The following is a 72,089-nucleotide window of genomic DNA, read 5'->3' as shown; positions in this document are numbered from 1 at the left end:
ACACCTTGAGGCGAGCCGGGAACAGCAGGGAGTATTGGATATCATTTGCGTGGAGGCATCGTTTAACATCCAGAAAGGTAGCCCGTTGTTGTTGGACTTCTCGGGCATAGTCCGGGAACACCATGACCTGTTGGTCTTCCACTTGCAGGGGGCCCGCTGCCCGGGCCGCTCGGAGTACCGCATCGCGATCTCGGAAGTGTAGGAACTTGGCCACCATGGGGCGTGGAGGAAGACCCGGCTTGGGTGCCCGGGCGGGGACCCTGTGTGCTCGTTCAATAGAGAAGAACGCCGAGCGCTCCGACTCGGGGGTGAAAGAACTAGTCCATGATTCCATATAGGTCAGGGGATCCGAGTTCTCAATTCCCTCCGGCAACCCCAGGACGCGAATGTTGCATCTCCTCGAACGCCCTTCCAAATCGATCGTACGTTCCTCGAGGACCGCCACTCGGCGCAAGATGTTCTGGATGTCCGTCGCCTGAGTCTTCACCTTGGGTTGCAACTCGTCCACAGTCTGCTCCCCTTCCTTCACCCTGTCCGCCAGTTTATGGTGGTCATCTCGAATCAGGCTTATGTCCGTCGTCAGGACTCCCAATCGTTCCTCCATCGAGAGCCGGGAGAGTTCAATGGCTGCCAACACCTGGTCCAGTTTCGCTGACAGCGTGGGGTCGGTGTGTGGGTGTTGACTTGTGTCCAGGCCCGCGTTTGCGGCATGTTCTCAGGGGCTGTTTCAGGGACGGCGGTCGCCTGCTGGCCTCTCGGTTTCCCCATGGGGCGGTCGGGATGGGCCCTGCACCGTCGTGTATTTAGAGGGGAATAGTTGGCGCCGGATACCAGGTCGCTAGGGCCAAGAGCAGCACTGTAGGGGCTAGTGACACTGCTTACGCTGGCGCGGGGGTGGTTAGGGACTCCCCCGGTGTAGTGATCGCGTCCCCGTGACTTGTCGAGCAGCAAAGAAAGGGTGGCAAGAGCGGGGGCAGCCGGGGCTCCGGCGTGGTGAAGTGACTCTGTGCGCTCAATGATGCAGATTCACAGGGGAGATGAAGACCAAGAGGGTCTGGATCCGGAGTAGGCCGTTGGTCTGCAACGTCTGGTGGCAGCACAGATGGGCTGGGAGGCGTATTCTCACGCCAGATCCCTTCCAAGGTAGGGGCCCCCTTCTACGTGTTGCAGAGTCCCGTCCCCTCCACAGAGGGATCAAAGCGCCGATGGCGGGCCAGGGGGTCACGTGGTAAGACCCCAGGGGTCCCAGGTGTGGTGGAGGGTGTCCTCTGTGTGGCAGGTAGCTGCCGCCGTTTTGAGGGTGCCGCTGACTTCACAGTGGGGACGCAGTAGCTGACAGCGCGTCCGGCGCCGAAGCTCCTCTGGGCGCCATGTTAAGGTCAGGCATTCCCGACCGGTGCGTCGCCTCCGGGTCCTGGGCCATTTCGGGCCGCCCGCTCTGGGGCTGGAGGGGTTGGCGACTCACGATGAACCTTGGAGGGTGCAGGGGGCTGCCGGGACGCCGGAGCCAGAGCCTCCGGGCAGGGGGAAGGGGCCGGCACTCACCGCCCAGCCGTGTCGCGGTTGTCCGTGGAATCCGCCGTCGGCAGGCCCAGTCAGGTCGGGAAAGCAGGCGGAGTCGATGTGGGATATATGCCAGACTCCCGTCTGAAACAAGGCGCAGGCGGCGTGGGGTCTCCGTCTTGCGCCCGCCATTTTGCGCTCAAGCGTGGAGCTCCGGCAGGGACAGGGAGCCCGATCGCGGCTCCGTCGCGCGGGGCCGGCCGCGCCTCTCGGTCCAGATCTCCTCAGCAGTCAACTGGCCGTACCGGTCCGAGTTCCCAAACCGGCAGCGCTGGCGTACAGTGGCTCCGGCTTCAGCGGAGCGGGGCCGCGACCGCCATTTTGCGGTCCGGCGCGCGGCTCCGACGAGAGATCCCACTGGGGTCGCCACACGGCGGTGCGGTCCGCAGCACACCAGGGGGGTGCCGCTGGATGCAGGGGCATCCCGGATGCCGAATTTAGAAGTTGAGGCTCCTGGCGATCTCTGGAACAGGGCAGGATGCTAGCCCGATCGCGGAGCCTCAGCAAAGCACAGCCGCCATCGTGGCTTGCTAAGCCACGCCCCACCTCCCGAGGCCTGTTAGAGGTTTTCATTGTAATGGCATGGCTCGCTGTCGTCATTTCAATGAAAACGAAACAGAACCTAAGTTTCAGTTTCACAGTTTCAGTGCTTGTAGAGCTATCTCAGCCCCCGAGCACCGAAACACATGGGAGAGGTATCGTTGAAAGGGGAGAATCTCCCCTTTTCAATGGTACCCTTCCCTAATGGATCCCTGCTTGGGGCCCAGGAGGGCGGTACCCAAGCAGGGATTCACCCACTAGCTCCAGGGAGGGGGAGTGGCCCCTTGGGCAAGGGTCTTTGTTCCCTCCATAGATTTTTGCCAGAGACAGTCTTTCGCTCCCCGGAGAGCATATGGGGGCAGTAGCCCCCAATCTGCCCCCACGGGAGCAGAAAGCACCGGAGACGTCAGGGATTATTTTTAGGTCTCGCCTATGCAGCGTGCATGCATTGCATAGGAAAAATACCTTTTGTAATGGATTCGCTTTTGAGGCCAAAAACTTGCTCGCGTTGCATTGCTTTCAGTGGCAACACGTGCACGTTTGGCGATTCCCTTGCGGGAGCGAGCTTTGGTGCCATGTGTTAGCAAATATCACTCCTGGCGCTGCTCGCTCCTGCAAGGGAAACGCTTTCACTTTTGCCACCACTTCACGTGTATTTTGTGGCACTCAATTCATCAATGCTCAGCTTCGCACGATCTTCTTATAATTTATGCTTTATGGGGCCCGAGCACTTAGCGCAGCACCAAATTAATTTTTATTATTTACATCAAGCACTTCTTAGAAGTGCCTGCCCCTTTAAATCCTGACTTCATCTCTCCGCCAGCTTTCCACTTAGCCCCTTTAATTTGCATCCAAGTGATCTGACCAGAGTTGGGCTGAACAGGGATGATTCTTCAGTGAGTGCCCTCACTCCTCATGTTGACTATAACAGTGCTTATTTTAAATGCTGCAGCGCTTTGTCCGGGATGTAAAGTGAACACAATCCGTTTACCCTACTCAAAACATGGGCTCTCTTGACAGCCCTGCTCGCTGCAGCTACCTGCCATGCGACAATGTCAATACCACATCTTTTCCATGAGAAACCTTGCGCTTGCCAGGAGGAGAACACACACAAACACCCACGAGTGGGTAGCCACATCAAAGGGCACTGTGTGGCGGGCCCTCGGACGTCCTGTTAGAAACTGAAAGCGTCCCCTGCACCCCTCCACACATGATTGTGTCTGGTGTCTAGCCCTGCCTTCGAAACAAGAGCTCCTCTCCTAAGTGCATACTTTTCGTCTAGAACAGAAGACTGGCCCCTGTAAAAAGAGCTGGGCTAATAAGATCCGGACCGGACTTGCCGGATTCGGCTCAGGCTCACGTTTCAGCTGGACAAATCTGCAGCTAGCTGAGCAAACAGAACTTGCCTTCTTTCTGCACCCGACTGCAATTGTTGGCAGCAGAATGCACCTCCCTCTCCCTGCTCCTAGCGCAGCGCACAGGCCCTCGCTTGTTGCACACAAGTCCTGACATGCTCCGCTTGAAACAAAGTTATTTTTCATGAAACCGCGAAAAGAAATAGTCAAAGGCTTATTTGATGTCTACCTGAATCGGAACATTTTTATAAGAGTGTAACTGCCACCTACCACTGGATTCTTGTTTGGCTTTCAAAAGATGAATTTGCAGTCGGTATTCGAAGACAGCAAGTTTCTGGGTATGAGTTTTAATTGCTATACACACCGCAGCACCAGATCCATTTTTAATATTTACATCGAGCACTTCCTAGAAGTACCTGCTCCTGGAAATCCTGGCTTCATCTCTCCGCCCGCTTTCCACGTAGCCCCTCTAATTTGCATCCAAGTGATCTGGCCAGAGTTGTGCTGAGCAGGGATGATTCTTCGATGAATGCCCTCACTCTTCATGTTGACTATAATAGTCCTTATATTCAATACCTTTTAAGCTGAGCGTTAAAGTTTCACCTCTCTTCTTCACAGCGCTTAGAGACCCAGGGTAGAGGCAGAGGAGAGTATAACCAGAGCCTTAAGACTGTGCTGTCAGTAACCCAGCTTCTCTCCTTGTTTGAATTGCAAACACCTTTGTTTAAAGTTTTCAAAATCTAAGTTTAAGGAATTCTGCCCATAACGTCATTAAATTAAGCAAGCGATTGAAACTCTCCGCTGTTTCTGAAAGTGTGGACATCTCAAGGTAGCAGTTCTTTTGCATAAAATGAATATTTAAACGTTTATTAATGTTTGTAACTGTGCAAACTGAATACTCCACAGCAGAGGAGTCCCGTAGGCTTGTGTTTGTACTGAAGCAGTCCCCTCCTCTAAAAGGCCAGCAAGGTGCCCGCTGAGGTTGTCCTGGACTATCCAACCCTTGAGGGAACTCACTAGTTGACATATCCAGTCCCAGAAGTGGAAAGCACTCACGTCGGCATCCCATACATTGAGGGTTGAGCTGTTTTGGCAGAAAGGTGGTGGAGTGATGACGGGCAGACCACCAGGGACTGTTCAGTGACAGTACTTCTTTATTTACACAAACTCACCCTAAAGACCATGCAGCCATACTTATTGAATGTGAAATAGAATTCATTTGTAGGTTCATGCACCCAATGCAGAGATGTGCTAGAGGTATGGCACTGGTAACATGGCAAGAGTTATTTGAATGACCTTTGTGTAATCTTGGGCTACAGACTTGATTGAATTAATAGGTAGTTTGGATGATTTATGTGTCTGTTGCAGAGAATTACATAAGATTTGTAGGCCACAAGTTGTTAGCTGATATAATATAGCTAATTGGGATAATGCTTTAGTTGCAGATATTTAGCCTCCATGTCCCAAGTTACACTCAGGAAAAATGTATCAGTGATCTTATGTCCTAAAAACAAATATCTGCAAGGCCCCCCGACATAATTAATGATGCCATGGAGGTGGCTTTAACTCCCTCTTTAGTCGCTTAAGGTTGATCAGTGGTATCAGTAAAACTGTTAATATTCTACAAAGCACACATTCTTACCAAGGTTCGGCATAGCCAATAGGTCTCGCCTTTGGGACCCTATAAGTGGTTAGCCATGCAACAGTTGATGTTGTTGCACCAAGGATATTGTGCTGGATAACTAAACACATATAAGGTCCCAAAGGCGAGACCTATTGGCTATGCCAATGCTTGTTTTATAGGCCAGGGGAGGGAGCTGCCCAGAATGGCATCCCAATGGCCCCACCCTACCCCCGCAAAGAAGGCAAAAGACTTTCTGCACCCCAGGAGGCAGATGGGGCAAAAGTCCCTGATATGCCCCCCATGGGGGGGCAGAAAGCCCAATAGGCACCAGAGATGTTTTGGTTTTTTTATACGTAGGAGTGGGGTTGCCCAGAATGGACATGCCAATGCACCCACTCAAAAAAAAAATGGTACAGTCTTTCTGCTCCCCTGGAGGCAGATGGGGGAATAGCCCCTTATCTGCCCCCGGGGGCATAAATCCCACTGGGCACCAGGGATTTTTTTTTTCAAAGTTCGGGGGGGAGGCTGCCCAAAATGGGCATTCCAAGGCCCCCAACCCCCCAAAAATGCCACTATCTTTCTGCCCCCCAGGAAGCATAAGGAGGAAGCAACCCCTGATCGGCAGAAAGTCCACAAGGCACCAGGGAATTTTTTATATATACCTAGGGGTGGGGGCTGCCCAGAATAGGCATGCCAATGCCCCTACCCGAAAAAAATTGCCACAGTCTTTCTGCCCCCCTCTTATCTGAGTCGCGGGGCGGGGGCACAAAGCCCAATAGGTATCAGGGAATATTTATTTTTTAATTTCAGGGGTGTGAGCTGCCTAGAATGGGCATGCCAATGCCCCCACCAAGCTCCCAAAAGTTCCCAGTCTTTCTGAACCCCAGGAGACAGATGGGGCAGTAGCCCCTGATCTGCCCCCCAGGGGGCGTCGGAGAGTCCACTAGCTGAAAAAAACTAATTTTCCACATATTTATGTGTGGAATCACCGTGCCGGCACAAAAGTCCACCCCACAGCATTCCCCTCAGTCTCCCAAGTAAAATGATACCTCACTTGTGTGGGTGTCCAATGCAGATTTGACTAAAAACACTTTAAAAAAAATGTAGCCCTTAGAATTCTCTGTGCTATAACCTTAATCCCAATATTTTTGGCTCTTCCCAGTCACAGGCCCTTGCCCCACCCACACAAGTGAGGTATCATTTTACTCAGGAGTCTGAGGGGAATGCTGTGGAATAGGACATTTGTGCCGTCAAGGTGATTCAACACATAAATATGTGGAAAGTGTGTTTTTTCAGCTAAATTTGAGATTTGCAGGGGATTCTGGGTAGGAAAACATTGGGGGATCCACGCAAGCCATACCTCGCTGGACTCCCGTGGGTGTCTAGTTTTCAGAATTGTGAGGGTTTGGGAGTTTCCCAAAATGGCTGCCGAGTCCGGGGCCAAAAACCTAGGTGACCCCCCTTGCAAAACCAGGTTGTTTTGTGATAGGTCATTTTGATGTCTCATCAATACGCTTTGGGCCCTTGCCTGTCGCGGGTACTTTACCCACCTACGTGAGTGAGATCCCATTTTTATCGGGAGACATGGGGGAATGCTGGGTAGAAGGAAATTTGTGGATCAGTGCAGATTCCAGAACTGTCCCACACAGAAATTTGAGAACATTTTGGTTTTTTCATCTAAATTTGAGGTTTGCAGGGGATTCTGGGTAGGGAAACGTTGGGGGATCCACAAAAGCCATACCTCCCTGGACTCCCCTGGGTGTCTAGTTGTTAGAGTTGTGTGGGTTTGGTAGGTTTCCCTAGATGGCCGCCAAGCCCGGGGCCAAAAACACAGGTGACCCCCCTTGCAAAACCAGATTGTTTTGTGATAGGTAATTTTGATGTCTCCTCAATACGTTTTCGGCCCTTGCCTGTCACGGGTACTTGACCCACCCACACGAGTGAGGTACCATTTTTATCGTGAGACCTGGGGAAACACTAGGTGGGAGGAAATTTGTGTGAGCCCGGTTAACCTACAACTTTCCCACACTGAAATGTGAGAAATGTTTTCTTTTTCATCAAAATTTGAGGTTTGCAGAGGATTCTGGGTAGGGAAACTTTTGGGGATGTTATATTCAATATATTTACCCTGTATAGGTGAGGGTAACACTGCAACCTTTCACCTATATTCTTCCCTACATTACATACATAACGGTTCATAGGGACTTACCTTTTACCTAGATATGACACTGCATTCAGAACGCAGGTTTTTCCCTAGTTCGAAACTCATACATTATGCATGAGGCTTCTTGTAAGTACAGCAGGACTGACAGCAGGACAAATTTCTCCTGTATAATATCTCTGTATAAAGTTGATGTCTGACGCCATCCTTTAGGCTGACACAGTAACACAGCAAGGTAGGAACCCTTGGGAGACCTGTGGGTATATATACATCATGTCTTGCTTAGTAAGACAGAGGAGACCTGCTACTTTCCAGCTGACACACTGACCAGAGACGCTGAGGTTCCTGCATGCAGACACTCCAGCTAGCAGTGGTCTTACATCCCTCACGGGGTGTCCAACTCGAGACCAGGACGGGGTCCCATATTCTCTCCTTTCTCAGGTAATGTCATTGACTAGATCCTAGACGGATTCTTGGCATAACACCTAAATAAATGCTAGGTACATTTAGGTACATCTAGTTAGGGAGGCATCATAGGAGTACGCACTTTTATCATGTGTTTTATGTACTTGTATATATTCAAGATTACTGAAATGGTCGAACTGTACCATCCCTTTACTTTCGTAGTACTGCTGATCATACATCACTGCTACTGTCTAATGGTTGTTACAGCACATCTATTTTACACTAGAATGACAACTGTTCAATAAATTCTTATTGTAATACCCAGACTGTTTATTCAGTGTTTCTCTGAGAGAAACTAGGGGCCAGATGTAGGTAATTCATATTTACCACCTCTTAAATACTGAATTTTACCGATTCGGTATTTAAGAAGTGGTAAATATGAAGGGGGGAGATGTAGGTATTTCCAGATGTGGAAATACCGAATCGTTAAGATTCGGTATTTACCGAATCTGGAAATACCGAATCGGTATTTCCTATTGATTCCTATGGGCGGTGAAGCCCATAGGAATCAATGGGCAATACCGATTCTGTAATTACAGAATCGGTAAATACCGATTTTAGCAAGGGTGCAGGGGGTGTCACTTTGACACCCTCTGGCACCCCTGTTTTAGGCTTGTGTGCCATGTGGCACACATACATGCCCTTAGGGCATGTATGTGTGCCACATGGCACAGGTGTACATGCACAGATGTGCATGTACACCTGCATCAGTATTTTACCATGCAATTGTATTGCATGGTAAAATACCGATTTTCGAAGCCCTGTGTCAATGTGCAACTTGGCACCTACATACCGATGATGCAATTTCGGTAATTTTACCGACCGGTATATTTACCGATTCGGTAAAATTACCGAAAATGCCTGTTTTTTCCCCCCTACATCTCAAAATCCAATTACCGGTCGGTAACGGCCGAATTCGGCCGTTACCGACCGGTAATTGGCCACCTACATCTGGCCCTTAGAGCACGAGTGACTGAGCGAAAGGTAGTATATTGTTTCCACCATCCTGGGGGATCAGGGTTGTCATGTTCTGAGGTTGCCATTAGCTATTCTCTCCCCGATAAGAGGAGATTCTAGTGGCACTGTGAGCTAGCTTATGCAAACAGGCCAACCTATCCGGTGGGGGTGCTCGGAACCAGCCTGCCGCCAATCCCACAGTATATGTTATCCGACCGCGCAGATCCTGTATAGGCTATATAGGAAATACATGACAGGGAGCCACGCAAGCCATACCTCCACGGATTCCCCCCGGTGTATAGTGTGGGATTGGTAGGTTTGCCTAGATGACCGCTAAGCCCTGGACCAAAAACTCATGTGATCATCTTGCAAAAGCAGATCATTTTGTGACAGGTAATTTGATGTTGCCACAATACGTTTTGGGCCCTTGCCTGTCGTGGGTACTTGACCCACCCACAAGAGTGATGTACAATTTTTATAGGGAGACCTGGGGAAACTCTGGGTGGTAGGAAATGTGTGTCAGCCCGGTGATCCTACCACCCAGCATTTCCCCAGGTCTCCCAATAAAAATGGTACATCACTTTTGTGTGTAGGAAAAGTGTGCTGGAGAGGCCCGCCCTCCTTCCTGAAATGCTGCTTTCCAGGGAGCCGGCGCCGTGGTGCAAAGGTGCCCACTCTGCCACATAGGCCCAGTCAACCGTGTTTGTTTGCCGGCCATCCCCCCCCCCCCCCCCCAACAATGCTGCACACTGCCAGCAGCCATGGTGCAAAGGACCAGCTTGCCCTCACTGGCCACACCACCATCACAACCCCACAGGTAAGGAGACTAAATGTAGTCTAAAACCTAAGGATACCTAAACAGGATAAAAATGCTATCCATGACTAGAAATGATTGCTCCTTTAAAATGACAAAATTGTTATCCACCAGGTACCAGCCACCGTGTCACCAAGAGAATATATGGTGGCTGGTACTGTAAAATGGCTACATATATATCCCTAGGCTACATAAGTAGCCCAAAAAACGCCCAAACCCCGAACAGTCGTCCGACTGCTCCACTTTCCCGAAATCCCCGGGGAGCAGACCTCCCTGTGTTCGGCTGCCGCCCAAATCCCCCTTGTCTCTCCACCTTGAGGTCCTGAGGTATATGTGACATCCATGTGGATACTGCATGGTTAGTTAGCATTCTGCTTCATGGTCGCCTTGGTGTTTATATAGCTGAGCTTTCATGACGGGTTGGTTGACCTTATTTTTGGTAAACTGTACATATCACTCGTATTATTCCTTTGCTTCCGCGGCATCGCCACAGTCTCAATTTACTATTTTTCTCATTCACAATTTCTGTCACAGTGGGAAAATATTATCGAAACTGCATTCCTCTTTCTGTTTTTTTGTCATCCCACTTTGCCTTATTTCGGGCGGTACTGTGGTGTTGCCACCCCTCTATGCATCCCACTGGCCGTCTTGTGTAATTTAGGTTAAGCACTTTCAATAAAATGAGTCATTCTGCACGGTCTGCGCTTAGGCAAATAAAAGAGTCTGGAGCCCGTCTACGTTCTGTCACTGCAGAAGATATTTTTTTGCCTTTGAACACGCTCCTAATCAAAATGTCAACGGAGTTTTGAAAAATTGAAAGTACATCAAGAGCTTTCTCAGATATGCCACCCTGCTAAGGGTGATTTGGAAAATAGGTTTTCAGAGAGACGATATTTATGTGCCATGATGCAGCAGCATGGCGGGCTCCGAAAGAAGAAAAACGAATTGTCAACCATGAGGTGACAGAGGTATGAAGAGACGCCGCAACCCCCCAAGGAACACAACACGCCGCAACAGGTCTGCAAGATGTTTGCTTTCTCTCAGTACTTTATTCCGCTGAGAATATTTCACGTACACCTGGCTGTGGGTGTTTGCTGTAAAATTGGTTCTTACACCGGGTGGTTCTGTTTGTCGAACACAAAAGGCGATATCATAAAATATATCTGACTGACTCTATTAAATGATAAGCAAGGCAGAGCAAACACCCATTACCACTATTTTATGAAAGCAGATTTGTGAAGGTCTAATGTGTACCAATATTTGTGATTATTTGTTATGTTGCATTTAATTCTCGTGTTATTTTTTTGTTGGGTTTTTGTGCTACAATATTGTGGTATGGTATTGTTGTGTTGCACTGTAGTTGTAGTGTTACATTTTGCTTTCACCGTTCTACTACGTTGTACTGTGTAAAGTATTATTGTGGCTTTTTTTTAATTTTGCTTTATGTAGATTATTGTACTATATTCCGTTGCCCTCTCTAATTCCTGTAATGTCCCTTCCCTGGAGTTACCTTTACTGGAATATACGAGCAGAGAAATAATTTGGATTAAAACTTTTTGAGGAATAGAATATGGAAATCTGTTTTTCTATGTTGATTCCTTCATGTTGTCCAGCAGTCTTTCACACAGAGATTTTGTCTGCTTCCAGCAATGAAATCGGTGTGAAAAAACACTACATTACGGCTCCCATCGGAATAGGGCACTCATAAGAAGGGTCTATGTCTTAAATTAGCACTTCCAGTGCTCACTTTTTGTGAGATGTTCCCCGGTTTTTTTTATTATTTTTTTTTTTATTGATTTTATTGGCAATGGAAAAAGGCAAACAGAGAAGAAAAACCAATTCATACAGGGAGACAAAACAGAGCAGACAATAAATATAAATTGATCGTAATACATATTTGTAAGTTTACCCAGACTTGATAACAAAAAAGAAAAAAGGAAAAATCTATCAGACAACATTGGGCAAACAAATAAAAGTACAACTAAAATAGATAAGCATTTCACAACCAATTCGTAATGGGTAGCCATATTTTTTGCCCCATCCCCTTTCTTCTAACACCTTTAAATTTATATACAGCTCTTTCTAGCTGATAGATATTCAGCATTTTAGATTGCCATTGACAGAATGCGGGTGGTTCAGCATCCAGCCAGCGTGATGTTATTGAGTTACGATAAACTGACATAGCTATAAATATAAGCCCTTCTTCAGCAATTGTTCTAGCAGTAATTTTTTCAGTTTCTATTCCAGTTATAACAAGTTCGGGTGTTAACACAATATCTACACCTAGAATAATTCTTAGAAAGGCTTGTATCTGAGATTGAAATAAGGTCAATTTTATACAATCAAACAGCATATGGCACAGGTTAGCCGCATTGTAGCCACAGCGACTACAATTCGCACCCTTCTGAGTTTTCCATTTGGTTATTTGCAATGGTGTATAATACAAATCGAACACTGACATATAATGTTGGCTCTTTAGTGAATCATTGAGAATAACTTTACTGCAGACTTCAAAAGATCTAATTAAGTCTACAGATTCCAGACCAAAAATTGTTTTCCATTTTCCTTCATAAGTATCTAAGTTATCCTCCATCATCTCCATGTATTTTTGTTATATTATACCAATCTTATATCCCAGCCGGCAACACTCCAACAAATCTATTGGTTTCATAGAATCTGACGTAATTAAGTTCTTCGCACTCAAAAAACTGCGAATCTGTAAGTATTTAAAAAAATCCGCTTTATCTAAACCAAATTTATTTTGTAGTAAAGTATATGATGCTAATTGCCCTTCGTGATATAATAGACCAAGTGTTTTTATATTTGAGCCCAACCATCTATGCATAACCGGGTCATTGAATATTTTGGGTAGCATGGGATTCTGTGAGAGAGGAGTGTAGTAATTAAGTTTGGGCAAAAGATGAAACATTTTGTTAATTTGCTTCCAGGTCCGGGCTGCGGTAATCATAATCTTGAATTTGTTTTTTTTATGATAACTGGGTTCTATTAACTTAAACACCCATTGCCGCGCATCAGCTCCGAGCAGCATTTCATAAATTGATGGACTCAGAGCTTCATCTAGACCATAATCTGGGAACATTAAAATGCCCATCTGTTTTAACATAACTGCCCAATAATATAGACGAAAACTAGGGACTCCTAAACCGCCTCTAAGTTTTGGAAGGATACACCATTTAAGTGCTCGTCTCGCTCTCCGGTAACCCCATAAGAACCTAGAAACACTATAATCTAGTTTATTGAAAAAGGAAGAGGAGAAAAGAAGAGGAATGGTGCGAAATAAGTAAAGAAATTCTGGTAATATAACCATTTTAATTACGTTGGTTCGCCCAATTAAAGATAGGTGTAAATTATTAAGCCGTTCCAAAGTCCTGTTAGTAGACTTTAGAAGAGGGTCTATATTAAGCCCTACAATATCATCAACTGTAGGAGATATTATCACACCAAGATACAATGCGGTAGATGTAAGATTTATTCCGTCAGGTATACCAATAGAAGAATGAATTACCTGAGTTTTGGAGATGTTAAGTTTATAGCCTGACAGCTCACCAAATTCTTGTGCAAGTTCTACGATTTTAGGCATAGAAGCGCCCACATCAGAAGTGACCACCGCGACGTCGTCAGCATACGCAAGGATTTTATGGTTGATTTGCTGGATGGCCATCGGAGGAATCCCAACTTCATTTGTGATCTTTTTTAGATAAGGTTCAATATATAGAGCGAACAGCAGGGGGGAGCAGGGACAACCCTGCCTTGTCCCCCTGGTGATCGCAAATGGACAAGATATTTCCGTCCCTATACGTATTACCGCCTTTGGATCTTGATACATCGCCTGAATTGCCACAATATATTCTCTTGGAAACTTCTTCCAAGTTAGGACGGACCATAGGAACCCCCAGTCGACTCTGTCAAACGCTTTTTCAGCGTCCAGCAGAATAGCGCCGACTGGGGAGTCCGTGGCCCGTGCCCAATCAAATATAGTAATAATCCTTCTCACATGATCAGTGGTATCTCTCTTTTTAATAAATCCATGTTGAGTTTTGGAGACCAGCTTGGGCATAATATTAAGTATTCTGTTTGCTAGCATTTTGGAAAAAAAATTGCTATCTGCTGTAATAAGAGAAATAGGTTGATAAGACCCGAGTTCATTAGGGTCTTTTCCCTTTTTATTAAACACTATAATTGTGGCTAAGGACCAAGAAGCTGGGGGAGATCTTCGATAAGCTTGATCAAAAATCTTGAGTAGCTCGGGTTTAAAATATGCCTGAAGGTTCGATAGAATTCAAGTGGAATTTGATCTGGCCCCATGGCTTTCCCAGATGGTAAGCTAAGAATAGCTAACTCAATCTCCTCCCATGTGATTGGGGAGCTAAGAGACCTTGCATCATCCTCAGACATTGATATATTCTCAATGCCACTCAGATACTCAATTAGCCTTCTATCTGTATCACTCTCAAATACTTGTTTGTTGTATAGTGTTTTATAAAAATCACTAAAAGCATTCAGAATCCCTTCCTTAGATTCTTGATATACCCCAGTTAGATCTTTGATTCTGGTTATTTCATTTTGCATAGCTTTTTGTCTAACCCTTTGGGCTAGGATCCTCCCGTTTTTTTCATTTAGTTCGTAGCTTTCTGCTTTATGTTGCTTAAATTGTATTGCTACCTGATCTGCTAGATAGGAATATGAACTAGCCCGTTCAATGGTTAACTGTCGTTGAGCTTCTTGGATATCAGAGTTATTACCTTTTATAATCTGCTTGACTAAATTTAATTCAGCAATACCTGTTTTATCCATTTTGTCTCTTAGCTCCTTTTTTACCTTCAAACGTTGAAAATTAGAAAAGCTTAATGTTTCCCCTCTTACAACAGATTTAAAAGTATCCCAGACCACCTGGATTGAAGCGGTGTCCGAGTTGTGGAGAAAAAAATCTTTGATGGTCTCAGTCATATATCGTAGGTAATTCTCATCAAGTAGGAGACTCCTTTGAAATGACCAATGATAGTTTGTATTATATTTTTTAGGGGAGAATGCCAGCTCTAATATTATAGGATTGTGATCTGAAATCATTTGAGGTAGAATCTCTATTTCGGTATTCTCCAGGAAAAAAGAAGAAGTAAAGAAAAAATCTAACCAAACAAATTTTTTATGGGGATTTGAGAAAAAAGTAAAATCGGGATCAATTGATTTGTTTTTATTCCAGACATCATATAGTCCATTATTCAATACTGTCTCCCTTAGAGCTTTATAGGTCTTAATCTTACGACCACTGTATTTTCCACATGTCCTAATATTACACTTGGCATCGATATGGACATTCAAATCACCGCATAGAATTAGCGGTTGACATCAGCCAGCTAGTTCCAAATTAATAGTATTAAATACCTCACAATCGTCAAGGTTCGGACCATATATACAACACAAAGTAAATCTGTTACCATTAATATTAAGCTCATCCAATCCCCATCTGCCCCATTTGTCTGATAATGTTCTACTACATTTGCCTAGATTTTTTCTCATAAGAATTGCAATCCCCCTTTTCACCCCAGTTTGTTTAGAACTGACCAAGAGTTCCAGCCCTAAATTCCTCAAGATACTACGCTTTTCCCATGGAATGTGGGTCTCCTGCAGGCATAAAATATCTATGCTTAAAGATTGAATTAATTTAGACAACACCCTGATCTTTTTATGATCGTTGAGACCATTAATATTCATGCTACATATTTTTACTTTCTTATCCATTATAAAATATTCTAATTTCAAAAAACATTAGGAGTCTTCTACTGCTTAATCCTATGGATAAAGTTGACATAAAAAACAAGTCTTCAACCAGTTTTGCTCTGTACAATCTAGCATTTACCACTGCCTTACACCCCCCCACAACCCCCCCCAGACCCACCAATCCCGACACCCCCCCCGGGCCCCCCCCAACCCCCTCCCCAACATCAGAGGCTCAGGAACACCCAGTTCCTGAAAAAAAAATTGACTGCCGTGTCCCCCCTCCGCTAGACCCTCACGAGAAAACACCAGTTAAATACAGAAGAAATAGAGCATTGTTAACTTAGGAGAATAATTGTTCTGAGATCGAGTTATATGACTCATAATGATTCTAAATATTCCTTGGCTCTAATCTCAGACAAGAAAAATTTGGTCTGCCCTTTCAAAATTATTTTTAGCTTGGCCGGATTTTGCAAAAATACAGTAGCGCCTTTCTTTTGAAAATCCGGTATGAGCTGTCGGAGATGCCATCTTTGAGTCACCGTTGCTTGGCAAAAATCCGGCCTTACAAAAAATTCACAGTCCTTAGCGGAGGCTTTTTTGTCAGGTCTTGCTAGCATGAAGATCTCTTCCCTAGCCAAAAAATTATTGAAGGACACCAATATTGCCCTGGGATATTCCTCGGTGCCCTGGCGCGGCTTTCTTATTGAAAATGGAAATCTGTGCGCCCTCTGCACTTCTATGACCCAGTCCCAAGTAGACAATTGTGGAAAGGCTTCTTTAAGTAGTTCTATAATAAATCTCCTGGCGTCCCCCCCTTCTTTTTTCTCCGGTATTCCAAGGAAACGCAGGTTATTCCTACGCGCTTGATTTTCCAAGCCCTGCAGTTTGTTAGTAATATCGTCCTTAAGAGCTTTCACATTGTCTAGTTCCTGTTTCTGCCTGATATTCTCATCTTCCAGAGCCGATATCCTTGCCTCAGTTTCAGTCACTCTATCGGCTGTCTCTCCAGACAGTTTAATAGCACGACGAACAGCATTCTTGAGTTTAGAACAAGTGGCCTGGGTGCGCAGATTTTCGGCTTTTATTTCAGCGTGATGCGTCATCATAGTGTTGTATATAGTTGTCAGGGTAATCTCCACAGCGCCGGGTGATGTATTGCATACGTCTTGTGCCAAGTTCGATGGATCATTATCCTTTGATAGCCTGAGCACACCCTCTTGAGGTTCATTCACATCAAAATACAAATCTGGCCCAGGTCCTGAATATGAGACATTGGCATCTGGGGGTGAATGCATAACCAAAGAGCGTTGCAAGGGTTTTTTACGTCTTTTTACAGTGGAGGCAGTTGTATTTGAAGAATTGGGATTAGTATTGACTGTGTCTTCATCCGTAGCAGAGCTCATTCCCATACTACATTCTGCCCAATCCTTGCTAACATTAGCGCTCTCTTCAGAAGAGAAATCGGATAAAGAATAAAAGTTCTCGGTAATGTCTTGTAGCCCCGATGACACCCCTTCCTCTATGGCGCCCGCTCCCTGCATAGGCTCAGAAAGAGAAGCACCGGTGATAGCCTCTGCTGATAAATGTTCGTGCGTTCCCCGTTTTTTTAATACCTTTTGTAAAACCACTGCAGCATACCCGTATAGTACTGTTAAGAAACAGGGCATTCAGATCAGGGATGCAAGCAAAGGTTTATTTCTTGATATTCATAAAACAAGGATTTTACACGTCAATAGGAGTTGACAAATTTAAAGTCTAGTTAATAGGCCTATTTTTTCTATGTGGGTCATGACAACTGATTTTTTTCTTCCACTAATTATATCTCTGGCAAGTAAGACATCTGTGACACAAATCTTCTGCTGCACTTCTGAATGTTATATTGTACCAGTACTTTATTGAAAATCCTGGTCATCACATCTCTTGTTAGGTGTGTATGGCCACACAAATACCTGGGTGGGGAAGGTAAGTTGGAGTCTGGGAGTAAATATTGATAATATGGAGTAGCCCACAAATCATTGAGGTTTCTCTTACAAATAGTGAATTCTCACTAGCTGTCTGTATAAATTGTTGCACATAATTAATCTGCTAGGCAGCAAGGCCTTGTCAGTGCAATCAACTCTGCCACTTGTGCAGTTTTGTCAGACAACTATGATGCTTAAATGATTACAGAAAAGGAGCAGACTGTGTAAGAAACTTTTAGTGCTCTTTGAGTCTCTCAGATAAAACCATCTACAAAGTCAGAATGGCTATTTCATGAGGAACATATTGATATCTGATCTTGGCTTGGTACATCTAGACAATTGGGTTATTGGTTGAGGGGAGTCAGGCAACAACCACAATCCTTGTCAGGGTGAACCAGAAGAGCCACTCAATTAACCTGTTTTTACCCCTCTGATAGCTTGACATGAAGGGGAGGCAGGCTTATTAATATAGGCTTAACTTTAGGCTTAACACACAAAGGGTAATAAAGGGAAAACACAACACAAGAAAAATTCCAAACAAACTCGAAAAACATAGAGTAAAATCTAATAAATGCAATGACAATAAAACAAATGAAATCCAATTAGTAGAACCAGAGTGTAGTGTCTCCCTCACTGTGTTCTCTCTGTTGTGGAATGTTCACACCTCGCGGGTTCTTGCACATGTACATTCTAAAACAGAAAGTAGAACTCTTGGTTTTGAATTGTGGGGAGTTGGTTGCTGGTTGTCTCCCAGTTGGGTGCTGCACAGTCCATGTTATGAAAAAAACTTTCCTGCTGGCACTTACCTACGTTCCCTGCAACTCATTTACTACATTTGTGTGGTGCCGATTGAGGGAGGACTGCAGGGCCGACAAAGCCATTTCAGAGTGGATCAATGTTTCTCTACAAATCTCCATACTGCAGCATGGATTCGTGAATTAAAGCGACGTCACAGATGACATCCACTGTGGATCAGGGACACGTATCTTAAGGCACTGGTTGCACGTAGCGCGCTTTTTTCCGCAGCTACAGCTTTACCGTTAAAAGGAGAAGTGCAATGTAAATTTTACGTCACTCAAGCTGCCATTTCTTTGTCAGTCGCATCTTCGAAAAAGTTCAGGCTGTGACTGCATCATGCACACTTGCGGTTGTTGTCAAATCAGCTATTGAGGTCTCTACACCTACAGTGACACACACACCGGGCAAGTCTCTTTGTATCTTTTCAGTACTCCATGAGTGTCACTCATTGTTTGCTGATATCTATCCCGGAACAGTCGTACACATCCATGGTGACACTGATTCTCAATGTTTTTTTTTTGTTTTTTTCCCAGTTACAAGTTCACTTTAGTTTTAAAAGACAGTATTGCCATGAGTTTCTATGTGGCATAAACTCTGCGTGGAGTTTTTGTTGCTTTTCTATTTCTTTCTGTATTCTTATTGCATTTCGAGAATTTTTCACAGTGCAAACTCCTTCTTTTTGGTTGTAGTTTTTTTTTGTTTAAAAAAAGAAATAAAACTATATTGTCTCTTCTAGTGTTGCGTCATCTAAGGCTTATCTTCTATTATGCAGTCTGTTTCATCTCCACCTCCTTTTCTAGAGGTGCCTGGAAACCCGAAAATAACTTGGAAAAATTGGTATGACACATTTGTAACTCATTTGGGTGCTATTGGATCCTCTCGCTACAGGTCGGAAAGGAAAAAATGTCTCCTGCTTCATTCTCTAGGGTTCGTAGGTAGATCAGTGTTCAAACACTTGCCACCTCTGCTACGAGCACAAGACAAGGAGGACATTGATGAATACGTAGAGGCAGTAAAGAAGTTAGATTTGTGTTTTGATTATCAGCCGAGTGTTGTTGTCATTTGACACAAGTTTTTCAAAAGGGAGCAGAGATCTGGAGAAGATGCTGATGCTTTTATCTCTGCTCTCTGCAAGTTGAGCGCTGCTTGTCAATTTGAAGCGTTTACTGAGCAATTGGTCAGGGACCAGTACATTTGTAAGTATTCTGACAAAACTATCCAGCAGAAGCTCTTATCTATGGGTAATCCTTCCCTTGGAAAGACTATTTGCACTGCAAGAGTATCGAGCTCTCAAAAGGTTTGGTTAAAGAGTTAGAGGACAAATCTAACGAACTGGTGGGGGCTGTTAGATCCAAGGATGTTAAAAACAATGTTACACAAGTTCTGAGAATTTGTTTTTTAAACAAACCAACTTGTGTTTCCACTGTGGTAATCTCTCACATATCAAAGGGGTAGGGGTTGACCAGCCAAACATGTTACTCACTGGTCCTATGGCAAGCTAGGGCATTTTACAGAAGTTTATTAAAGTGGTAAACATAGTGGTTTATCTCCTCAGGTTGGCAAACTGGTCAATACCCCTTATGTTGCGAATGTGTCAGATGCGTTGACTATTTTTTTGAAATTGGCCTTGGAGATAGAAAGGTGTGTCTGCTGGTAGATTCTGGTGCAAGAATAACCATGATCACTCAGGAAATGTTTCGTGAGGTGTGGGGTTCTCGTTCTTTGTAACCTCCCGGTAGGGCTCCTGTATCTTATGAGGACGGAGGATAGAGCTGGCAGGTTATTTTGAGGACATTCTTGAATTTAAAGGTAGAAAAATCTGTGGTAAGGTGTATGGTGTATGTGGCAATTAAAGGGCAATTAAAGGGTTGTCCATTCTAGGATAGTTCCACCAAGGTCTTTTTCAGATGGTTCTTAGGCCTGGCACAAAGGAACAAGTTTTTATTGTCTCCTCTAATGATTTTTCAGATAACGTTCTCCGATGTTTTCCATCTGGTTTTGGTGGAGGGTTTGGACAGCTCAGGGGTTTTATCCATCAGATTAGGGTTAAGGAGGCCACCATTCCCATCAAGCACAGACGCAGGAGTGTCCCCTTTAGTGTCAGGGATCAGCTCGAACACAAACTTAATGACTTGTGCCAGAAAGGCATCATCAAGAATATTGAGTCCTCTTCCTTCTGGCTTTCTCCCTTGGCTGTGGGTGATCTTCGCTTTTGTATTGATTTCGTAGTTTTAACAAAAATATTTGGGTCGATTCTCACTCTCTCCCCAAGATTTTGGAGATGTTTACCATGATTAATGGGTTCAAATGGGTCAGCAACCTGGACCTCGCATCAGCTTACCACCAGGTCTTGGATCCTTACTCAAGGCACCTCATGGCATTTGTGTCGCCGATTGGTACATTCCAATTTTGTAGGACGTCTTATGTTCTTGCCCCTGCTGTGGCAGTATTTTAAAGGATCATGTGCCACATGCTTAAAGGGTTTAGGGGGGTTGCCGCCTTTCAAGACAATCTTTTGATTTATAGTGTGTCCAAGGAGCAGCACAATGAATCCTTGTATCGTGTTCTAGGTATCATGCAAGGGAAGGGAGTTATTCTTAAAAAAGAAAAGTGGCTTTTCATGGTACAGACGGTGTAATATTTGAGTCATGTTTTGTCAGAACATGGGGTGGAACCTAGACCTGGTCTGATCAGGGCTATAGTTGTCAGCTTAGTGCCTACTGATAAAGGTGGTCTCAAGTCGTTCATTGGACTCTGTGAGTTCTACTCACGGTTTGTGCCTGACTATGCTTCTAAGGTCAATCCCCTCACCAACATGTTGAAGAAGAGTGTGTTTTTTGTCTGCGAGGATCTCTGTCAGGAAATGTTTGAATGGATCAAGACCCAGTTAGTTGGCGCCAATATTCTCAAACCTTTTGATCTTAATGTCATGTGAACCATCACCATTGATGCTAGTGTTGTGGGGTTCCGCGCTATTCTCACTCAAACTAAAGACGGTACGGAGAATACTTTGGGTTATGCATCTAGAGTGTTGCATGGTCCAGAGTTGAATTTATCTGTCATCGAAAGAGAGCTGTTGGCCTGTTGTTGGGTCATCAGAAAACTTCATCCTTACATTTGGGGTAACCATTTTGTGCTATGCACTGATCATAGCCCACTTGTTTTCATTCTTTCTGGGGACAAAATAAAAGAACACACTCCCAGAATTGCCAGATTGTCCACTAAGTTGCTTCAGTTTGATTTTAACGTTTCTTACCTTCCAGGTAACAAGAATGGCAGGGCGGACTTTTTCTGTAGGTTTCCTGTGTCTGATGATGATACTTTACCAAGTGACGATGATGACAATTGTTTTATTGCCTTCATGATTATGGGTGATATGTGTGCGGTGAGTGAGGAAGAATGGAGAGACGAGCTGTCCAAGGAAGCCTTGCTGTGCCAGGTCATTTAGTGTGTTAAGGATGGGTAGCTGAAGGAAAAGAACGCACCTTTCTTTTTGTAAACCATTGTAAAAGTCTGCATGGAACTCTTCATTGAGGACGGTATTTTGGTGTGTGGCGATAGGTTTATTCTCCAGAAAAACTCAGAGGAAAATTGATTGGTGGTGCTCACGAGGGGCATTTGGGGAAAACACTCAGCAAGTGCAGGTTATGCAAGTGTTTTTGGTGGCCCCTTATGGATAAGGTCATTGATGTCTTTGTGGGTGAATGTGTCATGAGTTTTAAAGCTGAAAAAGGACTGAAAGAGAAAACTCCTCCTCTCTAACCCATTGAATTTCCAGCTAGGCTCTGGAAGAATATTGGCATTGATCTAGTTAGTCCTTTCAACCTTCTTCCATCCTCCACTCGCTTTGTTGTTGTTGCCATAGATTGCTATTCAAAGTGGCCGGAGGTGCGGTTTTTTGGTGAGCCGAATTTCTCAAGGACATTTTCCTGCGGGAGGGCTTCTCCTCTCCCATTGTTTCTGACAATTGTGTACAGTTTGTCAGTCTGGAATTTCAAGACTTTTTACATCAGGGTGGTATTACTCTCTCCACAAGCTCCCTTTATCACCCACAAACCAACAGTCTTGTGGAACGAATGAACAGGGTTTTGAACAACTGCGTACAGTGGGCGGTTGCTAGCAAGTGCATCGTTCAGAACGCTGGTCGCTCCATGCTATGGTTTTACCAAACTACTCCCCACTCATCTAAAAAAGGTTTCTCCTTCTGAATTGTTGCAGGGAAGGAAACCTTCCTCCAAGATGTGTCCTGGATGGATGTCAAGGGGGGTAAAGATGGATGCCATTGTGGGTGTGGACGATCTCATGAGGGAGAATGTCTTCAAAGCTCAGTTAAGCTAAACAGCTTATTTTGATGCCAGTAAAAGATCTGTTCCACATAGATTTGTTGTTGGTGACACTGTGCCTGTGAAGATTCCATTTCACAGCAAGAAAGGAGAAGCAAAGTTCTCTGATCCCATGGTTGTGAATAAGGTTTGTGGTAATGCTGTTAGGATGAACAACAAACATCGGTGGAACATGTCCTGGATTGTTAAGTTGCCCGAACATGTTTCCAACAGACGCTTTTATTGCAGTTCTGATGTGTCTAACCATAAACTCTTGGATGCTCCTTCACTGTTGGGTTTGCGTATGAGCAATAGACGACATTCTGTTCCTATTAGATTTCGCTAATCTGGTTATCTTTTTCCTTTTGATATCCACTCTCCTTTGTTTTGTTCTTCCATGCTTCCTTGATTTTCTTTTCCTTCCTTTTTCATGTCTCTTACTTTCCTTCCCCCTTTGCTGCCTTGTTTTCTTTTGGATTTAAAAAAAATGCATTTAGAGGAAGGTGATAATGTAGTGTATCCCTCACTGTGTTTTCTCTGTTGTGGAATGTTCACCCCTCATGGGTTCTTGCGCATGTGCATTCCACAACAGAACCTAGAACTTTTTGTTTGAATTGTGGGGAGTTGGTTGCTGTTTGCCTGCCAGGTGGCTGCTGCGCAGTCCCTGTCATGAATAAAGCTTTCCTGCTGGCACTTACCTACATTTCCAGCTACTAATTCACTAAACAGAGTTATGAATTTGCAAAGTTTTTAGAGCAAAATAACATCTAAAATATCAAAGCACCATCCGCGGGTATCCGTTTTTTCTGGTACTCAGACAAAGACAAAAGTTAAGGCTGACCGTGATGGAGCACAGGTCCATGTGGATTGGCCTGGTCTCAGCCTGTTTTAGGACTTAGAGGAAAATGTAAAGAAAAGTTCTTAAGAAGGTAGAGTTCAGCAGGGCAAGGCAGCAGGCAGTGTCCAGGAAGAAGGTGTCATCATCAGGGAGATGCTCAACGAAGTTGTGGTGAAGATGTGTGCCATTGGAATTAGTCATTTTTGTAAGTCGAAAACTCCAGTGGGATGAAGTTGCAGGCTGTAGCCGATGAGGGCTCCTCGTGGCCAAATACCTTCACAGAGAGTTCCCACTAAACAGGATTTGGTTCCTCAGGCAGATCGGCTGGCGGGTAGGTCCTGATGTTTGAATTTTGATGGAAATCCTCTTTTTTTAAAAACATTTTTTATTGTTTTCTAGATGACGAGAAACAAACAAGTACCAAAAGCATAGGAACAAAATACAAAACGTATCCAGCAAATACGAAAAAGAGCATAATAAGTGGCAAACCAAAAACCTTCAACTCAATTGGAGTGTAGCAAACATATCAGTTGAACTAATAAGATATTTTTTCCCTGAATTAAAAACAAAAGGGAAACAAATAAAAAAAAACATACAATGTATATAGTACACAAGTGGAGGAGAGCACTGTGGAAAACAAATAAAGCTAAGAGACTAGGCGGACCCGTCCTGAGAACTAACTCCGAATGAGGTCCCAGATCTGATCAAGCCTTTTTCTCCGGGGATCATTTTCCATTAGCATTATCTTCAGCCTACTTATATATGAAAATTCCTGCAACCAGATCCATGGATCAGGAAACTCATTGGAGACCAAGAATCATGCCAGAACCAGCCTAGCTTGTGTGATAGCAAAGAAATATAAACCAGATAAGTAGGAAGGAATAGCTGGTGAATGACCCAACATAATCAGCATCGGGTCAGCCACAAGCTCTAGGGTAGAAATGCCACATAGTTTGCCAAAAACGATTTCCCAGTACAAGCGCAAAGCAGAGCAGGATGCAAAGACATGAACCGCATCAGCCCCTGAAAGTCCACATTGGAAACAGCGATCATACAGCCATAACTTCATAATGAAGAGGCAACGAAGAGTGTAATACCAATTGTTAATAGATTTGAGATGATGTACCTTAAAACGAGATACATTCAAAACTGAATGAAACATCACATTGCTACACTGGAGGTCAGCAACTGTTACTTCCCTATTGGGTAGTGTACTCCACTTATTAGCCCTCAGCCGGAACAAGTCATATGCATGATTTTGATGTGACAAATAGATTGACTTATAGACCAGCCTGATGTTTTTCTTGAATGGAGTCTTCCTTTTAAGGTCTGGTCAGGGGCTATCAGTACAACTCAAATCTTCTTCCTTGAGACTTAAGGTGAAATGCTGCATCTTTAAATATCAAAGAAAACCATAGATGGAAGAGGAGCCTGTTGCTGTAAATTTCACAAATTAATAAGAGGCATGACGATCAAATAGTTGGCCGAAAGTCAGTAAAATATTCCTTTCCTACCTCTCCCTGAAACCTGAATAGATACTATTAGGAAAGTGGGTATTGTAACCCAAAATACGTAAGTCTATTATACAGGGTGACGCCGGAAAATATTCTCTTAAAGGAACCCCAAATGAGGTGGAACACTTTTAGCATCTTGGTTCACGTAAAGTATATTGAGTCTACGATACCCACACCGGGGACTATCTGTTCGTCCAATGGAAGAAACTCTGTAAGCATACGACCTAGTGGCCAAAGTCCCCACCCCAATACCAATCAAATTTGTGAGAAGAATAACATCAGATAATAAAACCTGGGAATCGAGATTGAAACCTCCCCCCCATCTTCCTTAGACTGCTGCAGAAAGTGGATCTAACAGTGAGGCTTCCGATAGGACCATATGAACTGCTGCCATAATACCTCAACTTTTGTTTATATAAAAAAGCCACTGGAAGAAAAAGTGGGATACACCGGAAAAAATAAAGATACCAAGGGAGAACAATCATCTTAATAAGATTGCAGAGGCCAATAAGCCCCAAATGCAACCCGCTGCATTAAAGAAAAACTTCCACAGAATGTTGATACAACTTCTCATAGTTATTCTCCAGAGTCTCAGGGATATTAATCACAAGTTGACTACTAGATAGACCAAGGACTGTACCCACCTCTCATCCTGGCCTGGTGGAGCCAAATTGCATAGGATGTGGGTCTTATCTAAATTTGACTTGTAACCAGTGACTTCCCGAAATGGTTGGACTGCTGTCACTACTGCACGTAGACCACTGATCAGATCTGGGGTCAGAACAGCGATGGCATCCACATACATGAGGATGTTTTCTTTGTAGTGGTGCAGTTTTAGAGATTGTATCTCTTCCATCTGTTTAAGTCATTGAATAAATGGTTCAATATAAAGAGCAAATAATGGAGGAGGTAGGGCGCACCTCTGCAGTGTACTGTATAGAATAGAAATAGGATCTGATAATAAATCTGTGCTGTGTATCCTTGCCTTAGGGCCAGAGTGGAGGCGCCTGAACCCAAGTCAGTGGACTCCATGCCTCCCCAATGGGAAGTCAGGAGACCCGATCAAAGGCCTTCTAAGCATCCAAACAGATCATATCGACTGAACTGCTGCCTGGAGAGGCCACCTCTAAAGCAGCCATTGCCATATTGACATGAGATGTTGCGTCCTAGCCATGGTTTGGGTCCACCAATTCCAAAATTACGGCAGACAGCCGATGAGCGAGAATGTGCATATAGATCTTAGAATCTGCCTTAATTAAGGAGATTGGGTGGCATGATCTACAGAAAATAGGATCTTTCTCTATTTTGAGAAAAATGACAGTATTTGTCTCCCTCCAAGACTAAGGAACCTTATCCGGCATATCAAACCTTATCCGACAGATCAAAAGAAATAAGCAGATCCCTTAACACTTTGAACAGAGTCTGCAAGAAGTTCCCACAAAAATCTAATGGTATCTAGTCAAGACCCGAAGCCTTCCCACTGGCCAAGGAACGAATGGCTTTTTTAACCTTAAAAGGAATAATGGGTGCCTCCTGCTTGGACCGCTGGATGGAGGTCGTCTTGTGATTGATATATTGCCGGATTAATCGAGAGAAGTCCTCAGTAGAAGAACAAGCATTTACAATGCAACGGTCTCACCTTTGCAAAAGTTAGAGCTTTTGGCATTGTAAATGACACATTTTTTTATTTATGTGTTGGTTTTGAAAACAGATGAATAAATGGCATCGTCATTTACAATGCCAATAGCTTAATCTCTCGCAAATGCCACACAAAAACACACAGACCCACACACACACAGAGCCACACACACACAAACACAGAGCCACACACACACACGGAGCCACACACACACACAGAGCCACACACACACACAGAGCCACACACACACACACAGAGCCACACACACACACACAGAGCCACACACACACACACACACACAGAGCCACACACACACACACACACACAGCCACACACACAGAGCCACACACACATTGTGTAAGACTCATCCTACTCACTTGCACAAGAACAGTGAGCAGTTGCACTATTCGCCACAATCACAAGTGTGAAAGACTACTAACAGAAGTGGCAAAACTGAAGTAGTTGGCTTTTTGATGTTCTCAAAGATGATATGTTCCAATTCAACAAAGTGCTTGATGCTACACAAAGGGTTCCGATATGTGTTGTTTGGGAGGGGGTGCTATAAATATTTCTCAGTGCACTCACTTTAGTGCAAACAATGATTAATGCACTTTTCAGTAGTCATTTTACTTGGCTTAAAATGATGAAAGGTAAAGTAGACAACTAGAATCTAAACCTGTTACCTTCAGTAAACATGCCGATCTCTGATGTGTATACTTTAACTCACTGAGCTGTTTCACTAGCACTGCTGAGTTACCTTACCAGCTTCCTGGGAACTCCATCAACTGGATATATTTTTTAACCATTACACTGTCACCTGGTACTGGTGTGACATGCACAACATCATACAGCAAATAGTTTAACCTTTACACCTTGACAGGCGGCCCTCGTGTACCCATCACACAGACACTGGCTTAAACTTGTGTCTGCCTATTAAAAAGCATTTTAGTTCAATTCTCTGCTCCCTACAATCAGCAGTAGACCTAGTTTTTTTCAGTGAACCTTGTCTCTGACTCATTATTTACCAATATTGTAATTTGCGTTTCTTGTGTTCTGTTTGTAACGCAAAGTGATCCAATGCCTTTAGAAAATTCTCCGCTTTAAAAAACAGCATAAATAAATACATAAATAAAATCACCTCTCGATTAGGCCATACCGTTTCACGAGATGACTGGTTAATTCCTGATGCCATCATGAAGAGGCAGTTGCAACTCAGTCGGTACACAAATCATGGCACAGTCCTCGCACTGCCACAAAGCAAAAGCTTTAGCTGTGAAACTGGCAAGTCTGTACCATAACAACACCATCACTCAGCTAATGGTTAACACTCATCTCCCTGACCATTAACAAAATGGCGTCTCCCTGCACAACATTATAGGTGACCAATGCGCCATAACGATGGGTGCCCGCCTGTTAAAACGCCGCCCTGCACATGCAGCAATATGGAGGCGACGCCTGTCACGGTCCTTTCTTTCCTTCTCCATCCGTCCCCTCCCCACGCCCCGCCGTCTTCGCCTCGCACAAGGCCCGAGGCAGGCCCAGAATTACAAGCAGAGCGATGTGTTGATTCCTGCTTCTGGGAAGGGCAATAGCACCCTAGTTCGAGTGAAAACCTCCCATTTCCTTCACCAGAAATATGAAAACGAGAACTACAATGCAAAACTTCTCTGTTAAGATCACATCCAGGTCTATTATCCACTGGTAAGCCTCCAGAATTACCGATCAGAACCAACCAGGACTTTATATAGGATTGTCTCATGTCAAGACCCACTCACAGTCTGCGAGTGGTGACTCAGCAAGCTTGCTCTCGTACTATTATCCTCCCACAATCCCTGTCAATGTGTCGCCAGTCTGGACTACTCCATTCTTCAGACTGATAGCGGTGACCAAGCTCGCAGAGAGGAACATGTGTGAGCAGTTCAGGTGAGGCCGCGGTCAACCTACCTACCTTTCTTTCCGTCTATCACTATACCCAGTCGGGTGGCACGCTATGCTAAACACAGATTTTTAGCGTAAGAGTTTTAAAGCCACGCCCCTAAATACACTGGCCACGCCCCTTTGAGAGACCCCCAGTTTTTTCATCCCACTTAAAGCCCTGACTATACCGTTTTCAATCACCCACCCGCACACACAGGCCTTCCCCCAGTTGGCGACATGACGCGGACTACACCACCAGGGAAGCAGAGCAATGATATATTTGCTGACCTGCTGCCTCTCCCTCACTCTCTTTAGGGTTTGCTCGTCCATCCAGAGTGTTTTTACCCAAACAGACCACAGGTACCCTCCTCCATGCACCTAGCCAACAGGACACTAATTCTGTGCATGCTGGCAGCCAGGCCTGCACGTGCTGCCCTCAAACCACCTTCCTGTCGTGCGCTGGGGCCTGCAGTTACCTCTCGCCACTAGGCCGCACACATTCAATTGGGAATCGTTTCATAACCTTTCTTAACATGTGGTCGTTAGCTTGGGCTCTTAAATTGAGACCTACTCCGCTCAACGAGTTTCCCTGAAGGAAATAAGAATCTTAGGAGGAAAATTAATAAAGTCGAGTAAAATGGAACTTGCCAGCACAGTGCTGCTGTTAGCCAGGACAGCAGGGCCCAGAACTCTGAAATGTCGCAACCACAAGCAATTGTTAACTGCATGCAAATCCGTCAGCGCCGACGGCTGCTGGCTTACCAGAGCTTAAACAGTTTGACGCACAAAGCCCCCTCATAAATATCCCTTCTGTGCACAGCGCGTGAGACAGCTTCGACCCGCTACTGGGCACCGGAAAAGATTAGCACCTGTTTTTTCACCAACTATTCGAAGAGCAGCTTCTCGGTTTTATTCACTTCTGATGCTCCATTAACATTTTCACGCACAGAAAAAAAGCAGCAAAAAAAAGGAATAACTCTCAAACTGAACAGAGCTCGCTAAAGCAATACTCAGCGGGTTGAATCTGACTTCCAGGCAGGAGAGGGTTAGAACAGCCGTCTGATAATACTTCAAACCAAAGCTTCAAGTTGGAAGCCATCCCAGTCTGGTCCCTACCTCGGGCTGAACAAGCGCTCGCCATCTCTAAGCCCCGTCCTTTTCAGACTGGGGGCGTGATTTTGACTGAGGACGTCACTGAGAGAAAGAATGTCAAAAAACACGCCCCTCAATCCGAAAAAGACAGGGCTTAAATTGAAAAACAAACCTCTTCTCCAATGGCTGGCCGCCGTTTAGGAAGCCAGCCAATGGAGAAGAGAGGCGGGTTTAAGCCTCACTACTAAGAAACATAAAATCTCGCCAGCGAGACTACGCATATGCACAGCCTAGGCTAGCCGAGACCTAAAAACAGTCCTCTCTATAGAGGCTCTGGTAGACCCAGTTAAATACCTCACAGACAGAAGCTGGATTGGCAGCAAGAGAGCTGTTCTCATCCCTGATCTGCAGGATGCTATTCAAGCTAGATCTGTCTCTCACCATGAATGATAGAATTTGCCCCATTGCCTCACTTTTTTCAAACTAAGCCACCATCCGGTCCCTTCCAATCTCAAATTTGTTTTCTGAGAGAGGCTCTGAGAACAGTGGACAGCTCCTGAAGCCAGCCGTTCTGAGGGCTATCCTTCCCCATGATGCAATATCCCAGATCAGATTCCAAGGAACTATGATTCCGTCGAGTCAGGGCAATGTGATTTGGAGCAAATGTGTTTATGGTGAAAGAAACATTAATATCTTGGACTGGAAGTGCATTTATGGATATGGTATATTTCAATCAGTAAGCTCAAGGAGTAGCTTGTGGAATTCGTGGTGTAATTACCATAGCTAGCAATGGCGTCAGTCCTGGTCAGTAGCTGAATATTATATCATGGAACATCAATGGAGTTAAGTCGCCATATAAGCGCAAACTTGTAGGGGAAGGACTGAACATTCTTAGTCTACAAATCCTCTGTTGTCTCATACCAACGGTTCATTGTAAAGGCAACGTGGCTATCAGACTATATCCCTTTCTTGTTTTACTTCTGCTGAGAGGAGGGTTGTCCTGCTTGCATGTGATAGCAGGTGAGGGTTTTTGCAACAAAAGACGGATCGGGGGCACTGGTTGATGGCTACTATTCAGAAGGACAGGGACTATTTTGCTAACTGTGTTCTATAGGTGCCGCATAGGAACGACACAAGGGTTCTCAATTTTCTTTTATCCGAGCTGCATCTCTGGGTCCCACCATTTATCTGATAATGCGCTGTGTCCTAAAAGCTATTAGGCACCTCAGCTTGTGTCTTCAAATCAGCTTTCTACTGACCCAGCTAACTGGGGAAAGCATCAGCTTTCATCAGTTGATTTCCTCAAATGCTCTGGTAGATCTCTGGCACTTTATGCATCCTAAGGAACCAGGATGTGTTTTTATTCTGCTTCCCCTAAAGCTATGTCAAGGTTAGACATGTTCTTGATTAGTAATACTCGGGCTCCTGTGCAAGGAGTATACTCAACCCAAGGGTCTTGTCAGACCATAATTCTTTGTCACCGTTTATCCAACTTGGGGAGTCTATATATGTAAATGTAAATGTATTTGAGCTTGTAAAGCGCACTGCTACCCGTCCATAGGTCTCCTGGTGCTGTATAACTCTGGGGAACCCGTTCTGGCTTTCCCTGTGGGATGGTCCCTGCTGGGAGTCCCCAAGGTGGAGCCTTTGGGCTGTTGTGGAGATTAGGCAAGCTAATGCCCAGAGTTGGTTGCCGAGTGGAACCCCTGATTAGAGTAAGCACCGAAGCGAGAATTATCGAGTCCGCTGACCAAGGTCCACGACCCTGCCGCGTCGGGAATTGAACCCTGGTCCCGGGCCGACTTCTGCTCTCGGGTCTGCCGCCTCTAACCAGTGAGCCACACTACTCCACTGTGAGCCACTGCTCACATTACTCCACTGTGAGTCTATCCAGGCATTAGGCCCTTGGAGTTGGACATTTGAAAGTAGATTATAATTGGAAGCTAGATCCTAGGACTTGGGAAACCGTCCTGAAGGATACAACTCCTAAATTTGTATTTAATCTAGAAGAGGATTATCAGCAATGGGAAAATTGGATGACCTCATCACTAGATGCATGTATTCCCAAAACTAACTCCAGACCTAAAACACATACAAAACAAGCCCCTTAGTACGATGACGACCTCATTGCAATAAAAAAAACATTTCAGGAATGAGAAAGAAACTGGAAAAAGGAATTTTACCCGGCACTTAAATTAAAATATAAAGCTTCAATCAGATCCTGTCACAATGAAATAGAGAAAGTGCAGGCCATATTCTATGAGGAAAAAAATCACTCAGACTTTGAACTCCCCAAAATAACTATTTAGAGTGGTTAAACACCTATTCACTCCACTTGATAGTAACACCATTCCTCAAGCCACAATAGAAAGATGCAATGATATAGCATCCTTCTTCAACAAAAAAGTGACCGATATTTATGATCAATTCCAGATCAAACCCGAACCTGCGGTAGGGGAGGTAACTAAGGGAAGGGACCTGCCACTGCCTCCAATTATAGCAAAATTCCCTACGCTTGACAAAGAGACAATCCATAATCTAATAAAAGCAACCAAATTGGGCTCTCCATTAGATCCTGCTCCTCCACAAACCTTATCCAAAGTGGTGGAGGTCATATTACCCTCACTTATGGAACTTCTTAATTTCTCACTATAGGCGGGTTTGGTCCCTAAGTAATGTAAGCATGCAGTAATTAGGCCACTATTGAAAAAACTTCAGCTAGATCCATAAATCCTCACCCCTCTACTACCCATCTCATTACTCCCTTTTCTAGGAAAAGTACTAGAGAAATATGTCAATCGGACATTAGCAAACTCTCTGGAAAATAGCAACATTCTTCATCCAACCCAGATGTGCTTCCATACCCACCATAGCACGGAAGCAGCACTTCTGGTGGTCACAGAGGAGCTCAAAGCTATACGAGATAACTGAGGCTCAGTCGCCATCCTATTACTGGATTTAAGTGCGGCATTCTACACAGTGGATCACAAGATCCTAAGAGATGGACTTTGCGAGGTGAAAATTCAGGGCAAAGCATTATATGGCTCACCTCGTATCTGAAAAACAGATCCTTCCAAGTCATGGTCAAAGACTGCCTCTCTGACAGCTTTCCAATGATTTGTGGTATCCCTCAGGGATCGTCTCTCAGCCCCACGTTGTTAAATATATATGTGCGCCAGCTTACCACCTTAGTGCAGGACTTTAGTCTGTCATCGGTCTCCTATGCGGATGATACCCAGATGGTTGTTTCTCTTACAGAAGGCTGTAATCCAGGAAATAAACATTTGCCACCCTGTTTGGATAAACTGCGCTGCTGGATATTAGGCTGCTGCCTAAAGCTGAAGGGTGATAAAATGGAATTAATGATCCTTGGAAACCAGGCCATACACAGACCTCTGATCAGCTGGCCTGTTGACATGCCCCCCCCCCCCGTTTCCAAACCGGCGATAAAAAAAATTGGGAATCTGGTTGGACAATTTGCTAGCAGTGAACCATCACGCAAATAAACTGTCTGCATCTGTTTCTCTTTACTCCGAATGCTCAGGAAGATACTGGTATTGATCCCAGAGCTTCTAAGGCATTCAATTCCCCCTAGTTTCCCGTTTGCATTATGGCAACCCTCTTTCTGTGGGCACACGCAAATACGTAATAAAGAGACTTCAGACTGTGCAAAATGCGGCAGCAAGGCTACCGTCTAAAGGTTCCTAGTTATGTCTCCACAAGCGAACCCCTCAAGCAGCTGCATTGGTTCCCAATTGAGGCAAAGATTAAGTTTAAATCCCTCTGTATTGCTCCTAGGGCAATAAATACCAAGGGTCCAGTAAAGCTCAGAGAGTTGATAACCACTTATGTTCCAACTAGACACCTGAGATCCTCACATCTTCATTTCCTCAGTACAACCAGGATAAATAGGAGGAGATGGGGAGGAAGATTGTTTACACACGTAGTACCGAAGTTATGGAATGATCTTCCACCCAGTCTCAGAGCACTGGAAAATGAACTTTCCGTCAGGAAGAACCTTAAAACATGGCTGTTTCCCCGTTAATGTACCAGAGGACCTACTCTCAGCACAGTACTCACCATCACGGGGAAGCCTTCGGGTAGTTATATGCTTTACAAAACATAAACATAAGCTGGACATGTTGGCTCTATTAATGTCCACTTAAGGGAGTGTCTTGAATCCAACACTCCTGGTGGTCTGGGCTACCCTTAAAGCCTTGTGTCGTGGACAGACCCTCCAATTCACCTCCTGTCAATGGAGGATGGTATTGACGGCTGGAAATCTTTAACTAGGTCCCAAGTTTTAGGGTTATTTAGGAACAGCATTTTTAACACTACTACCAAGGGTCCAGGACTGGGGGGCAACACTTGGGGGTTTACTAGCCACTCCAGCAGAGGTCAGGTGCAGGATTCAAGACCTCAGTTACTTGTTATATCCCTGTAGCTCCCACACAGGAGGCCAACCAGCTAGCCCCTGGAGTCACTTCTGGTGGTCCTTGGCTTATGGAGATGATCCAGTTCTCCTTTAAGCAGCAAGGCAGCAGGGAGTGAACAGACAAAGGGGTCGATTCCGATCCGGTAAAAAGCGCTCCGAATTGCCGTTCGGAGCGTTTGTCCCGTACGATTCGTACCCTGCAACGTCCCCCGTACGAACGACGAAGTACGATCCGTACCAGGAGCCGTACTCCATACGAATTGTGCAGGGACCGTACGAATGAAGTCCCCATACGACTCTCCCTAGGAACCCGCCGTACGCGACATCTGTACGGTTCGCGGACGAGTTTTCCGACCCGGCAAGTACGATACGTGTTGGGTACGCACCCTTTTCCTACGGGAGCTGAAAACAGCCGTAAAAGCAGAGTTTGCCCCGAAACAGGTACGGAACGGCCCTCCCCGGGTACGGCGCGTACACCCCATGATCGCAGGGGTACGTGCCGTACCCCATGTGCTCTGGGTGTACGGTGCGTACCCCATGTACGCTGGGTGTACGGCACGTACCCCCCATGATCGCAGGGGTACGGCGCGTACCCCTGCGATCATGGGGTGTACGCGCGGTACGGTGTGTATGTGAATGTGCGCTTTTCCGTACGGATCGCCCTTACCTGACGTGGACCGTACGACTCGCGTCCTGGTACCCCGGTCGGGATCGTACTCGTCGGGTCGTACGGCGTCTGTACGAGTCGTACTGAAACGGCTCCGGGTGCGAGTCATACAAAGGGTGATTTTACTGGATCGGAATCGACCCCAAAATGTTGAGTTGTTAATGTCAACTTGCACTTACATCCAGTGCAAAATATCGTAATACAAAAATATCAACTGTCAGAATATCCTTGTCAAGAATATCGAGTTTAAGGGAAGTAATATCGCTTTTAAAAATATAATAGTCATTAATATCGTTTGTTAAAATACTGTTGTTAAAAATATTGTTGTTAGTTAGTGTTATGTATTTTAGTGTGTATTTTAAATGTATGTGTTTTATTTTTTGGTGTAAGTATTGCGTTTGTTTTTTAATACATGTGTTTAATTTTTAGAAGTTTTTAATTTGTTAAAAAGTATATTTCGTGTTTTAGTTCCATCTCCGGCTGTGGGTTTATAGGGGAACAGGGTGGAAAGTAAGTTAATTATAATACAATTATTAATAATCTTTAGCAGTTATTATTTTTTTTAATTTAATTTTGCGTTTTAGTTCCGTAGTGGGTTGTGGGTTGTATAGGGGAATAGGGTGCACAGTAATTGATTTATAATTAATTATTTGGTATTTTTTTAAATAGTTATGTATGTAATATTTTATATTGTTAATTGTGGTAATTAATTTATTTTTAATTTGTTATTAAGGGGTTGTTAACCCCTTGGTCGCGGCCGCAATTCTGCACATTTGCGGCACTTTTAAACAGTGGGCGGGTTCATGGCAGCCCCCAGCCGTCATCAGCACACGCCCACCATGATGAATGACGGCCGGGGGCCGTCATCAGCATGGAAGGGGTTAATTATTAATAATTAAGTTGTAAATATGTTAATTATGTCATTTTCTTGGGAGCGGGTTGTGGATTTATAGGGCAGTAGGGTGGTAAGTAATTTAATAATAATTAACTAATTCATATTTTTCATTAATTAACATTTTATATTGTTAATTGTGGCAATTAATTTATTATTAATTTGTTATTGATTTGTTATTAATAATTATTAATTATGTTACTTGTGTCATTTTTTTAGGAGTGTGTTTTGGGTTTATAGGGGAGTAGGGTGGAAAGTAATTTATTATAATTAATCATTATTATTTTATTAAATAATATATATGTATTTATTGTTTTATATTGTTAATTGTGGGATTTATTTTAATAATAATAATTGCCTAATTGGTTATTAATAATTATTAATTGATTATTAATTATGTTAATGGTGTCATTTTATTAAGAGTGGGTTGTGGGTTGAAGACGGAGTTGGCTGGGAAGTAGTTGAATTTTAATATATTTAAAAAAAGTTATATAATATTTATTTTAAGTTATTTTATAGTGTTAAATGTGTGAATTAATTTACTACTATGTGTTTTCAAATTGCTTGGTAATTGTTATTAATTAATTAATTAATTAATTCACTCATTAATAGTTAAACAATTATGTTAATTGTGTTATGTTTTACAATATTGGTGGTGTAATTTATAGGGGAATAAGGTGGGAGGTAAATTATTTTTTATTAATTAATTGTTTGTTAATTAATGTTAATTAATTTTCTGCAGTGCAAATAGTAAATTATTCCCGTGGGCTATACAACACTGTCCCTACTGTTGCACTTGCTGCAGTGGAAATAGTAAATTATTCCTCTCTGCAATCCAACACTTTCCCTACTGTTGCACTTGTTGGAGTGGGAATAGTATTTTCTACCCCTCCACTAGCTAACACTTTCCCTACTGTTGCATTCTATGGAGTAGGAATAGTAATTTTATCCCTCCGCTATCCAACACTTTCCCTAATGTTGCACTTGCTGGAGTAGGAATGGTCATTTTAACCCCTTCACTATCCAACACTTTCCTTACTGTTGCACTCTCTGGAGTGGGAATAGTATTTTTTACTCCTACTCTATCCAACACTTTTCCTACTGTTGCTAGCCCTGGAGCGGGAATAGTAAGTTTTACACTTACACTATCCAACACTTTCCCCACTGTTGCACTGTCTGGAGTGGGAATAGTAAATTATTCCCCTCCGCTATCCAACATTTTCTTTACTCTTGCACTCTCCGGAGTAGGAATAGTAATTTTTACCCCTTTGCTATCCAACACTTTCCCTACTGTTGCAGTCGCTGGAGTGGGAATAGTAATTTTATCCTTTCTGCTATCCAACACTTTCCCTACTGTTGCACTCTCTGGACTGGGAATAGTAATTGTATCCCCTCTGCTATCCAAAATTTTTCCTACTGTTAATGTAGTGTAAAATGTATTTTAAAAATATTACAAATATTTTAATTGATTATATATATATATATATATATATATATATATATATATTATCAGTATTTTTATGTTACAGATGTATGTATATATTTATTTATTTATAATTTTTAATGTCTAAAATATATAATGTATAAAAATAAATATAATTTAATATTATTAATTAAATATATATTATATTTTATATATCTGTATGTTTAATTTCTTTTTACATAATATTTATTACTTATAATTTAAAACATTTTCTAATAATTCTAACTATGATTTTTTAATTATATGTATTATTTTATTTATTTTACATTTATTTTTTAAACATTTTTAAGAAACAATATTTTTAACAACTATATTTTTTTTGATATTTTTGTACTTACCATTATGAAGATAGGAGTTTGATCTTTTTGACAATTATATTTTTGTCACAATATTTTTGTAGGTCGATATTTCGATTGTCGATATCCTGTCAGTGATCCGCAGCAGGGCAATCGTATAGTACAGTAGGACCATCTTCTGGGGGTCCAAGCAGTTCTTCACACAGGTTGAGGAGTAAGCATGGGCGTAAAATCCGCTCCGATCGCGGATTTTTCGGATTTTCGGCAAATTCGCAATCCGCGCACTCTCGCGAATTTGTCGAAAATCCGTGAATCCGCTCGCGGCGGATTTTTTGCTTGGTTGCGGCGCGCGGCGTGGTGCACGGCGTTCACTTTCCGTCATTTAGCGTTTGCCGAGTTGTTTTTCTTTGCGAGTGCCGCGCCATTTTGGATCTTGCTGCGTGATCCCGCGGGAGTTTGGCGCCCGCGAATACGTAATCGCGGCTTGCCACCTTGCACAGCACACCTCGCGAGAGTTCGCAATTGCGAACACGTAGTTGCGGCGGAAAGGAACAATCTCGCACTCGCGAAATAGAGCTTTTGCAATTCTGCACAAGAAAATCACCAGCAAACAGGATAAACCTTCAGAAAATTATGATTTTTATCAGAATCACTCCTCAGGTTGACATTTGCATGGCCTTTTTTTTTGCAAGGATTCCATTTTTGGGGGGGGGGGAGGAAGGAAGTGCCCCACAGTCTCCAACTTCCTGTTCCTGTCCAGCAGGCTCCTCCCAGTGCTTTGTCCATCTCCTGGTCACTTTCATTTGGATCTGGAGCTGGAAGGATTACTTTTTGTGGGTGCTGCTGGATATTTGGATTTGAGGCCTTTTTGACTGTCTTTGGATCACTTTTGGATTAGAAATCAATTTTCACAAGTAAGTTTGTTTGGGGCATTACAGTTGCTGCAAGTAAAATTTTGGAACTTTTTCAGAACATTAAATAAATTATATTGTGGGTAGCCACAGTATCCAGTAGAACCAGGGTTGGTTAGGGGTGCATGATACAACTGTTTTGTTGAATTTAAACACCATTGAGGCCATGGATGGGCTGGGATTGTGCTGATTTTTGTCGTTTTTTTGGGCCTGCTGGTGGGGCCCTTTGCCCAGGGGTGGTGAGTGTTGCATGGGTCTAGTCTTTCTGTGGGGTGTCTTCTTGAATTTAAACATAATTGAGGCCATGGATGGGCTGGGATTGTGCTTATTTTATTGTTTTTTGTCGTTTTTTGGGGGCTGCTGGTGTGGCCTTTTGCCCAGGGGTGGTGGTGCATGGACTGAGTGTGCCTGTGGTGTGGTCTCACTCTCTTTAATGTAAACATCATGGATGGCATTGGATTGTGGTGATTTCTGGCTGTTTTTCTGTTTTTGGGGGGTGTACTGTTGATGTGGACTGGCCATGTGGGTGGTGGTGGTGGCCATCTTGAGTGCTGGCTGGTACAGGCAACATGTGCTTGGGGTGTAAGGGGCCATTTTGAGGAGAGGCAGTGTCTGAGGCCTGCACTTATTTTGCCTACTTTTCATCCATTATGCCCAGGGGTAGTGAGTGTTGCATGGGCCTAGTGTTTCTGAGGGGTGTCTTCTTGAATTTAAACACCATTGAGGCCATGGATGGGCTGGGATTGTGCTGATTTGATTGTTTTTTTTCGTTTTTTTGGGCCTGCTGGTGGGGCCCTTTGCCCAGGGGTGGTGAGTGTTGCATGGGCCTAGTCTTTCTGTGGGGTGTCTTCTTGAATTTAAACATAATTGAGGCCATGGATGGGCTGGGATTGTGCTTATTTTATTGTTTTTTGTCGTTTTTTGGGGGCTGCTGGTGTGGCCTTTTGCCCAGGGGTGGTGGTGCATGGACTGAGTGTGCCTGTGGTGTGGTCTCACTCTCTTTAATGTAAACATCATGGATGGCATTGGATTGTGGTGATTTCTGGCTGTTTTTCTGTTTTTTGGGGGTGTACTGTTGATGTGGACTGGCCATGTGGGTGGTGGTGGTGGCCATCTTGAGTGCTGGCTGGTACAGGCAACATGTGCTTGGGGTGTAAGGGGCCATTTTGAGGAGAGGCAGGGTCTGAGGCCTGCACTTATTTTGCCTACTTTTCATCCATTATGCCCAGGGGTAGTGAGTGTTGCATGGGCCTAGTGTTTCTGAGGGGTGTCTTCTTGAATTTAAACACCATTGAGGCCATGGATGGGCTGGGATTGTGCTGATTTGATTGTTTTTTGTCGTTTTTTTGGGCCTGCTGGTGGGGCCCTTTGCCCAGGGGTGGTGAGTGTTGCATGGGCCTAGTCTTTCTGTGGGGTGTCTTCTTGAATTTAAACATAATTGAGGCCATGGATGGGCTGGGATTGTGCTTATTTTATTGTTTTTTGTCGTTTTTTGGGGGCTGCTGGTGTGGCCTTTTGCCCAGGGGTGGTGGTGCATGGACTGAGTGTGCCTGTGGTGTGGTCTCACTCTCTTTAATGTAAACATCATGGATGGCATTGGATTGTGGTGATTTCTGGCTGTTTTTCTGTTTTTTGGGGGTGTACTGTTGATGTGGACTGGCCATGTGGGTGGTGGTGGTGGCCATCTTGAGTGCTGGCTGGTACAGGCAACATGTGCTTGGGGTGTAAGGGGCCATTTTGAGGAGAGGCAGGGTCTGGGGCCTGCACTTATTTTGCCTACTTTTCATCCATTATGCCCAGGGGTAGTGAGTGTTGCATGGGCCTAGTGTTTCTGAGGGGTGTCTTCTTGAATTTAAACACCATTGAGGCCATGGATGGGCTGGGATTGTGCTGATTTGATTGTTTTTTGTCGTTTTTTTGGGCCTGCTGGTGGGGCCCTTTGCCCAGGGGTGGTGAGTGTTGCATGGGCCTAGTCTTTCTGTGGGGTGTCTTCTTGAATTTAAACATAATTGAGGCCATGGATGGGCTGGGATTGTGCTTATTTTATTGTTTTTTGTCGTTTTTTGGGGGCTGCTGGTGTGGCCTTTTGCCCAGGGGTGGTGGTGCATGGACTGAGTGTGCCTGTGGTGTGGTCTCACTCTCTTTAATGTAAACATCATGGATGGCATTGGATTGTGGTGATTTCTGGCTGTTTTTCTGTTTTTTGGGGGTGTACTGTTGATGTGGACTGGCCATGTGGGTGGTGGTGGTGGCCATCTTGAGTGCTGGCTGGTACAGGCAACATGTGCTTGGGGTGTAAGGGGCCATTTTGAGGAGAGGCAGTGTCTGAGGCCTGCACTTATTTTGCCTACTTTTCATCCATTATACCCAGGGGTAGTGAGTGTTGCATGGGCCTAGTGTTTCTGAGGGGTGTCTTCTTGAATTTAAACACCATTGAGGCCATGGATGGGCTGGGATTGTGCTGATTTGATTGTTTTTTGTCGTTTTTTTGGGCCTGCTGGTGGGGCCCTTTGCCCAGGGGTGGTGAGTGTTGCATGGGACTAGCCTTTCTGTGGGGTGTCTTCTTGAATTTAAACATAATTGAGGCCATGGATGGGCTGGGATTGTGCTTATTTTATTGTTTTTTGTCGTTTTTTTGGGCCTGCTGGTAGGGCCCTTTGCCCAGGGGTGGTGAGTGTTGCATGGGCCTAGTCTTTCTGTGGGGTGTCTTCTTGAATTTAAACATAATTGAGGCCATGGATGGGCTGGGATTGTGCTTATTTTATTGTTTTTTGTCGTTTTTTGGGGGCTGCTGGTGTGGCCTTTTGCCCAGGGGTGGTGGTGCATGGACTGAGTGTGCCTGTGGTGTGGTCTGGTCTCACTCTCTTTAATGTAAACATCATGGATGGCATTGGATTGTGGTGATTTCTGGCTGTTTTTCTGTTTTTTGGGGGTGTACTGTTGATGTGGACTGGCCATGTGGGTGGTGGTGGTGGCCATCTTGAGTGCTGGCTGGTACAGGCAACATGTGCTTGAGGTGTAAGGGGCCATTTTGAAGAGAGGCAGTGTCTGAGGCATGCACTTATTTTGCCTACTTTTCATCCATTATGCCCAGGGGTAGTGAGTGTTGCATACTTGCATGTCCCTAGTCTTTCTGTGGGGTGTCTTCAATGTAAACATCATGGATGGCATGGGATTGTGCTCATTTTTCTGTGTTTTGTCGATTTTTTGGGGTGTATAACTGAACTGATGTTCCTCTGTCTTCCATTGCTTTTAGGTGCACAAGAAGACTCAAGAGAACCACCAGTGCCAGGAAGAAGTCCTGCAGCGGTGTGTGTGTGCAGCATAACGTCACGCGACGTCACGTCTGGACACAGAACCCTCTGCAACTCGTGCAACTGCTGCCTGCTGACCTGCTCTGAAGAAGATGGCCCCAAAAAAAGTAACCCGTAGCTCCTCTAGCAAGAAAGGTGCCAGTAAGGAGCAGAAGAAGCAAGTTACCAAGGACACTGGTGTGCCGCCCGCCCCTTTTTTTGGGAGTAAAAAAAAAAGTATGCCTGCAGCAGCAGCGGGATCTGCTGGGGACCCAGCTGGCAGCAGCACCCCCGCTCCATTGGGCTCAGTGCCACCACCACCACCACGCCAACTGAAGTCCAAGCCCTTGAGTGCTGCAGAGGCAGCCAGTATAGTTCTTCAATCACCATCGACCAGTGATGTTGGCTCATCGCAAGAAAGCAGCAGCAATGTCCCTCAATCAACACAGGTTGTTGTAGCTCATCTGACGAGTGTTGAACAACCACAGCCGCAACAACAATCACATGTGCAAGTACAAGCCCAAGTACATGTGGAAGGAGAGGCAGCGCAAGGAGATGCGCAAGCAAAGGTGCATGGAGGGTCACAAGTGCCCACAATAGTTGTTCCTCCCGAAGTAGGGGCACATCAGGAAATCGACAATCAAGGCGAGGTATCATTTGAGGAAGCCACTCCTCCTGATGATCCTTCATTGTCTTCCACACCCCTAGCAAGGAAGAGATCAAGGTTGGTGTCTACATCTTCTTCAAGCACACCTCCTTCTGATGATAAGGATCAAACTTGGGAACCAGCACCACAGCCGTCTGAGAGTGAGGCACACCATGATCCAACAAAGGTAGTTAAGCGTAAAAGGAAGCTCGTCCAAAGTCTCAGACTTATGGAGTGTGATGAGGCTCAACAAGAAGTGGCGGATACTGCTGCTGATGAAGACTCTGCCAACGACGACCCAGTCATCATAAAGGTCACTGCAGCCCCAGCGGGCATGCAGCAAACAGACATTTTGACCCTAGCCCGAAGAGCTGCTGAGCGTGATGATGATGATGATGTTGTCGATGAGGAGGCAGTGGAAACACCACAATCATTGGAGTTAAGTAGTACACCAACTTGTCCCGCTTCCATATTTCTTTCTGGCAAGAAGAGACCTCCGTCAACCTCGACCTTAATTAGTGGCGGTGAAAGTGCAAAACGTACAAAAGTTGGGCAATCCAGATCCTCCACTTCATCTGGCATTAGCTTCATGACCACCACCACCAGTATCGCCGCCTCCTCCAGGTCCCACAGACACTTCAAGTCCCCAGTTTGGGACTTCTTTACTGTTTGTCAAAAAAATCCAAAGTTTGCCATTTGTACCCTTTGTAAGGTTGCAGTTAGTCGTGGTAAGCCAGGTACCAACTATGGTACCGGAGGCCAGAGAGGTCATCTTAGGAGACAGCACACTGTCAAATGGTTTGCGCACCTAGATGCGATCAAGAAAGGCCGAATTCAAGGAAAAGTTGATGTTTCATCTGATGATGACGAGGAGGAAGAAGACGTGTCAAACACTTCCCTTACACCCAGTACCCCTGTCAGCAGCACACCCAATGTGAGGCACACTAAGAGTGTTGGAGCGAGTGAGACACCAACGCACAAAAGTTCACCAGCGAGCAAAATTGGGTCAACGAAGTCATTATCAGCCCGTAAATGCTTGGTCCAGGGCAACATTAGAACAATGCTTACTTCAGACGTGCCATATGAACGCAACCACCCACTGACGCGTCTGTATAACACTAAGCTGGCTAAAATGCTAGCTGTGGACCTTCTCCCTTTTTCTTTTGTAGAAGCGGTAGGTTTTCTAGAATTAGTGGCAACGCTCTGCCCTAAATGGAAGGTTCCTAGCCGGTTCTATTTTGCCAGAGTTGCGGTTCCAGCACTACATGAAGATGTGCTGGAGGCGATTGGGGCAGCTTTGCAGAAGAGTGCTGTTCACACAATACATCTGACAACAGACATGTGGACCAGTGGTGCAGGCGCTGATTACATGTGCATCACTGCACACTGGGTCTCTTTTTCAGGTGTTAAAGCAAAGCTAAACGCAGGTGTTGACCCGGACAAAGTTTTCAAAGCTGCTCGGAAACATGCAACACTAGCCATGTTTGGCTTGGAGAAAAGTCACACAGCAGAAAACCTTTTGGAAGAGTTTGACAAAAAGGTCTTGAAAATGCTATCCCCCCAAAAACGCAAGATTGGTTATGTTTCCACGGATAATGGCGCCAATGTAGTTAAGGCCATGTGGCAGGGTGACTATTTTAGAGTGCCGTGTTTGGCGCACTCTATCAACCTGGTAGTTCAAAAATTCTTGAGTGATAAACACAGTCCAGCGTTCGAGGTAATGGCCACCTGCCGCAAAATGTGCAACCATTTCAGCCATTCTTTTAAGGCCCGGAAGCATCTGAGGAGACTGCTACTTGAACGTCAAATGCCAGTGAAAGCACTCATCCAGGAGGTGGCAACACGTTGGAACTCAACCTTTTACATGCTTGAGCGTCTGTATGAGCAGTATACGGTACTCGATCACTATTTCTTCACAGAGGGTACATCTCAGAAGGAGGACATGCGGTTGGGTGCGGCGCAATGGGACATAGTTAAAAGCCTGACAGACATGCTTCGTCCTTTTGAGTTCTTCACGCGTGCAGTCAGCCAGGAGGACTGTAATTTGGGAAAAGTTATCCCATTGTTGTGCATGCTGGAGCACCAACTGATGGCGGTGTCTTCTGAGTTTGAAAAAGATGAAAAAAAAAAAGACCATTTTATTTTGTCTGAGAAATTATTAGAGCGCCTACGTGGTGATGAACGTCTTCAAAACATCAAGTCAGAACAGCATTACATTTGTGCTACTATTCTGGATCCACGCTACAAAAAGGCGCTGGCAGGCGAAGCATTCTTTCCTTTTGCTGATGCAGATGTTCAAAAGTACAAACATTGGTTAGCCTTGTCAGCCAAGAGGTTTGAAAAAGAACGGCAGGTTATTGAAGGAGAAGCAGCATCAGCAGGCCATCCCCAGTCACAAGAATCCACTTCTGCACCTGTGGCTGGGGCACAAGTGACCTCTCAGCCGTTAAAGACACCGGCAACTGGATCATCTTCTGCACCACACACAACACTAACAGTGGCTGCTGAGGAGGATTGGCTAAGTTTGCTTGGGTATGGTTCTCGAAAAAATGTCAAAGGCACAGCAAAAAGTAAGCAAAGTGGAGGAACCGTTGATGACCTTGAGTCGATGGTGCAGGACTATATGAATGACTCAACAGAGGTCTTTCTTAATGATGAGCCATTGCAGTATTGGCATGGCAAAAAACAATTGTGGCCACAGCTCTCCAACCTGGCTATAAACTATTTGTCTTGCCCACTCGCTAGTGTGTCTTCTGAACGTGTTTTCAGTGCTGCTGGTGGCATTGTAACTCCCAAACGGAGCCGCCTCTCGCCCAAAAATGTGGAGCGGCTGACAATGATCAAGATGAATCAGCACCTCATACCACCAGATTACAAAGTACGAGAAAGCACGCCGCATGAAGACGAGGAGGACGGCAACGTAGATGAGGGGATTTGTTCTCTGTTCGGTGGCACTGACCTCATCCTGCCTGAATTCGCAGAGTATGATGACTAAATCTTGTTCTTATTCCCTGACACCGAGCCCTGAAAATGAGACAATCAATCAAGAACTTTCTTTTTCGTCCTTATTCACTTTTATTCCTGTGTGCTGTGTGTCTCTCTTTCTTTGTTTTGCACAGTTAATTTAATTCAAACTTTAATCACCTAATCCCAAAAACAAGACCATCATCAGAACTGTCTTCACTTGTTTGCTTATTGATTTGAAGGTGCCGCAGTCTACATTCCTCAGGTTCACAAGTTCTGAAGAACATGCTCCTCTATCCTCCTCCTCCAGACTGCGATTTCCCTCAAAGCAGAGTGCTGGATTACGCCCAATGAAGAAAGTCTCAGCACTTGTGGGGGTGTTGTACTTCTTTGCGGGTGAGTTGACGGATTTGGGCCCATTGCTGTGAAGCTCTAATAATGGACAAAAGTGTTTTGGACCAAATATGAGGTGGAAATTTCTTGCCGTTTTTGCTGACTTGCTTGCCTTTGGGGTGCTCTTTGGCGGGGTTCCGGGTGTTTGTGGGTGATTTTTGGTGTCTGGGAGCACTGCTGCGACAGTCTAATCTTGATTGCATTTGCTTTTCAGGAATTCCGTGGTGGAAAACAGGAGTTATGATGATTGATGATGATGACCTAGCTGCACAGCGCCGCGTTTGGACCGAAGGCCGAGAGATATTGTAAGTATGAGATTTAGCTTTTTCGCTGTTTGGGGGTGTTGTCGGGTGGTTTTTTCCGGGTGGGTTGGCGGGTCTTGCCTGTGGCATTCCTGGGAAGGTCTAATACCGGATAGAAGTGTTTTGGACAAAATCCTTAAGGAACAGCCTTTTTTTTGCTATTTCTTCTGTCATCTTGCTCAATGTAGCGTTTTGGGGGGCTTCCTGCTGTTCGTGGGTGGGTTGCGGCCGGGGTCTCTGTCGAAGCACTGCTGCGACAATCTAATCTTGATTGCATTTGCTTTTCAGGAAATCCGTGGTGGAAAACAGGAGTTATGATGATTGATGATGATGACCTAGCTGCACAGCGCCGCGTTTGGACCGAAGGCCGAGAGATATTGTAAGTATGAGATTTAGCTTTTTCGCTGTTTGGGGGTGTTGTCGGGTGGTTTTTTTTGGGTGGGTTGGCGGGTCTTGCCTGGGGCATTCCTGGGAAGGTCTAATACCGGCTAGAAGTGTTTTGGACAAAATCCATAAGGAAACACCAGTTTTGGCACTTTTTGTAAGTTAGGGTTCGTTAGGGTTAGCCCTAGCAGCAGGATTGCATGTGTTTCGGGGGGTTCTATTGCAACGCAGTTCAGGTGTTGTAGAGCACTGTTGGAGCGATGCTGGCTATGGATACTTTTGCTTGCTTGCAAGTGGTTTGAATACAATCCACGGTCTGTATTTGGGCCTACTGTTACTTTCAAAGTACGTTTTGTAACCATTTTTCTGCTAGGCATCGTTTTTGGAGATCTGATTGGGGTTCTTCTACATTTTTGCGACTGGCTTTAGTAAGGGTCTTGGTGGGAGCATTGCTGGGAAGGTCACATTTTGTTCTAAAACACAGTTTACAGTACACCTACCTTGAGGGGAAAGATCCGCTATAATATTTTGGCCATACTTATTTATCCTTAAAAAGGTGACTCAGACAGAGCACGCAATTTCAAAAATATTGTACTGTCTATTAGGGAAATCAAAGTGTCACTTTTTGAACCACACAGCGTACATACCTTTTATTTATTTATCAGTGGTATTGTAATAGCACTTCCTGTTTTCCGTTCAATAATTACAGGCCGGGTTTCAGTCAACATCCGCCAGGCAGGCAGTGGACAGGGTGTCTTCTGTCAGTGGTCACCAACATTGATGGACGAAGCGTCAGCTGGAATGGAGGAGTGCCGCCAATAAGAGGAATTGTTTGCTGCATGCAACTTACTTACCAAATTCAACAGGACAACTCCAACAACATACGCAATACAGATACAGTATCCATTGTTTTATTCTATGAGTGTGACTGCATGTGCTTAGCTTTAGTTTGTAACCAAAGATTGTCTTTATCTTCAATTATTGTTTGTCCATGCTCTGCTTTTTTTTTCTTCTCTCAACAAAACCTACCAAAAAAGAAACCCCCATTCCCATCCATTTTACAAACCCTAACCCTCTTCCCCCGGGCTGTGTTGTTTTGCTTGATGTCTGACTAAAATGACATCAATAATTCCACACACTTGCTGGGGAGGATAAGGTCATAGCAACAGGCTGGTGAAGGAATACGAGGATATCTTCTAGACTTACTCAGCTTCAGTACTATATCTTCTAGTAGTAGTAGCCAATGTCAAATAAATTCAACGCAAGTACTAGTTATACTTGCAAGCAAATACTTTACCATTTGTTAGGCTACATTATGGCACTGTTCTAGTGTACTGTCACCTGCTATATTCTCGATCGTACCATAATCGTTGTAATGATACAGTAAGGACAAACAAGGTTTCGTTTTCTTTTTTTCCATAGGCATGCAACTGCCACTGTGTCACACCACTAGTACCACCGCAATGAGGAAATGTCACCCGCCCAGGATTGACAACGTTAATCCCCATTTCACGTGGGCCTAGCCCTAATTTCTAACACAAATTACAGGTAAGATAAGCGTTTGGTGGGAGGTAGTATAATGGAGTATTATTTCGGAGTAGACAAGAGATTGACGGTTGTACTACTAAAGTCCTACGACTGTTCAGGAAAACAAAGTTACTGTTACACCCCCGTCCCCCACCCACCAGACTGAAAAGCAGTAAAAAACAGGTATGGTCAGATAAAGTTTAAAAATGTATATTTATGTAGCCCTAACAAAATAATCTCCCTCAAGACCCACCCTAACCCCAACGATTGTCTTTGAAACGTCCCAAAACGATCCCAACTCCCAAATCCCACCCCCCAAAAGTCTATAAAAAAAGGGCAAGGGACACTCCACTACTGGAGGGTGCTGGTGCATTTTGCGGCATGGGCATCATACTCCTTGCGGAGGGTGGCAAGCTCGGAGCGGAGGCCCTTCACCAAGTTCTTATACTTCTGGACCTCCTGCTCCAGGTTGGACATTCGGACTCGTAGGCGGCGTTGGCGTTCCTTGCAGCTCCTGTGGGGGGCAGCTGGTCTTTCTGTTGCTTGGCGGTGGCGGTTGGCTTTGTTAGCCCGGCTCGGTCCCGCTGGAGCACTGCGCATGCTGGCGTCCCGTGGGGTCACGGAGGAGGATGCAGCGGTCCCAGTCGAGGATGTTGTTGTTGCACCGCTCGACTGCGTGTCCTCCTCCTCCTCCAGGGCCACCAGACGCCGATATTCGGCGACAGTGGCATCCAGCCTCCGTTGCCGGGCCATTCTAGCCTGCTCCCTCCGTGTTGTTGATTTGGAAGGAGCAACTATATGAAGAAAGAAAGACATAGTCTGTAACCAATGCTCCTTAGCATTAATAACACAAAGTGATTGAGCCGAAAGTTGGGTCACAGTACAAGTAGCAAATTGAAAGCACAGTACATAACTATTGAGGACAGTATCTATGTAACCTCCCACTTCTGCATCCTTGCTCTAACATTAGTGGTAGTTTAATGAACAAATTCTACGACCACTATGGACTTCCATTACAGTCGACTATGACAGTACACCAGTCTTATTCTTCTTCTTCTCTCTTGTTTAGGAAAATTGGTACGTTATCTTATGCAAGCCGGCAGAATGACATGGACAGCACAGTGAACTTGCACCCGAGAAAAAAAGTTGCACACCATGATGAGTGAGACAGACTTGCGTTACTGTACCGGTCCAGTACATGCAGGTGGTGAAGCTATTACTTTTCTATTACGGGTGGCACTGAGAATACTCTGTTACAAGGGCTACTGCTTAATTAATTTACCTTTCACCCTACAGTGCAAATGAGTACTAGAAAAGGAAAATGAAGAAGCTAACTAATTTGATTATCTATCACTTCACATGGGACGTATTTGATGACATATGGGATGACTTTAGGTGCTTTGCTTAATATTGAGTGAACAGTGATACACCCACACATGAATGACGTACTACAAGTAAACTAAAGTTATTCAGAGAGGTACGGAGTGTCCACCGTAATAACCAGATATATGCTGTGATTGCACACGCAATACAAAGTACTGCTACTATTCATGGTAGTATTGGACACATTTACAATTTCTTTTCCTTGCCTTCCCTGCACTGGAACGGACGTGCGGGTGCGGTGGTACATGCTCTTCAAGGTAACACTTAGTTCATCTGGCGACCATCTACTCTCTCTAGATACACATGTGCTATCTAAGAGTCAGAGAATACCATGCTCCAGGCATCCATTCAGTCAAAGTATACGCACACATACAGTTTCTGTTTCACCCACCCAGGCTGCTGTCCTTCCACCCATCCTTGCTTCATCATTGACCCAGCCATGCACCATACCATATTCTTTCCTTCCCAGCCACCTCGGGGGCCAAGCAAACACATATCGTTCTTCTTTGCCAGCCATCATACAATTTCGCGTCCCACTTACTTACACCCTTCTTTCGCTTTTCGTTCATCCCATCCATCACGTTCGTCTAAGAACTTATTGGGATTCTTCTGACCAAAAACTTCACAGCTAAGTCGAAGTACATTTCGAGGAGGCTACTACCTGGTTGATTTGTAATACACCCGTGCAGAAAGCACACTATGCAGTCTTCAATCTCAATAAGTAAGAAATATATAGCTTACCTGTTTCCGCCACCACCGTTTGAACCCCCACAGGACCGTCCGCCGGCTCTTGCACTGCCTCCTCCCCAGAGTCCTCCGAGTCCTCGCCCAACACAGCCACCTCCGCGCTGGCCCTGTCACCAGATGTTACACCTACAAAGTACATTTAAGAATGTTAGAATACACCACTCACTACTATATAATATTTGGTCTAGGAGAAATGTTAAAAAAACAGAATACAATGTAATAATTTGTGACTGTCTACTCCAAAGTAAAAATGTCCCTTTTTCCAGGGAAGGCCGTTGTCTTGCTGCACTTTTATGCACAACTGATAAATGCTTGCTTTTTATTTTTAACACGCACCACTTTTTCTCCTAACAGACAGAAGCTTGACTCCTAAGAACACGACCAGGATCAAGTTCAAACCAGGTGAGAGCTCGGCTCGACCACAAGAAATGTGTCCAATTAATCGTCAGCACTAACCACTTTTCCGTTTTCAGTTAAATAGTTTTATGACAAAGTAGATTTTAATAAATGTGTTTACTTTTAATAAAGCTTTTAAACTTAAATAGACTCTGTGGTTTTTGGTCCTCCAGACTAGAGTGGATGAGCTAAAGGTTTTGGAATTTTTGCAAGCATGAGTGCCTCTGACACTTCTTGACTGTGCTGTGACTCCGTACTCTCTTGTCCTGCGTACGATAATCTAGAGATCATTGGGGATCAATAATCGGTGACTTCGGGAGCTGAATGACTCTGCCACACTATCTAGTCAGTAAGGAGACAGTGCATAGAGCTATTGCTGAATAGAATGGGAGTCCAATGGAATTGCCAAATGTCCAATCTTAGTTAGCTACACAGACAGACTAATAAGAATAATCTAGTAATACCACAGGGAGTCATATTAGAGCCAGGATAAGAATTTATATCCAGTCTACAAGAAGATCAAAGACGATTTAGAAAAAATCGAATGAGGAACGCTAGGAAAAAATAGGTACTCTTTATTACAATTAAAACTTACTGGGGCCAGCAAAGGAGCCCTCGCCTGCCCGATCCTGGCCTGCATCCTGAACAGCACCCTCCTCCTCCTGTGTCCTCTTGCCCTTGGGGGGAGCTGATGTACAACATGAAAGAAAGAAAGACCAGAAAACATGGATGAGATTTGTCAACCAAATCAACCATTTCAAAAGAACAATAACAACATTTTTTGGAGAAATAGCAAATAGATAGACAACTATTCCACGGGATCTATCTCATGTGGTATACTACGTTATTCGTATTGCCTGATTTGCGGACCGTTGACTTAGAAAGTTCCTATGTAACTCAATAAACAGACTACTAAAGAGGTTTGCCTAGGCCTGGCACTGCAGGCAGCAGTCCGCAGCACGCGAAGTGACAGACAAAGTCCATCCTGCTTGCAGATCAGTGAATACTCAAACTATCAATCCACCCACCACCACCACTATTTCTTCTTATAGCCATGTGTCTAAAGGAAGGAGTGGACTTCAGTCTGTTGGGGCTGATTTAGAAGTCCCTTGCGGCTCATTTTCCTCCATTGTTGCGTGACTTTTGTGACGCTGCGGCAGAACAAAAGACTCGCCATGGTGTTGGTGCGGCGTATATATTTAAAAAAAAGAAATTATGGGCGATGCATCACGTTGTAAAGCCCTGCGCCATCAGGGGGCGTTCCGGCGCAAGGGAGGGCGTACCTGCGCAGGGACGAATCCTAAAAGTGGCTGAGGGAAATCTACAAGATGTCAATCAGTCACTTTTAAGACAATGATGCATGAGTCAAACCCTGCGCGCTTGAAGCCGACGTACGGCTTGATGCAGCATTGGGGAGATAGGGTACCCCAGAGCATTGCTGGAGCTGCGCCATCGTTGGCACGCAACTCCAGCAATGCGCCGCCTTTACGGCACAGATGCGTAAGGCTTCTGTGACGTTTTGGGCCAATGGGTGGTGGTGGCATGGCACACAATTACTGCCGCATCCCTGCTACTTTGCAGGGATGCGCCGGTAATTGAAAATATGACCCTTAGTGTCTAGCATTACGCAGTTCTTATCTTTACACTACACTCATACATAATTTCTCAGGCCAATGAAATGAACACTATGTACAAAACAAATAAGCATAGTAGCAAGCAAGGCTACTGAGAAGGAGAGCAGTGCACCTGAAATGCATAGAAGATTTTGAAATATAATTTACCTACAATGTAATCGGCAGCATTATTGCTCTTGGTAAAGAACAAAGATTTGCAAATAACAGAGCCGGATAAAACAGAGTAGTGATGAATAGCTACTACTACTCACCAAGCCCGGGGACCTCTACGCCGAGCGCGTCCAGCAAGTCCCGTTCCCGGTCCATGACATCGGTCCAGCGGTGGGTGGCCTGGTTATATGTGCGCCGGACCCCAGAGAGCTTATACATGGCCCGGCACACCTTCTCCCACCGCTTCCGGCGCTCCCGGATGCCATAGCCAGTCGCGATCTTGCCGCCTCCCAGGATCGTCTTGGGGAGGCGGCGCTGGACGTGGAAGATGAGTGCCGCCACTTCCTCCGCGCTGAAGATCTCCCGCGGCACCACTTGCTTCCCCCTCAAACGCCCGCACGGGAGCCGGGCACGGGGTGCGGGACCCTTCCCCTTCTCAGGGTGCTTCCCGGCTCCCTTTACCATGGTCTGGGCAGAAATAAACTTAAATGATAAAGAAGAAATAGAATAGTGAAGAAGAAAAGAAAAGAGTTTAAAAAAGTAGTTTAAAAGTAACTAAAAGAAGCAGAAAACACAAAAATATACAGCTAGAAAAATAGAGGGAGAGATAAAAAGTAAAATAGATTAAATAAACTTCAAACAAGCAAAGGATGGCAGAGATTCAGAGAGGATACAGAAAGCATGCCCAGAACCATAGCAATGAATGAGAAACAAGATGGCCGCGCCCGTTCACAACCTCGTGGGTAAGTTCGCGCGAGATTTTCCTCGCGAGCACGCGCGAAATTGTACTAGCGAGCAGCACAGTTTGCGAGATTACACATAGCGGCCGGAAACGGAATTACGTCACGCAAACAAGATGGCCGTGCCCGTGTACGACCGCTAGGGTAACTTGGCAAACGTATAGCTACAAGCGCCTCGCGAACACGCGCAAAAGCACGCGAACATACACGTCGCAAAAAAAAAATACGTGTATTCGCAAGCATTCGCGGCTCCCGAAATCGATCTCGCACGGATTCGCGCCCCAAAAAACGCGCGAAATTGCAGAAAAAACGGGTTTTGCTAAACTGAAAGCAATGAGCAGGTGCAAAAGTTCAAACTTAACATTTGTAACATTCACTGTAGTGCTTCCTGAGGGGCCCCTCCAGAGTTTGCAACTATTCTATGACCCTGCTATGACCCAAACAGCAGGCTCATAGAATAGCTACAAGTAGACCATAAAGGTCCTGTGAAAAAAAAATTCACAGCAACAGAAAGCAAATTACAGATAAGGAAGGAAGCAGGTGCCAGCCAGACTGGAACTTTCTAAATAACTGACACATTAATCAACCCCCAATTAATTCATGGCAGTTGAAGTAGGGGAGGTGTGCTTGCTTTTTTCACCCCCCATAAACTACAGTGATAAACAAACCTAATGGGTGGCAGTGAGGATGTACCAGAGGGTGGCATGGGTGTCCCAGAGGGTGGCAGTGGTGAAACAGAGGGTGCTGTGAACCTGTGATGATAAACCAGACGTAGAAACAACATAGTCGCGGCCGTTGCGTGCCGAAAAGTAAGTTCGCAATTGCGAAATTGTCCCAAAATCGTCGCGAACGCGCGCCAACACAAAAAACTGGAAAATCCGCAAGAGTTCGCGTATCTTCGCGGATTGTGAATCCGTAAATCCGCAATTTCGCGTACGCGAGATCCGCTACATCCGCCCATGCTTATTGAGGAGTATACAGAAGAGTTCCACAGGTCGAGGAGTATACAGAAGAGTTGTTCTGAGCATCCAATAAGTATACCAGGTGCCAGCCCTTGAAGCAGGAGGATTACCTATCCAACCCCCACATCTGAATCTAGAAAGTTCTTCCTTTCCCCTGCCAATGCTCCAAGGAGTCTGGGTAACAAAAGACTAGTGTCAGGTTCCTTTGTGTGTGCTGGAGGCAAGCCCTCTGAAGTGTAAGTGGGGCCGGGAACAGTACCCATACCAGGCACCCTGGTAGGATGGCCCATCCTTCCAACAACTAGACACTTTTGTCTCACTGACTGGGAGGACTGTTGTATGTTAGAACAACAAGTTCCTCAACAACGACTACCTAAACAACGTGGTCTATAGTACGACCGTGTCTCAACCACAATTTTTTACCACGTATTCCTTTACCACGAATTTCCATGGTAAAGGAATGCATCATAAACGGCCTTCTAACCAAAACCCATCCCTCCTCCTCCGAAGGTCATGCCCTCTCCGCAGACTTTGCCTCTTCCCTTGCAGTCTACCTCCTGCTTCCCATGGCTGTCTCGTTTCCCTGCAATGTTTGGGATGTGGGAGTTTTCAGCAGCCATATGTGCCAGGGTCTCTCAAACCTAATTGCACTCACACACAGGTGGTAGTCGCTTGGCAGGTCAAAACCCTGATTTCAGTAAATAAAAAAGCTTTCCCGTTACGACTATGAAACATATTATAGCCCCGCTGACAGTCCACTCTAATGCAAAGTTCAAGTTGGACATGCATTCCTGAACAAGGAAGTGGACGGTCACCCTCTTGACTCCGGCCCCACACATGGCTCTACACATAGCTCAATCACCACATGCCCAAAGACCCGCACCACCCAAATCCCACACCGCCCGCCCATGCTGACCACTCTTTTACCATGGTGAGCCGAGCTGCACTGCTCCTGTTAGACGGACAGCCGAGGTGCCTGTCTGAGCTCCAGTGACTGGGTGTGTCCTGCTGTCACCACCACCTGCTGCTGTTACTTCTGTCACTGACGAACACCTCGGGGCTGCCTCCCCTCTCTCATAGCGGTCTGCTTGCTGTCTCTTTAGCAGACGTCTCAACCCACGCCATACTCTGTCCTTCTAGTTTGTCGGGTTCTCTCTTGCAGAGGGCACTTTTCACATCTGTCACGCTCCCCTTGCTGTAGCCCCTGCCTTTCTGGACTTTTTACTCCTAGTCTGCATGCTTTCTCTTGCAGAGAGCACTCTCTCTTTGCTATCTCTAAATATTCTCCCAGACACCCTTTTCACTGCTGACATCTCGTATTATTTCTTACAGGCGGGGCACTGTCTCTTACTCCCCTTACTGACACTTCTTTCTCCTGACCTCTTGTGCTCTCTCTTGCATGGGGGATGCTCTTCCGGGGCTGTCTCTTTCTCTCCTCGCTGCACGCCTTTGCCCTGCTGGCCTATGGTGCAGTCTTGGGCAGGGGTCCGGCAGGGGGCATTTTGGTACCACCAGTCTGAGATGTGACATCACCTGCCCTCACTCCTTCTGCTCTCCTGCACATCACAACACCCAAACCTCACGCACCCACCTCTGAAGATACAAAATCATATCTTATGTACATACACCAGGCCCACTGTCTGCCTCTGCAGCAGTAAACCTCGCACTATAGAACCATATAACCTCTCTACCATGACTTAGCCTTAACCACATTCATGCGTAGTTAAGGCTAAGTCATTTTTCAGGCAAGTCATTGGATTGTGTGACTCCGGAGCTCGTTGTTCCGGAGTCGTTGTTCCGGATGTTTCCCTGGGAGTACTGCACAAAGACCAGAAGCAGAGCCATTCGCCGTCATGCAACCCAGGACACTGGTTGAAAGCACAGATGGTTGGGAAAGAAAAATTATAACTTTTCAAAAGTAGCATTTTCAAATGTTTTACTTAAAATCGAATTTAGCATTAAAGAGGAGTTTAAATTACAATTCATTTTAATCTAAACATGATACCCTTATCTGCTCCCAATCCCAAGTTACCACTTACTAAATGTAATAAGGTAACCCAATGTTATTCAACTGGAGAAATATGTCTTACAGTAGTGAAACATTAATGTAGGAGTTGTTTACTACTAGGACATATCAAACTGAAACCCGCATGCCCTACTTTTTAACTACAGAACACCCTGCCATATGGGCCTTAAGGGCCTACCTTAGGGCTGACATACATATTATAAAGACAGATTTGGGCTTGGCACAAATGTTTGTTTTGGCAGATCGAAATGGCAGTGTAAAGCTACTTTACAGGCTGTAATGAGAGGCCTAAGACAAGTTTTTAAGTGCTACTTTAGTTGGTGGCACAGTAAGTGTTCCAGGCACACTTTTAGCCCTGTGTACATATAAGACCATGTACTGGAGACTTACACTTTAAGTAAATTAAATGTGCCAATCAGGTGTAGGGCAATTTTAACTTGTTTTAGGGTGAGAGAATATGCCCTTTATCTATGGTTAGCAGTGGTAAAGTTGTCAGAGTCCAAATGCCAACAAACATAAATTCAGAAAGCCAGGAGCGGTGAAGGCAAAAAGTTTGGATGTGACCCTGCAGAGAGGGCCAAGTACAACAGGGCATAAATCCGTGAAATTCACTCAATTGTGGTCAGGGTCCTCGTCATAATCTTCATCAGTGTCGGTAATCATCAGCAGCATTGCAGGATTTAAGGTATTACACCTCTTAATTAAAATGTTTTCACCCACCAATATTGTCTGTTCCTATCTTGTATGGTGGCAGTTTGTCAAATGCTGAGTTCTGGAGTGAGTCAACAAGATATTAACGAATGAGGAACAAACACAATGAGTTTATCAATCAATCAATATATTTGTAAAGCTCACTACTTACCCGTGAGTATCTCAAGGCACTGGAGGGGGGGTGGGGGGGGGGGGCGCTGCTACTGCTTGAACAGCCAGGTCTTGAGGAGTCTCTTGAAGGTCAGTATGTCCTGGGTCTGCCATAGGTGGATGTGGAGGTGGTTCCAGGTCTTGGCAGCGAGGTGGGAGAATGATCTGCCGCCGGGGGTCATTCTTCGGATGCGCGGGACTGTGGCGAGGACGAGGTCAGCGGAGCGAAGCAGGCGGTTTGGGGTGTAGAAGGTGAGTTGTTGGTTGAGGTATGCTGGTCCATTGTTGTGGAGTTCCTTTTGGGCATGGGTGAGGAGCTTGAAGGTGATCCTCTAATTAACAGGGAGCCTGTGCAGGTGTCTCAGTTGATCTGTGATGTGGCTGTGGCGAATGTAGTCAAGGATGAGGCGTGCCGAGGCGTTCTGTATGCGTTGGAGTTGTGTCTGGAGTTTGGCCGTGGTTCCTGCGTAGAGGGCGTTGCCATAGTCCAGTCTGATGCTGACGAGGACCTGCGTGACCGTCTTTCCTGTTCCAGTGGGGATCCATCTGCAGATCTTGGGGAGCATGCAGAGGGAGTTGAAGCAGGAGGATAAAATGGTGTTGACTTGCTGGGTCATTGATAGCGATGAGTCTAGGACATAGTTTATGACCCATAACAATTCCTTCCCTTTGTTAATAATAAGGCAAACAGCTGCAACTACCCCCAGACAACTAGGGAGAGCTATAGCTACTAGACTTAATGCAGCATTATTATACCGCCATGTTTTTGAGTTAGAATTGACAGTGTAAACCAGCTCTTCTGATTGCAGAAAAGATAGAATGGTATGGCAAGACTGGAGGCTAGCATTATGTATAATCTCTTATTCACTCCTTCTGAGCAGCAACATTTAAAAGCTTCAAGAACCAGAACACAAAAACACATCACAATCAATTAAAATATTCAATCCCATAAGTAGTCCTTGTCCTCCATTTTCTTTCTATTTTGCTTGCTGCTTCTAAGCAAATAAGTATATCGAGATAAGGTAATGCAATATGTGGTATGAATGATTAATATTAGTAAGATGCATATACTTCATAGCTTCAGATAATTAAATATAAGGTAATAGCTTTGATGTGTTAAAAGACTTAGATCTAGCGCATTGTTACATTCATATATTAATATTGGATGTTAGAGATTCACAGAGTGCTTTCGCAATGATTTAGGAGTGTTTGGCATGTTTTTATTGGAAAAATAACAATTGTACTGATTGTGAAAGTATTTGATTGGATTTACTCAAGGAGCAGCTCAAGGCCTCACGCTCAGGCATTGCTTGAATCAGTAAATTATCCTAAAGCACACAGCCGGCATGTGCAGCATGATGGCAGACAGCTCGAGATATAATTAATGGTGTTCTTGTAATCGTAATTAAGCACACAGTTGATTAATGGAGAAGTGAACATCTGTTTTGCAAGGCAATAGACCTTATTTCAAAACAAAAGGATTTCTTTCTAAGGGATTTAGGCATGAGAAGCCCGTTACTAGGCAATGAAACACTTCAGAAAGAGTTTGTTGCAGAGAGTGCAGATTTTCCACACAAATAAAACAGCGAAATGGCGCAATGCCTTCACAGAAATGCTGTTCATAAGAAGTATGAAAAACATCCCGCATGGCACAAAAATAATGACCTCTCAATCAAGAAGTTGCAATGCTGAATTATGCATCACTTTATACAAAACGGGAATAGTGCTGATACAAGCTGCCAACAGGGACCTTAAGGAATTTGAAAAGATTTTCCTAACAGTAAAAGAAACTCTGGAGAAACCAAGATACCAACTACCCATGACCCCACATGAAGTCACGTGTGACAACAGTGATACTACAACTAGAGACGTCAACCGACCCGGGGGCCACAGCACTCAAACTTCCAGCTTTGGAGATATAACTGAAAGTGTAAAGGCAACCCCAGAGAATAAGACAGAAAGAACAGAGAGGTCTTCCAAGCGGGCAAATGAAGAGCAGGGCCAGGTCCAAAGAGAAGAGCCGATGTCGCCACCAGTCGGTGCAAATCTGCTTGATGAAGACACCTCAGCTCCTAGCGAGTCACTACATGACTCGATACCTCGCTCAAATCTGATATCAGAGTCGAATTTATCCCCACCCACAAATTTACTACTTGGACCACACAACATAGATAACTCTCATGACACCTCAAGTAGAATCGAGAACAACAACCCTACCGAAGATACAAATGATGGAACTGTGAGAATGAGAACAGATCAGTCACGGAGAAGAACAAAATGCACAACCCGAACTGGCAGGTCTATCCACACCAAGAAATCACCCCGAAAACAGAAAGAAATTAAGGAGCTTCAGAAAATAGTAGGTAACCTGGCACAAGGCTCGATGAAAATCTCACATGCAATCGAAAAGATATGGGAGATGACGGTAAGCACGCACTCCAAGGTCTCGCATATCCAGAATCTAGTACTCTCCGCACAAAAAAGGAATGACGAGATGGCCTTGTCTCAAAAAAATAGGCTCAACAGACCAGACAGGATAAACCCCTCATCAAATGAAGAAACCTTGGCCTTACTCCGAACCTATGAACAACCAGCCCGGGAGAGGGAGGAGAGAATTAAAACTGTACCAATTGATTCTAATAGAACATCCAGAAAGGATGACAGGAAAGCAATCCACCTCAATCTACAACATATCCAGTTAACAGCAACTGAATCCGAAACTGGGAACCTCCTTAACTCGGATAAACCCTTGAATTGCCTTCTACTCAACTGTCGTTCAGCAACTAAACATGCATCAGACATAGCAGCCCTCATCATCAGTAAGGAAATCGACCTGGCAATACTTACGGAAACATGGCTAAAGGAATCATCTGCTCCTGCCATTGATCTCCTAGTACCACCTCACTATAACATTGTGAGATTAGATAGGCTAAGGAAAATAGGAGGAGGTATAGCCTGCATTCACCGATCAGAGATAGACGTCAACCTGATACAAGCCGACCCCTTAGAATCATGTGAATATCTGGGTCTGAATATCAAATCTTCAAGCAATCAAAAATGCAACTTGCATGCATTTTACCATCCACCAGGAGATAACGCCAAGTTCACAGAGCAACTAATAGAGATCATAACGGCCAATTCCAATCCAGAAGTCAACAACATATTCCTGGGAGACTTTAATTTACACTGGGACGACGGCAATGACAAACTGGTTAATTTGCTTAAAGAGTTCCTCACCGAACTAAACCTCACACAAGCATGCACCCAACCTACTCACGCGCAAGGAGCGACCTTAGATTGGATTATTTCAAGAAACAAAGAGGCATCAATCCGCGCTATAGACCCATGTGATTGGTCTGCCCATCACGCCATAACATTCGTGATTCCCACAGTGAAAAAGGGTAGGACTGTGCAACCCCACAAGTCCAAAAAATTGATCCGAGATATAAAAGAAGCGAACATTGAGCTATTGGCTGAAAGATGCGAGAGAGGCCTAAAGCCACCCATCGACATGCAGAATGTGAGCGAACTGATTGATCACTACTTAACCTCAATTGGAAATATCGTCAATGAAACTATGCCACTAAAATTGAAAAGGACCACAGATAAGCCAAAGAATCCGTGGTTCAGTGGGTCTCTGAATGAGGACAGGCGCAAACTGAGAACAGCCGAAAGAAAATGGAGACAACACCCTTCCTCACCAGAGCTGAAAGCCCTCAGAAAAATCAGAAAGGAATATAACAAAAAGGTAATCAATTCCAAAAAAGAATTTATAAGAGCAGAACTTGACAATGCCAAAAACAGACCAAGAAAACTCTTCGAGATCCTAAAGCAGCAATCAGATAAACAAGCCAAATCAACTCAAGAGAATTCAAAAACTCCCTTAAGCTGCGAGGAATTCTCCACATTTTTCTCAGAGAAGACCAAAGCGCTAGAGGTAGAGCTCGCAAAGGCCGCAAGTATCCTCCCGACCCAACCTCGGCCGACGAGCGAGGCCGGCATGATAACAGAGAGTAAGTCAAAAAGTGAGACAAAAATAAAGCAAACTGGGACACATTTGAACTATATGACCATGACAAGATTGCCAAAACGCTGTCCGAAATCAGACCGAATAACCACTATCATGACCCTTTGCCTGCAAAATGTGTAAGAGAAATAAGCCACATTGTGGTTCCAATCTGGACCAAAATAATAAACGCTTCACTTACACAAGGGATCCTCCCTGATTGCCTAAAAACAGGACAAGTAGTTCCAATAATCAAAAAACCGACAGCGAATGCATCAGATCCGAATAACTATAGACCAGTAACTAACATCCCTTTACTGGCCAAACTAATTGAGAAATGCGTGCAGAGCCAATTGAAGCAACACATCACCAAGTTCTCCCTACTAGACGAATGCCAATCGGGATTCAGAACAGGGCACAGCACAGAAACAGCGATCCTGCATATTGTTGATGACGCGCTACAAGCCCTAGACCAAAATCAAGCATGCCTATTGATTCTCCTAGACCTGTCATCGGCGTTCGACACGGTAAATCACGAGGCACTTCTGATCAGGCTACAGGACAGGATGGGATTATCCGGAAACGTCCTGAGATGGTTCAACTCTTTCCTAAGTAACAGATCTCAACGATTCATGGTTAACCAAGCAATCTCAGCCCCATGTCCTAATGCAATTGGGGTCCCGCAAGGCTCAACACTATCCCCAGATCTATTCAACCTGTATGTCGAACCCCTCACAGACATTCTTCGGAAATCAAAGATATCCTACCACATGTATGCAGACGACACGCAAATATACTTAAAGATCGCCTCCCTTGATGACATAGATCTAATCAATGAAACACTAAGGATGGCTTTGCAATGGTTAACTTTGAATCATCTGAAATTAAATGCCCAGAAAACCGAATTCTTGCTAATTTCACCTCCAAGGAGCCACCCTGAAATAAAGGAATGGACCAAATTGGTGACTGCGCTAAACTGCACACCTACCCTAGTCAACTCAGCCAAATCACTAGGAATCACATTAGATGAGAAACTCGACATGAAAGCCCACATTAATTCAATGGCGAAAAGTGCCCGCTTCCATCTGAGCTACCTAAGAAAACTAAAACCTTTCATCTCAGAGGCAGATCTAAAATTGGCTACACAATCCCTAGTGATATCCAGGATCGAATATGGTTGCTCTACCTTAACTGGCCTACCTAAAACTTCCACAGCACCACTAAAAGCCTGTCTCAACGCTGCGGCAAGACTCATCACTGGATCTAGGAAATTTGATCATATATCTCCCCACCTGAAAGCACTAAACTGGCTACCTTATGAGGCCAGAGTTCCAATGAAGATAGCATGTATTACTCACAAAGCGGTGCACTATAACACGCCAGGATATCTAGCCAAGAAAATTAAGCTATCGGGAGGAAACAGACCAGGGAGAAGCTCCAAGGAGCTGCTGTTGAGACCAGCCTTCTTCCGAAAGAAAAAGACTTATGACCGAGCATTCTCTGGAGCTGCCCCCAGAGTCTGGAATTCACTCCCCCCTAGCATTAGGAAGATTCAAAATATTGTACAATTTAAACGTGAAATGAAAAGCCTAATGATGAGTAAATACCTTGCATAGGGAAGCCGACAGATCGCTGGTATGAACTGTTACATCAACCGAAGGGTGGCCTCCTCATGAATACTATCTCTGACAGGAGACTGACGCCACACACAAGCCTCGGCTGTATCCGCCAAACTATATAAACTATATAACCTCTACCTCAACTTATCGATTGATAAGGATCGTGATACAAGCTAGGTCTCTAGCACTTCTTTTTGCTAATTGCACATGTGTTTGGAATATATATAGTTAGACACTCTCTATAGCCATAGTCTCTGTTATCTCTTACTTATCTGTTGTATATCGATACCGTACTGTAAATGTGTAACCTTCCTCGATGTTAAGCGCTCTGATACCCACGGGTCTTGTTCGCGCTATACAAAACTCTAAATAAATAAATAAATAAGAGTGGAATAACGGCAGTTTGTGGGATTTATGGGGAATTCATGAACGAAGCAAAAGAGTTTTCAAGATAAGGATCATCGTTTAAATATGGCAGACCAAGAGAATGTGGAAATAAGCCAGGAAACCTGGTTTAGGAGGATCATAACTCAGGAACTGAATGATGCAGTACATGAGACAGTTAAACAGGTACTTAATATGAAAGGGAAATGAAAAATATGGACTAAGAGAAGTATTTGATATTATAAATAAAGGTCCAGGGAGCAAATATGTATTTTTGAAAAAGCACAGGGACATAAGATCCAACAAGAAGGGAATCCAAATTGGCTCAGGCAGAGTTGGTGTCCGAAGTGGCAGACAGGGACAACAGTCTAACACTGAAAATTAGGAAATTCCATCAGATGAGATGGACATCCAATTTGGATGAAAATATTCTGGACTTACATTATAAAGATTGTATGAATGAAGAATTTGCATTTGAAATCTGTGTGTGTGCATGATTATATAAAAGATCATAGCAGGAAGCCTATAGAAAGGAAGGAAAGTATTATTGTGAAAGCAGTGCTCACTTCCTGAAGTTGATGAGAAGGTGAAATTAGTCCCTAATCTAGACCCAGAGTTGATCACCTGATTATTTAAATTGAGTAGAGAACCGTGAAAGGGTTTTGAAATATCGCTAATGCAATGCTGGGATAGGGTTCTATACATTCTGGGACCACTGCCAAGAATCTTTGATTTTGTAGAGGAGGCATATTTGAACGGGATCGATTTAAATATTTATTTATTAAGAGGATAGTGTCAGTGCACAATTTGGTTTTGGGAGAATGCAAATGCAAGACTTCTAGCTGAGAGATGCAAAACGGTTCTTATGCTCATTAACCTGCAATTAAGGGATTTGGAGAAAAAAGATAAAAGTGAGAGGGTCAAAGGTTTATTGTTTGGTGAAGTCTTTATGTAAATGTTTACAGACTGTCACAAGTTTTATGGATGGGCTGGAAGGAGAGGGCAGCTTTTCAGCCGGGCAAATTCTAAGTCCCAGTATTAAGGAAACAGTGGAAGCTATAGAGACAACCAAGAAATTCCAGGTTTCTATCCCCAACAGGGGAGATTAGGAAGAGGTATGGTAGTTAGAGGACATGGACAAGCTACAAATTCAGGATAATGAGAGTATGAAGAGTGTTACTGGTGTTATTTGAACAAAGGTGGAAGGAAGATTAAGATTCTTCCAAGATCAACTGACAAAGGATGTTTGGGTCTTGGCAACTGTAGAAGTTTATCAAAAAGAGTTCGATACAGAACCTTTCCAAGGAGAATAAAACAAGTTGGTTTTCAGAAAAGAACTGAAAAAGGTTGTATTAGAGGGGATAACTCAGATGCTAGCAAAGGGTGAGATAACAGAAGTGGGAGGGAAAAAAACTATTTGTAAGTATGTTAGTCTAATAAAGAAGAAGGACAAAGGATGGAGGCCAGTAATACATTTGAGGAGCTTAACCAATTTGGAACATACCGGTATTTTAAAATGGAAGGGATTAATTTGTTAAGGGATGTTTCAAGATTGGGATCGGATGATGAAAATGGATCTCAAAGACACCTATTTCACGATTCCATTAGCATTGGAAAGTCCAGAAAATTTAATGTTCAGATGGAAGAGAGTGTTTTACCTGTTTCAGAGTCTACCATTCGGCTTGTCAGCCGCCCTATGGTGCTTTATAAAGGTTTTGAGAGCGGTACTAGGTTTCTTAAGAGAAAGGGATGTACGAGTGATCATTTATTGAGATGATATTCTTAGACTGAACCAGAGTCTGGAGGAGTTGAAAGAGCATATGCTTTCAGTGGAGGAATTGTTCAAATCGCTCGGTTTCATAATCAATATGGAGAAACCGATTATGAATGAATTTGACTCAATGTTTGGAATTTCTGGGGTTCGTGATGGAAACAGAAATGAGACAGTTACAATTACCGTAGATAAAAGAAAGGAAGTTAAGACAAGAAGTAAAAGCGTTGTTAAAAAGAGAGGAAGTGAAATTGAGAGACTTAACAGGAGGGATTGGTCTGTTATCTTCTTCAATACAGGCAGTTTTTCCAGTTCCCTTACATTGCATGGCTCTACAATGTTTAAAGACTTTGGGTCTATCAAAAGATCTGTGGAATGGGGACAAAATAGCCTTGACACAAGATGCAAGAGAACAGTTGCAATGGTGGATGGAAAATGTAGAAGCCTGGAACGGTCAGGCTATGTTTGAAACAAAACCAGATTAAGTTGTGGAATCAACTGCAAGCAAACTAGGATGGGGTGTGCTGGCTCTTTCTACAGGGTTAGTCCAAACATCTTGCCTTCCTCTGCCCATTTTTATGACCTTCTTTTTGTTGGTTTTAGGACTCTGGGCACTTTATCATTGCTAATCAGTGCTAAAGTGCATGTGCCCTCTCCATAAAACATGGAAAGATTGGTTTGGCATATTTGATTTACATGTAAGCCCCTTGTAAAGTGGTATACCATATACTAATGGGCCTTCAGCACTGCTTGTGCCACCAACAGAAATAGCCTTCCAAACCAATCTCAGGCCTGCCACCACAGAGCTGTGTGTGCAGTTTACTGCCACTTTGACTTGCTATTTAAAACCTTTTGCCAAGCCTTAAACTTCCCTTTTATTACACATAAGTCAACAAGCTACGAAGCACCAGTAACTGCCTGCATTCCTCAGGCAGTTGCTCTGCAAGTGCTCGGTCTCGAGGGACCAGCAGGAGCCCCGCAAACACTCACTGCAACCAGAATCTTGCCATTGAAACTCTGCTCTCTCAGCCAACAGGGTAAAAGCTTGTTTACCACTCCCAACGGGAATCACTGACATCGGATACAGAGTACCGTAAACCATCTATTAGGAAGGAAGTTTCTTTTAGGCATAAATATGACTGTCAAACACCTTTTTCAGGCATTTAATGTGATATTTTCAAAGAAGCATTTCTCTGAAAGCATATATGTGAATCTTGTTGTTATGGTCTTCTGTGGATGTTAGGCCAGAAATTACAATATAACTGCTAATAGGAGTGCAGGTGATCCTGTGCACTTTTAGTTTACTAATACAATCAATATGCTTTTCCTGCAATTTGGGTGACTGTTTCTAAAGACACTGCTTTACTTGGGAAAGTACCTATGTGGTACATGCATGAAAAAGTAATGTGTATGCAATAGTTAGTCTCTGCATCTGCTGTGACATTTTAATCCTGCAGTAATTGCACTATTTGCATAACTCATGCCGTTTTTTTCTAATGTTATGTGCAATGTAGACAATTATCTTTACATAGTCCTGTGTGGAGTCTCTTTTTGTTGTGTATTCATTGTGTTGCTGTGTGAGTATGTTGCACAAATGCTGGAAGGGGGTTGTATTGGATCTACAGGTTTGTCCCCAAACATTTTACCTTGCTCCACCTGCTTTTCTGACCTTCTTTTTGTTATGTTTAGGACTTCTGATTATGTGCTTTGCAGCCTGACTCCAGTACATAGTATGGACTGGGTGACAACTCCCCTCGTGTGTACTTTCTAGACAGCAGGAAGGACTGAGTGTGACAAGGGATACATCTGCATTCATCTGAGAACTGAAAGTCTTCCTGGGCTGGAAGAGGGAGAGGTGTTTCATACTTATATTTGAATAGGTTTTATCCTGCCCTCACACAAAGTGTTAATCATCTGGAGCCAGGGCGAGCTGAAGAGAGTGTTACTCACTTCTGAGGGTTCCTTTAAAGTCATCCCTTCATTAAATACATTGCCATTGTGCAACATTCCGTCCATCATCTTGTGTGTTTTGCTGTTCACCCTATGTGGGAAGGGTATGCCCAGATGTGGGTCCTGTGCTCACTAAGCCACTGGAGTCAAGCTATCCTGGCTGAAGACGGCTGATAGCCAGAAACCGGTCCTAGGATGCTTGATTCCGGTCAAGGGAAGACATGGCTTGGCAGTTCGGGCTGGACTGTTTCCATGAGGCACAGGGTCAAGACTGATTTGCGTATGGCCATGTCTGAACTGGGGTGGCTTGGTGAGCAAAATAACAATGGATTAAACCCAGATCTGTGACTGGGGGTGCATTTTTTTGCAATTGTGCAACATTGTGTCCATCATCTTGTGTGTTTTGCTGTTCACCTTATGTGGGAAGGTTATGCCCTGAGGTGGGTCCCGTGCTCACTAAGCCACGGGAGTCAAGCTATCCTGACTGAAGACAACTGATAGCCAGAAACCGGTCCTAGGATGCTTGATTTCGGTCCAGGGAAGACATGGCTTGGCAGTTGGGGCTGGACTGTTCCCATGAGGCACAGGGTCAAGACTGATTTGCATATGCCGTGTCTGAACTGGGGTGGCTTGGTGAGCAAAATAACGATGGATTAAACCCAGATCTGCGCCTGGGGTGAATGTTTTGCTATTGCACAACATTCCGTCCATCATCTTGTGTTTTTGCAAGTGCATTGGTAGTCTGTTTGACTCAGAGGAGATAGTTCCTTTGAAGTCTGATTATGGCCTCAAGGAGGCCAACAGTCTCTAATACCTCTAGTGACTACTTAAGTGTGCAAAGTGTGGAATACTGTGGCGACCAAAGCTGGTTTAACCACCTTTCCCTCCCCCATGACCTCAATCTTATCTCATCCAGATTTCCACCCAGGGATACACCACAAGAGTTTCCGATGATGGCAGGAGGGGGAGTCCAAGCATATCGGTAGTCTATTTGACTCAGAGGGAATTATTCCTTTGAAGTCTGATTATGGGTTCGAGGAGGGGGGCCCTTTCCATTACTTCAAAGTGCGACACTGTAAGGAGCCAAAGGAGTTTCTGCAGGAGTGCCAGGATCCGAAGTCTAGCCCAACCCGTCCCCCCTACACCGATTGCGGCTATCAAACACTAGAACGCAATGGTGATCGGGAGTGAAAGGAGGTAACAAAACAAGGTAAGTAGGGGAAAGACACTGGACTTCTTGGAAGGCTCTTTCTCTGGATGCAGCTGGTGCGGGTAAAGGAATGGTTAATTAGTACATAAAAAAGCAATCAAACATACTCAATAATATTATGTAAGAATTTTCTGGATACCTGATAAGAATTGGGAGAATACCGGGATACTAGGAATAATTCTGTCCTCCTAATTGTCCACAGTGACTAGGTACCACGAAATACCTGTCATGAATACAAGTTTGTAACTAGGGCATGTGCTACAGTTCAGTACAATGTAATATGTAATGCTGTATAGCCTTACCCCTATAAACAACAGGCTAAACACTGTGGTTGACTTATGGAGATGACTAAGATAACAGCAATAGTATCTGTAGAAGAGCAATAACAGTTGGTCATGTGAATCATCAGCACCTTTACTAAAGATTTGTGTAAATAATAAAGGAGCGCTACCAGCGCGTTACCAGGTTGTCTTCTCCCAGTACTGTGACGAATGCCAAGATCCATGAAGCGAAGCAAACTCCAAGAAATAGGGACTGGATAATAACGAAATAATACAATAATCCCTCTAGGCGGACAACAACTCCCAGTATCCAACAGTGGACACCAACAACTTGCACCTCGCAAGACCGGCCACCTGACGGAACAGAAGTCCGGCCAGAAGGCGGATCCGCAAGAATGCCGCCGAGGGAGCCCCCTCCAGAATCCTGAAAGGAGACAGCCGGCACCAGGGTAAAATGAATAGGTATCCAAACAAAATAAGGGATAATCGGAAAGGAACCGCAAATATAGCTAAGCGGTAATTCCGACGTCTTTACCCTCCAACATTCGAGGTTCAGTAAAGAACAATCAGCCACTATAGTAACAGTCTCAAATGGCTAATGTGGCGTAGGTCCGATGAATACTTCCAAATAACAGGCACGGGAACAAACAGCAAGAAACAACCTCAGGAAACAAGGAGTGAGGCAGGCGAGGTGGAAGTGACGCGCCGCACGGAGCGACGTGAAAACTAGAGCGCGAAGCTCTGAGCAGCGGGGAGATCATGCTTTAATATCCGGCCGGATCTCCTCGCGCATGCGCAGTACCTCGCGACCATCTTGGATTGGTCTTGTGCGGTCTGCCCGGTCTGCGGCTTCACGGAAGGGTTGGCAGGCGTGACAGACACTGGATGATACAACCGGGCCTTGGACCACACGCCCGGAGGCCCCTTACCCACTTCAAAAAAAAGTGTCATCTTTAAAAAAGACAACAAACCGAGCTCTATGCCCAATTAGGGAATGAAAAGTTACCAACTATATCCACAAGTCAAACTAGGTGGGAGACAGAACTTAATAGGACACTCACTTCCAAAGAATGGGGGGACATTTACTATAGAGCGAAATGCACTGCCCACAATATGGCCAGTTCCAAAACTGCATACAAAATAGTGCCTTATTGGTAACTCACCCCGGCTCGACTCGTAGATTGGAACCTGGAATGCTCAAAGGAGTGATGGAGGGGGTGTGCAGGCATGTGCACCTTAATCCATCTGCTCTGGCACTGCCCGAAATGGGACATTTCTGGGAACAATATAGACAGGGCCTTCCCAATGACTATCCTTAGGTGCCCATCCTATACCATTCTGAGGCATCCTAACCCATTGATGTATCCACTTCGCTCTTCAAGAGGGAGGCAGATTGACCTCGTCCTGGGGGCAGCCCATCAGGTGATTCTCTCTTTGTGGGGTACTCTCCGGATTCCTAACCACACCACATGGCGTCAAAAGCCCTGATTTAAAATAGGGGTGGAGGAGTTATTGTTAGCTGTTGAGCAGAAGAGTGAGACTTATTCTAAATTTTGTGTGCCCTTTATCATATTCTCTCATCTGAGTTTAACAAGCTAGCCTGCTTGACCTGTCTAAAGTTGCTATGCTTACTTCCAGATCCCACTTGTACTAATAATGCAGCCCCGCTCTGAGCTCGCTACCCACCATGCACATTCACTCACTTGGTGCCTGTCATGACATGTCATCACCATTGAACTTCTGCCCACACTTCTGGAGGGTCTTGAGGAGGAGTGGGGTTATGTTGTTAGGTTACTTGTGTTCTTATGTTAATAATGCCTACGAAACCTGCAGTCACACTTTCAATGGACTGCAATTGCTTTATTTATGCTACCAGCCCCATGGGTTATAGTTGATCAGCAGTGTATGTCTATGTCCTGTAGTGGCTTTGATTACAGAACTGTTCAGCGCACACCTACTGCTGCGCCGCAGGCCCGTGGGGTTGTAGGCAAATGGCTCTGTATAATTTATTTTCTGATTGAGCATTGAAGCTGCTGGCCCCCTGGGTTGTAGGTGACCAGCTGTGTTTGTTTGCAAATTGCTGAGGCCTTAATAAACAGAATTGATTTATAAAAATGTGACTGCTAAAAGAAAAATGATCCCGCATTGCCAAATTGGGTTGTGCATCTGCATTCTTCTCGGGAATGTCTGTCACTCTTGAGTGCCTGCCTGAACTGGTCCAGTAAGTAAGCAGTAGTGTTAAGCCCAGCTTTCACCTTTCATTTGTGCAGGAGAGGAGAAGGCCTACCTATTATAAAACAAGTAAGTCTGTAAAGGCCAATCAATTTCAGAAAAGAATGATCACCCATCAGCACCAAACGTTGCAATTCATGAAAATAAAGTTTACTATTATTTGAACAACCTCTCTCACTGTCTGTTCCCACATAAATCATCAATCATCCCTCACAATCATTGTTACCTCTTCCAATCCAAGCACGGATAGGGTAGGTAGTAGGTATACAATTGTATCTTTGATGCAGGCAACATATTGAAATTTGGTATTGGCACTCTTGTGGGTCAATGATCTTCTGGGGAAGCCCTGCTAAGTGGTGCAAGAAAAACATAGTCATGTGAGGGAGGGAGGCATTGTCTCCAATATAATGAAGGAAGTGTGGAGGCTTCTTCACTGCATGATGGTCCAAGTCCAATCTGGCCAAATATGGGACTCCAAAATGGTAGGGCAGCACATATCTGACACAAACACAATGTTCCACTAGCTACTTTTTTGTTGCAAAGAAAGAAGTTCAACGAGAGATAATTACAAAGTTCTATGGTGACACTGGCATATTAAGTCTAGGAAGTAGAATGCATCCTCAAACTCAGGTAGTTAACCTAGAAGTTGGTCAGCTAACACCCTTGATTCTAACCAATCATTCTCCTCCTCCTCTGCTGTTAGAAGAATGGTGTAATGGTGTGGTATGAAATGTTGGCTCATTTTGATCATTGTCAAAGTCTCCACGTTTTGAGATAAAAGACTGGCCCTTTTCATTATAACAACTGTGCCAGCTGCCCTAAACACACACTCAGCAGTCACACTTGCTACAAGACAAGTTAGGTACTTTATTGCAAGCTTGATAAGCTCTGACCATTGGCGGATTTTTCCATAAATATACATGAATGGGTTTTGATCCACATAAACCTCTTTTGGGTCATCCAGATACCCCTTGAAGATCCTGTGAATGGTAATTGATGCTGCAATTTGCTCAGCCTCTTTTGCCTTCACCTCTGCACTGGACTTAAGCCCAGTCATTTGATACCAAATCAATGACGAGGTTGTGGAAGATTCTTGTGTTCCTGTTGTTGCCGCTGGTGTCTTTGTTGCTGGTGTTGGCAGCTGTGAGACAATACACCTGCCCTCTCTGTGGGGTGAAGGTGGCGGCCCAGAACTGCAGAGAGGTACTCTATGTTCCCGCCATTCTCTGGCTTGCTCAACAATCCATCTCCTGTATTTTTAAACATCTCCTTCGAAACAGGAATGATAGTGGTCAGGATTTTTTGTAATGTGGATCAAGTAGTGTGGCACAGACGTACTCTTTGGACGAGATGATGTCATTTTGCAGCCTTGCCTTAGAAGCCTAGAAAAGGATTTAAGCTCTCAACTAAGGCATGCACTTGTGAAACTTTCGGAAAATGTCTTTAGCTGGTCCTGTAGCTGAAGCAACAACAGGATAGCTTGGCCCATCGTACTTTCCTCCAAGCTAACTTCCCATGTGAAAACCTGAAATGGAATTAGCATATGGGTCACGCATTTTACTGGGCCCCATTTGTCCGCATCCATGGTCATAACCTTCCCAATTGCATCTCCTATTCCGTGAATGACATAGTCTTTGATCGGTCTTTACTGTTCAAACAGATGTTGCAATATGTAATAGATCGAGTTTCAACGTGTTGGCATCTCCTGTTTCAGGGCTTTAAGGGGTACTCTGTTAGCACGCTGAATAATCCACAACTGCTTCCGGGCTTTAAAAGAATGGCTGAAATGAGTGCAGATTCTTCTGCAGGTGGTTAGTATGTTGGTGGTTATGTCTTCTTTTTTAGAAAGTCTTGCACAGCCACCTTGATGCAATGTGCCAAACACAGGACCCTGAAATAGTCACTGTCTGCCATGGCCTTGACTACGTTACTGCCATTGCACGTGACAACAAATCCAATTCTGAGACCTCTGGGTTTCAACCATTCAGACATCTTGCTGTTAAATTCGTCCAAGATGTTTGCAGCTGTATTTAATTTCTCCATGGTGAACATGCCTACTGTTGCCTGCCGCCGAATGGTCCTCAAACTTTCTTCAGGGCCAAGAGTAGATACATTTTGCTTTACCCCCACAAAAGAGAACTAGTGTGCAGTGATGCACATGTAATCAGTCGCCTGACAACTGGTCCACATGTTTGCCTCAGGTGGACATTGTGAACACAACTTTCCTGAAAAGCATGTCCAACCA

This window comes from Lissotriton helveticus, chromosome 11 (genome assembly GCF_964261635.1).
Source record: "Lissotriton helveticus chromosome 11, aLisHel1.1, whole genome shotgun sequence".
NCBI classification, from domain to species: Eukaryota; Metazoa; Chordata; class Amphibia; order Caudata; family Salamandridae; genus Lissotriton; species Lissotriton helveticus.
This window is presented reverse-complemented; position numbering follows the sequence as displayed.